Source organism: Arachis ipaensis, chromosome B8, assembly GCF_059453495.1.
Source record: "Arachis ipaensis isolate K30076 ecotype BB chromosome B8, ASM5945349v1, whole genome shotgun sequence".
NCBI lineage: Eukaryota > Viridiplantae > Streptophyta > Magnoliopsida > Fabales > Fabaceae > Arachis > Arachis ipaensis.
The window spans coordinates 43,697,128-43,769,216 of record NC_142443.1 but is presented as its reverse complement, the minus strand read 5'-3'; the positions used below and the strand labels follow the sequence as shown (position 1 = coordinate 43,769,216).

Sequence of the window (72,089 nt, the reverse complement as noted above, 5' to 3'; positions counted from 1 at the left end):
AAAGCTTCCACATCCGAGTCATGGGAGATGGAAAGGTTCATCTCCAAAGCCCATCAAGACCACTTCTATGATGTTGTGGCCAAGAAAAAGGTGATCCCTGAGGTCCCTTTTAAACTCAAAAGAAATGAGTATCCGGAGATCCGACATGAAATTCAAAGAAGAGGTTGGGAAGTTCTAACAAATCCCATCCAACAAGTCGGCATCCTAATGGTTCAAGAGTTCTATGCCAATGCATGGATCACCAAGAACCGTGATCAAAGTAAGAACCCGGATCCAAAGAACTATGTTACAATGGTTCGGGGGAAATACTTAGATTTTAGTCCGGAAAATGTGAGGTTGGCGTTCAACTTGCCATACATGGAAGAGAATGCACGCCCCTACACAAGGAGAGTCAACTTTGATCAAAGGTTGGACCAAGTCCTTATGGACATATGTGTAGAAGGAGCTCAATGGAAGATTGACTCCAAAGGTAAGCCGGTTCAACTAAGAAGATTGGACCTCAAGCCTATAGCTAGAGGATGGTTGGAGTTTATTCAATGCTCAATCATTCCCACTAGCAACCGGTCTGAAGTTACTATAGACCGGGCCATCATGATCCATAGCATCATGATTGGAGAAGAGGTGGAAGTTCATGAGATTATACCTCAAGAACTCTACAAGGTGGCTGACAAATCCTCCACTATGGCAAGGTTAGCCTTTCCTCACCTCACCTGCCACCTATGCAATTCAGCTGGGATTGACATAGAGGGAGATATCCTCATCAAAGAGGACAAGCCCATCACTAAGAAAAAGATGGAGCAAGCAAGAGAGCCCAGTCATGGAGCTCAAGAGGCACAAGAAGCTCACTTCCATGAGATCCCTGAGATGCCTCAAATGCACTTTCCTCCACAAAATTATTGGGAGCAAATCAACACCTCCCTAGGAGAATTGAGTTCCAATATGGGACAACTAAGGGTGGAACATCAAGAGCACTCCATCATGCTCCATGAAATAAGAGAAGATCAAAGAGCAATGAGGGAGGAGCAACAAAGACAAGGAAGAGACATAAAAGAGCTCAAGGACATCATTGGTTCCTCAAGAAGGAAACGCCACCATCACTAAGGTGGATTCATTCCTTGTTCTTATTTCCTCTGTTTTTCGTTTTCTATGTTATGTGCTTATCTATGTTTGTGTCTTCATTACATGATCATTAGTAGTTAGTAACTTTGTCTTAAAGATATGAATGTCCTATGAATCCATCACCTCTCTTAAAAGAAAAATGTTTTAATTCAAAAGAACAAGAAGTACATGAGTTTCGAATTTATCCTTGAACTTAGCTTAATTATATTGATGTGGTGACAATGCTTCTTGTTTTCTGAATGTATGCTTGAACAGTGCATATGTCTTTTGAAGTTGTTGTTTAAGAATGTTAAATATGTTGGCTCTTAAAAGAATGATGACTAGGAAACATGTTATTTGATAATCTGAAAAATCATAAAAATGATTCTTGAAGCAAGAAAAAGCAGCAAAGAACAAAGGTTGCAGAGAAAAAAAAAAGGGGGCGAAAAAAAATAGAAAAAAATAGAAAGAAAAAGAAAAAGCAAGCAGAAAAAGCCAATAACCCTTAAAACCAAAAGGCAAGGGCAAATAAAAAGGATCCCAAGGCTTTGAGCATCAGTGGATAGGAGGGCCTAAAGGAATAAAATCCAAGTCTAAGCGGCTAAACCAAGCTGTCCCTAACCATGTGCTTGTGGCGTGTAGGTGTCAAGTGAAAACTTGAGACTGAGCGGTTAAAGTCAAGGTCCAAAGCAAAAGAAGAGTGTGCTTAAGAACCCTGGACACCTCTAATTGGGGACTTTAGCAAAGCTGAGTCACAATCTGAAAAGGTTCACCCAATTATGTGTCTGTGGCATTTATGTATCCGGTGGTAATACTGGAAAACAAAGTGCTTAGGGCCACGGCCAAGACTCATAAAGAAGCTGTGTTCAAGAATCATCATACTGAACTAGGAGAGTCAATAACACTATTCGAAATCTGAGTTCCTATAGATGCCAATCATTCTGAACCTCAATGGATAAAGTGAGATGCCAAAACTATTCAAGAGGCAAAAAGCTATAAGTCCCGCTCATTTGATTGGAGCTATGTTTCATTGATAGTTTGGAATTTATAGTATATTCTCTTCTTTTTATCCTATTTGATTTTCAGTTGCTTGGGGACAAGCAACAATTTAAGTTTGGTGTTGTGATGAGCGGATAATTTATACGCTTTTTGGCATTGTTTTTAGTATGTTTTTAGTAGGATCTAGTTACTTTTAGGGATGTTTTCATAAGTTTTTATGTTAAATTCACATTTCTGGACTTTACTATGAGTTTGTGTGTTTTTCTGTGATTTCAGGTATTTTCTGGCTGAAATTGAGGGACTTGAGCAGAAATCAGATTCAGAGGTTGAAGAAGGACTGCTGATGCTGTTGGATTCTGACCTCCCTGCACTCAAAGTGGATTTTCTGGAGCTACAGAACTCGAAATGGCGCGCTTCCAATTGTGTTGGAAAGTAGACATCCAGGGCTTTTCAGCAATATATAATAGTCCATACTTTGGCCAAGAATTGACGACGTAAACTGGCGTTCAACGCCAGCCTTCTACCCAAATCTGGCGTCCAGCGCCAGAAAAGGATCCAAAACCAGAGTTGAACGCCCAAACTGGCACAGAAACTGGCGTTCAACTCCACAAATGGCCTCTGCACGTGCAACACTCAGGCTCAGCCCAAACACACACCAAGTGGGCCCAGGAAGTGGATTTATGCATCAATTACTTACTCATGTAAACCCTAGTGACTAGTTTATTATAAATAGGACCTCTTACTATTGTATTAGACGTCTTTTTGACCATCTTTGAACGCATTGTTCTTAGATCATGGGGGCTGGCCACACGGCCATGCCTGGACCTTCACTTATGTATTTTCAACGGTAGAGTTTCTACACTCCATAGATTAAGGTGTGGAGCTCTGCTGTTCCTCAAAGATTAATGCAAAGTACTACTGTTTTCTATTCAATTCTTCTTATTTCGCTTCTAAGATATCCATTCGCACCCAAGAACGTGATGAAGGTGATGATTATGTGTGACGCTCATCACCATCTCCCCTATGAACATGTGCCTGACAAACACTTCCGTTCTACATGAAATAAGCTAGAATGAGTATCTCTTAGATCTCCTAACCGGAATCTTCGTGGCGTAAGCTAGAATGATGGCGGCATTCAAGAGAATCCAGAAGGTCTAAACCTTGTCTGTGGTATTCTGAGTAGGATTCAATGATTGAATGACTATGACGAGCTTCAAACTCGCGAGTGCTGGGCGTTAGTGACAGACGCAAAAGGAGGGTGAATCCTATTCCAGCATGATCGGGAACCGACAGATGAATAGCCGTGCCGTGACAGGGTGCGTGAGCATATTATTCACTGAGAGGAGGGGATGTAGCCACTGACAACGGTGATGCCCTTGCATAAAGCCAGCCATGGAAAGGAGTAAGACTGATTGGAGGAAGATAGCAGGAAAGCAGAGGTTCAGAGGAACGAAAAGCATCTCCATTCGCTTATCTGAAATTCCTACCAATGATTTACATAAGTATCTCTATCCCTATTTTATTATATAATATTCGAAAACACCATGATTATTTTATATCCGCCTGACTGAGATTTACAAGGTGACCATAGCTTGCTTCATACCAACAATCTCCGTGGGATTCGACCCTTACTCACGTAAGGTATTACTTGGACGACCCAGTGCACTTGCTGGTTAGTTGTATCGAAGTTGTGACAATTATGTATTGAGATCAGAGCACCAAGTTGCTCACGTTGCCAGGGATTGTTTGAGCCTGGACATCACAATTTCGTGCACCAGCAACCCAACCTAAGCTAGTTCTCTTTTCATTTGCATTTTAATAAAAATCACAAGTAGTTTCCCCCGTATTGTGAGGAGCTAAGTTTGGTGTTATACACCAAAACAATACAAGAGTGAGTGTGTAATTCTAAGTTTGGTGTTCCACCAAAGATTTCAGTTAGAATCACACTACACTCCTTCAAGGGCAAATTGCTAGATCCAACCAATCAGGGGAACCACTTAACAGTAGTTAGTTTCTAGTTGTCTTGCTGATAACAACACATGAGATTTTCTGCATGCATTCAACCTGTTGTATTAGGCAAGGAACTAAGTTTGGTGTTCACACACCAAGTTAAGTTCCGAAATGCACAAGCATACATGCATACTAACTATCTCTCAAGTGCTTTGGGGACAAGCAACTTCCAATAACTTTGCAGGGATTCAATCAATCTTTTGGAAAAACAGTGCACTATCATCCAAGGAAGCGAGGAAGGATGCAGAAGCTATGGAGGATGACAACAAATGGGTAGCTGGAAGGCATCACCAAAAGGTTATATTGTTACTTGATTCCATATTCTTGGAAATAATCAATTTGGAAGTCTGAATGTGCCCTTGATTAATAGTCACTCATTAAGCGTAATTCACTAGAATTTGATGTTTGTTTTTGCTTAGGTCTATGCTTGCTAGTCAAGTTGCCTGTTTTCATTTTCATCTTGCTTATTATATGCTTGTCCTTTTAAGCTAAATAAAAAAAGAGATGTTATGAAAGACCATAGTGATGTTCAAGTTGTGGAGTAGGTTCTTAAATTTGTGGTGTAGTAATCACTTAGCTAAGTTGGTTCACCAACAAGGTGGGAACGCAACTATCTGTCCTGAATCATATACTTGAAACACACTCCATGAGACTAGCTAAATAATAAGATCCTAATAAGAAAAAGAAAAAGAACAATAAGAGTTGAAAAAGAAAGAAAAGTTAATAAAGAATAAGGCTAGGCACCAAGGGCTTGAAACTTGAGGGATGTGTCTGTGGTGCTCTTGTACCAAGGATCTGCTTGGATGAATAAGTTCTTAGGAGTGCTTCATCACTTGGTAACTTGGGTTAACTAACCCGGGATTATCAACTGAAAATCCACTATCAAGAGCAACCTTGCTACAAAACATTTAGTAACCCAAAGAGGTGTTGGACACCAGGACCTCAAGGAAAGAAAATAACAAACCATGTGCCTGTGGTGTGCATGTATGGGGGAGAGAGACTTGAGGGAGTAAGTCCTTAGGGGTGTTTCAACACCTAGCACCTTGAACCAACTGGTTCAGGAGTGTTGGCTGAAAGCTTATCTTAAAGAGTCGCCCCCTCACAGAACACTTAGCCTAAGGATGAAATAAACCTTGGAAAGACAAATGGATCAATAAATAAAAGTCTCAAAGGGTGCAATCAAGTGAGTATTCCAAGGCATGATAAAGGTCTGAAAGCCAGTAAAGGAATGAACCTAAGTTGCTATGCATGAAACCCCATAAAACCAAGAACAAGACTTCCACAATAATGATTCATTCATCTTGTCATTTCATTCATCATTCTCTTGTTCCAGTACTTGCTTAGGGACAAGCAAGCTTTAAGTTTGGTGTTGTGATGCCAGGGCATTTTGGCCAGTTTCACTGACCTTTTCTTTATGGTTTTAAGGTAGTTTCATGCATTTTCTTAGGAAATAAGCAAGTTTTGGGTAAATAATCACTTACATCTTGATTCAAGCAAACATTGTGAATTTTACATGATTTCATGAGAATTATGCATGAAGTAAAGGACAAATTGAATGATGCAGGTCTCATAACTTGGATTAGAGCTTTGATGCACTTTATTGCTTGATTTCAGGATAAAGGAAGCAAGAAAGAACCACGTTAGTAGCCACGTTAGTCTAGCTAACGTGACCACTAACGTGGAATGAAGGCTAGCTTGTAACGTTAATGAGAAAAGTGATTGCCAATAACGCCCTCGTGAGCCATCATAGCCCACGTCAGTTGCCACGCTAACGTGGAAGAGAAGTAGAACTCCAACGTTAGTGGTAAAAGTAAGTGCCACTAACGTTCCAAAAGGGGCAATTGGCCACGTTAAGAGCCACGTTAACTTAGTTAACGTGAGCTCTAACGTGGAAGAAGAAGATGATGCCAACGTTAGTGACACTCGCCTTTGTCACTAACGTTGGACTAAGCCCATATTGGCTACGTTAAAAGCCACGTTAACCTAGTTAACGTGGACTCTAACGTGGAGGGAGCAAGAATCACCAACGTTAGTGACACTCACCTTTGTCACTAACGTTGGATTGAGCCACTATGAGCCACGTTAGTTGTCACGTTAATTACATTAACGTGGAAGCTAACGTGGAGAAGAGGGATGATAAGCCAACGTTCGTGACACTCACCTTTGTCACTAACATTGGAGATGGCTATCAATACCACGTTAGAAGTCACGTTAACCTAGTTAACGTGAACTCTAACGTGGGAAGTAGGGGCGTTCTGAAGCGTTAGTGACAAAGGTAAGTGTCACTAACACTCTCGAAGATTTGGCAAGCCTACGTTAAAGGCCACGTTAACTATTCTAACGTGAACTCTAACATAGGGAGAAAGGGGTACTTTCAACGTTATTGAAAAAGGTAAACCCCAGTAACATTTGCGAAGGGCCAAGGGTCAACGTTAGTGGTCACGTTAGTGCCACTAACGTTGAAGTTAACGTGGACCACTTTGGGTTAGGAACGTTAGTGAAAAAGGTGATTGTCACTAACGTTCTCAACCCCACATTTTCACTTAACGTTAACACCACTAACGCCCTAAGCTAAAGTCCCTGCCTACTTCACACTTTCTCTGCAAGTAAAGCTGAGCCCACTGAGGAAGATAACTGCTTCAACTCAAGATCCAAAGGCCCATATCCAAGACTTGAAGAGCCAACTAGAAGATCAGAAGAATAGTATAAATAGGGAGAGCTTTGAACTAGAAAGAAGCTTTTGGCATTATTAGAATTACTCTCTATATTTTACTTTCTCTGCACTTCTAGTTTAACTTTTAGAATGTACTCTCCATCTTTGCTTTCCATTCCCAGAGCTATGAACAACTAAACCCCTTTCATTGGGTTAGGGAGCTCTGTTGTAATTTGATGGATCAATAATAGTTTTCATTATTCTTCTTCTTTCTTTTCTCTTGATTTACTAGAAAGCTTTCAATCTTTATCCAATTGAGTAGTTATCTTGGAAAAGAAGCTATTCATACTTGGATCTCTTCTGAACCTTGGAAAAGGGATGAAGAGATCATGCTATAAATATTTTCTCATGTTGGACCAAATTGGGGTTTAGGCGGATATGGTGACATATAATTCTCCGAATACTTTGATTTGGAAATACATGTGGTATAATCAGTGACCATACTTCATCTCTTCTCATGAGCAATTAGACCAAGGAATTGGCTATTGATCTGATTTGAGAGATTGAATTACCAAGGAATTGGAATTCAATCACTTAAGATTGCCAAGGAGATCAATGAATGCATTGATTGAGGAAGAGATGAAAATGAACTTGATCCAGAGAATGCAACATCTCCTAAGCCCAATGAATTACCCATTTCTGATCTTACCCATTCTCTTTACTTTATGCCATTTACTTTCATGCTAAACTTCCCTTCCTCATTTAAGATTCTGCAATTTACTTCCCGTCATTTATTTTTTGCTATTTACTTTCCCGCCATTTAATTTCCTGCAATTCTCAACTCACTTTCTGCTTAGCTCAACTAGAACATTCTTCCAATTAAAGTTGCTTGACCAATCAATCCCTGTGGGATTCGACCTCACTCTACTGTGAGTTTTTACTTGACGACAATTCGGTATACTTGCCGAGGGAGATTTGTTAAGGGACAAGTTTCTGTGCATCAGAGATACGGCCAGGGTGGCAACAAACTTGGCAAGTCCAAGTTTGGTGCCACATAATGCGTGTAAATTTATGGAATCACCCTAGAGAGGTGGCGCCACACTTGGGATTTCCAAGTTTGGCGCCACAGTGGACGTAACATGTGAAGAAATTGTGGAAGGGGTGGCGCCAAACTTGGATTTCTGGAAGTTTGGCGCCACCAATAATAAAACAAGGCTAATTTTCACTCCAGAGTGGTACCAAACTTGGCTCCCTGGAGTTTGGCGCCACTTTATCTAAAAAAATCCAAAAAAAATTTCAACCTCTCTTGCCCTTTTATCGTTTTCTTCTTCTTCTGCAATAATTTTTGTTTTTACTCATCCGTGCAATTTTTTTATATCCCTCCCTGTTTTCAGTTTTTCTTTACTTGGGGACAAGCAAACTTTTAAGTTTGGTATTGTAGAGTGCTCTCTGTTTATCTTATCATCAATGACACCAAAGGGATGTGAATCATCTTCACGGAGGAGTACAGCTTGAGGAATGAGATGGCTACCGTGATAACAGAGGTGGTTCAGTTCCTTTTTCACTTCCTATTTCCTTCCATTCTTATTATGTTATATTCCTGTTTTCTGCTGTTTTGTTTGAGTGTTTACATGATCATTAGTAATTTCAATTCCTAGGTTCTAGTTTAATTCTATTATTTTTATTTTTGTTGTTTGTTTTAGCTTAAAAAAAAGAGATGTCTCATGTATTTCTCACTAAGCTTGAAAAATAAAAAAAATAGAAGAAGAAGTGATGTATTGCATGAGAAATTAAGTCTATATTTAAGAGTAGTCTTATTCACTTAAATGTGGTGGTATTATCTGTGATTCTAAATGCATGATGAACGGAAAATTTGTTGGTAAATAATTTCACAAATAAAATCTCGTTGCAAGTATAGTTTCTAAACCAATAAATAATCCTCTCATGCAAAAATTTGGTTGTCACAAGTAACAAACCCCAATAAAAATAACCGAAGTATTCAAATCTCGGGTCGTCTCTCAAAGGAATTGCAAGGAAGTGTTCTTGCTATTGGTTATGGGACAAGTGTTTGGGGTTTTGGAACAAGGAACATGAAAAGTAAATGGCAAGAAAGTAAATGGAAAACTCAAATGATAAAAAGGTCTTGGCAAGGAATGATGGTCAAGGATCTATATCCTTGTCACTAACCACAACATGATAATTGCAAGGATTAATCCCATTAAGTCATCCCCTAACGAGTAAAGAAAAGTTAAATGAGCTACACTAATCCTAATCCATAAGACCTAACCTTCTCACTAATTAATCTAGGGAAGGGTAAAGTCAATGGACACCAATTATCAACACTTGGACATTAGCAACTCAATTTCACCTAAATTATCATCCCAAGCCAAGGACACAAAAATCTACTCTAGCATTGATGCACGAAATTGTGATTACACTTTTTACAACTCCGCACAACTAACCAGAAAGTGCACTGGGTCGTCCAAGTAATACCTTTCGTGAGTAAGGGTCGATCCTACGGAGATTGTTGGCTTGAAGCTAACTATGCTTATTTTGTAAATCTTAGTTAGGAGATTAATGATAAGAGTGATTGTATTTATGAAAAATAAATAACATGAAATAAATAGTACTTGTGATTCAGTAATGAGAAACAGGCTGAGGTTCCGGAGATGCTCTGTCGTCTGAACCCCTGCTTTCCTACTGTCTTCTTCTCCAAGTACGCATGGCTTCCTTCAATGGCAAGCTTTATGATCCTCTCGGATGAAAAATACCAGGTACGATCTCTGCACGGCTAATCAACTGTCGGATTTCTCGTCTCGGATGAAAAATACCATGTACAGCTACCGCACGGCTAATCATCTGTCGGTTCCTACTAGCGTCGGAATAGGACCCTTGTCCTTTTGCACACTGTCACTGCGCCCAACATTCGCAGGTTTGAAGCTCGTCACAGTTTTCCCTTCCCAAATCCTACTCGGAATACCACAGACAAGGTTTAGACTTTCCAGATCCTAGGAATGCTACCAATTGGTTCTAGCCTATACCACGAAGGTTCTAACCTCCGAACTCGGTCCGTGGATCAGAAACCCAAGAGATACACACTCAAGCTGTCGCCCAATGACTACGCTGAGCTCAGATAGAACGGAATGGTTGTCAGGCACGCGTTCATAGGGTTGAGGATAATGATGAGTGTCACGGATCATCATATTCTCCATATTGAAGTACGAGTGAGTATCTTAGAATAGAATTAAGCGTGATTGAATAGAAAACAGTAGTAATTGCATTAATCCATTGAAACACAGCAGAGCTCCTCACCCCCCCTATGGGGTTTAGAGACTCATGCCGTAGAAGATACAGTATGAAGTGTAAATTGTCATAAGGTGCCAAAATGAATCTCTAAAAGTAGTTTTTATACTAAACTAGTAATTAGGTTTACAGAAAATGAGTAACTAAGTGCAGATAGTGCAAAAATCTACTTCCGAGACCCACTTGGTGCATGTCTGGGCTGAGCTTTCAAGCTTTTACATGCATATGCCCAAGGTTGGAGTTAAATGCCACCCTGGGTGCCAAAATGGGCGTTTAACGCCAAGAATTATGCCAGTTCTGGCATTTTACGCTAGAAAGTTTTAGGCTGTCTTTGAACATCAGTTTGGGCCATCAAATATCGAGCAAAGTATGAACTATTATATATTGCTGGAAAGCCCAAGATTTCTACTTTTCAGCGAAATTGAGAATGCACCAATTGGACTTCTGTAACTCCAGAAAATTCACTTCGAGTGCAGGAGGGTCAGAATCCAATAGCATCTGCAGTCCTTTTTCAGCCTCTGAATCAAATTTTTGCTCAGGTCCCTCAATTTCAGCCAGAAAATACTTGAAATCACAGAAAAACACACAAACTCATAGTAAAGTCCAAAAATGTGATTTTTGAATAAAAACTAATAAAATATAATAAAAAGTAATTAAATCATACTAAAAACTATGTAAAAACAATGCCAAAAAGGGTATAAATTATCTGCTCATCACAACACCAAACTTAAATTGTTGCTTGTCCCCAAGTAACTAAAAACAAAATAGGATGAAAAGAAGAGAATATATAATAAATTCCAAAATATCAATGAAGCTTAGTTCCAATTAGATGAGCGGGACTAGTAGCCTTTTTGCTTCTGAATAGTTTTGGCATCTCTCTTTATCCCTTGAAGTTCAGAATGATTGGCATCCATAGGAACTCAGAATTCAGATGGTGTTATTGATTCTCCTAATTAAGTATGTTGATTCTTGAACACAGCTACTTTATGAGTCTTGGCTGTGACCCTAAGCATTTTCTTTTCCAGTATTACCACCGGATACATAAATGCCACAGACACATGACTGGGTGAACCTCTTCAGATTGTGACTCAGCTTTGCTAGAGTCCCCAGTCCCAGAGCTCTTAAGCATACTCTTTTGCTTTGGACCACGACTTTAACTACTCAGTCTCAAGCTTTTCACTAGGACCTTCATGCCACAAGCACATGGTTAGGGACAGCTTGATTTAGCCGCTTAGGCCAGGATTTTATTCCTTTGGGCCCTTCTATCCATTAATACTCAAAGCCTTGGATCCTTTTTACCCTTGCCTTTTGGTTTTAAGGGTTATTGGCTTTTTTTGCTTGCTTTTTCTTTTTTTTCTTTTTTTCTTATTTTTTGCCTCTCTTTTTTTTCTCTTTTTTTTCACAAGCTTTGTTTTTCACTACTTTTTCTTGCTTCAAGAATCAATTTTTGTGGTTTTTCAGATTATCAATAACATTTTTTCTTTTTTCATTATTTTTTCAAGAGCCAACAATTTTTTAACATTCATAAACAACAAATTCAAAAATATGCACTGTTCAAGCATTCATTCAGAAAATAAAAAGTATTATCACCACATCAAAATAATTAGACTAATTTCAAGATAAATTTCGAAACTATGCACTTTTTGTTCTTTTGCAAATAATAACATTTTTCATTTAAGAAAGGTGAGGAATTCATGGAATCATTCATAACTTTAAGACATAGACTCTAAACTTTATTGATCATGGAATAAAAATAAGACATAAAATAAACATAAAAGTAGACAAATAAATGACATAAAAATAAATGACTCTAATACTAATGCTTATGTAATTCTTAAAATAGGTTTCTAATAATAAAAGTTATCACAGAGTTAGGACTCAACAACCTTGATTTTGAGGGGTAGATGCTCCTTCAATCTGTGGGACATCCAACTCTTCAAAGGACAGCTTCTGACGCTTTAGCTCCTATATCTCACGCCCTTGTCTCTCTTGTTCTATGAGCATTTTGCAGAGCATGCTGTTTTAATTCTGTTGTTCTTCTTTGAGTTGATTCACAGCTTCTTGCAGCTTGGTGACAGATGCTTCTAAGCGGGCCCAATAATCAAATTGAAGAATTTCTGGGAAGAGCTCATGCGCCCCCCTCTTGATGAGGTTATCTTGAATTTGAGGTCCATCCATCACTTTTTTGGTGATTAGTCGTTCAACTGTGATATATTCATCCACACCCATCTATACCCCCGCATCTTTGCATAACAGACTAATCAAGCTTGGGTAGGCTAATTTGGCCTCAGTGGATTCCTTGTTTACAAACATGTAAATTTCAACAGGGATCAGCTGATGAATCTCTACCTCCTTCCCCAGCATAATACAGTGAATCATCACTGTCCTCTTGACAGTGACTTCAGATCGGTTGCTGGTTGGGAGTATAGAACACCCTATGAAATCCAGCCACCCTCTAGCAACTGGTTTGAGATCTCCTCTCTTTAACTGGTTTGGGACACCTTTTGAATTGGTAATCCACTTGGTTCCAAGGATGCATATGTCCTCTAGAACTTGATCTAGCCTTTTATCCTTGGCCATTATCCTGTTAAAGGACTCTGGATCATCTTGTAGTTGAGGAAGTTTAAGAACCTCTCTCACTTTGTCAAAGTGGAAGTAAATAACCTTCCATCTGACCATAGTCCGAAAGGAGTATAAAGAAGTTCCCTCTAGTCTTTGCTTTTCTGTCATCCACAGATTTGCATAGAATTCCTGGACCATGTTTCTTCCAACATGTATCTCAGGATTAGCCAGGACTTTCCAGCCCCTGTTTTGAATCTGCTCTTGGATCTCCGGATATTCATCTTCTTTCATATTGAACCTAACTTCCGGGATCACTGATCTTCTGCACACAATTTTGAAATAATGGTCTGCATGTTCTTTGGTGCAGAAGTTCTCATGCATCCAACATGGTTTTGGATTGCTTTCTTTCTTCTCTCTTGAAGCAATTTGTCTTCCTTTGGATGCCATGAGATTGGTTTGTTTTATCTCAGGGATCACAGAAATCACACCAAACTTAGAGATTTGCTTGCCCTCAAGCAAAATAAAAAGAAAGAAGATGAATAGAGGGAGAGAAGGATTTGAATTATGGAGTAAAGGGGATAGCCGAATTTATAAATAAAGGGGAGGTAGGGAAGGGGTTCGAAATTTTTAGAAAAAGATATGATTTGAAAGATATGATTGATAAAAGATAAACATGATATGAAAAAGAGAAGATTGTTTTCAAAATTTAAGAGATATGAAAAAGATATGAGGAAGTTAGATCTTGAATTTTTGTTCATGCATCTAAGAAATAAAATATAATATGAATGAGTTAAAAAGATTTGAAAAGAAATTGGAAATATTAATGAGTTTTTGAAAAGGAATTGAAAAGAATTGAAAAAGAATTAAAATGAGTTTATAAGATTATAAATTCTTGTGAATGGAAATTAAAAAAAGAATGTTTGTAATGTTTGGATGCAGAAAATTTTGATTTAAAACATGAAAATTCGAAAAAAATTGAATTGGAAATGAAATTACCTCTCCCTTAGCAGTGCTACCGTTAAACGCCCAGAATGATAGCCATTCTGGCGTTTAACGCCCATCTGGTGGCCATTTTGGGCATTTAATGCCCAGCCAGATACCCTGGCTGGCGTTAAATACCAGAAATCCTTTCTTACTGGGCGTTTTTCTAAACGCCCAGAATGCTGCCAATTCTGGCGTTAAACGCCCAGAACGCTGCCCATTTTGGCGTTTAACACCTAGAATGATATCTTTACTGGCGTTTTGATGCCAGTGAGCTCTTTTTCTCTATGATTCTTCTGCTTTATGTTCTGAACCTTCATATCCTTGACTTGTTCACTGAAAATCATTAATAAACACGAACAACAAAATTAAATGGACTTATATAATTGTTATAAACATTTAATTCTTTGATAATGGCTGGGTTGCCTCCCAGCAAGTGCTTCTTTACTGTCTTTAGCTGGACTTTACTGAGCTTTTTAATTTAGTCTCAGTTTTGAGCATTCTTGCTCAACATTGCCTTCAAGATAATGATTGATTCTCTGTCCATTGACAATGAACATTTTGTCAGAATCAATATCTTGAAGCTCTACACAGCCATATGGTGACACACTTGTAATCACATACGGTCCCCTCCACCGGGATTTCAATTTCCCAGGGAACAATCTGAGCCTAGAGTTAAATAGCAGGACCTTCTGTCCTTTCTCAAAGACTCTAGATGACAGCCTTTTGTCATGCCATCTTTTTGCTTTCTCTTTATAAATTTTAGCATTTTCAAAAGCATTGAGTCTGAACTCTTCCAGCTCATTCAACTGGAGTAATCTTTTCTCTCTAGCTACCTTAGCATCAAGGTTTAGGAACCTGGTTGCCCAGTAGGCCTTGTGTTCCAGTTCCACTGGCAGATGACAAGCTTTTCCATACACAAGCTGGTATAGAGAGGTTCCTATAGGAGTCTTGAATGCTGTTCTGTATGCCCACAGAGCATCATCCAGACTTCTTGCCCAATCCTTTCTACGGGTGCTCACAGTCCTTTCCAGGATTTGTTTGAGTTCTCTATTCGAGACTTCAGCCTACCCATTTGTCTGTGGATGATATGGAGTTGCCACTTTATGGTTAATTCCATATCTGACCATAGCAGAGTCAAGCTGTTTATTACAGAAATGAGTGCCTCCATCACTTATCAGTATCCTAGGGACATCGAACCTGCTGAAGATATGCTTCTGGAGGAACTTCATTACTGTCTTAGTATCATTAGTGGTGTTACAATTGCCTCTACCCATTTAGATACATAGTCTACTGCCACCAGAATATAAGTGTTTGAATATGATGGTGGAAAAGGTCCCATGAAGTCAATACCCCATACATCAAACAACTCAATCTCTAAGATCCCTTGCTGAGGCATGGCGTAACCGTGAGGCAGATTACCAGCTCTCTGGAAACTGTCACAGTTACGTACAAACTCTCGGGAGTCTCTATAGAGAGTAGGCCAGTAGAAACCACATTGGAGAACCTTTGTGGTTGTTTGCTCACCTCCAAAGTGTCCTCCATATTGTGATCTATGGTAATGCCATAGGATCTTTTGTGCCTCTTCTCTAGGCACACATTTGCGAATTACTCCGTCTGCACACCTCTTAAAGAGATATGGTTCATCCCACAAGTAGTACTTTGCATCAGAAATCAATTTTTTCATTTGTTGCTTGCTGTACTCTTTGGGTATGAATCTCACAGCTTTATAGTTTGCAATGTATGCAAACCATGGTAATTCCTGAATGGCAAAGAGTTGCTCATCCGAAAAGGTTTCAGAGATCTCAGTAGGAGGAAGCGACGCCCCTGCTACTGGTTCCATCCGGGACAGGTGATCTGCTACCTGGTTCTCTGTCCCTTTTCTGTCTCTTATTTCTATATCAAACTCTTGCAGAAGCAATACCCATCTGATGAGTCTGGGTTTTGAATCCTGCTTTGTGAGGAGATATTTTAGAGCAGCATGGTCAGTGTACACAATCACTTTTGATCCCACTAAATAAGATATGAACTTGTCAATGGCATAAACCACTGCAAGCAACTCTTTTTCTGTGGTTGTGTAATTCTTCTGTGCATCATTCAAAACACGGCTAGCATAGTAAATGACGTGCAGAAGCTTGTTGTGCCTCTGCCCCAATACTGCACCAATGGCATGGTCACTGGCATCACACATTACTTCAAATGGTAATGTCCAGTCTGGTGCAGAAATGACTGGTGTTGTGACCAGCTTAGCTTTCAGAGTTTTAAATGCCTGCAGACACTCTGTGTCAAAGACAAATGGCGTGTCAGCAGCTAGCAGATTGCACAGAGGTTTTGCAATTTTTGAAAAATCCTTTATAAACTTTCTATAGAATCCTGCATGCCCTAGAAAGCTTCTGATTGCCTTAACATTGGCAGGTGGTGGTAATTTTTCAATTACCTCTACCTTAGCTTGATCCACCTCTATTTCTTTGTTTGAAATTTTGTGCCCAAGGACAATTCCTTCAGTCACCATAAAGTGACATTTCTCCCAGTTTAAAACCAGGTTAGTCTCTTGGCACCTTTTCAGAACAAGTGTTAGATGGTCAAGACAGGAGCTAAATGAGTCTCCAAATACTGAGAAGTCATCCATGAAGACTTCCAAAAATTTTTCTACCATATCAGAGAAGATAGAGAGCATGCACCTCTGAAAGGTTGCAAGTGCATTGCACAGACCAAATGGCATCCTTCTGTAGGCAAATACTCCAGATGGACATGTGAATGCTGTCTTCTCTTGGTCCTGAGGATCTACTATAATTTGGTTATAACCTGAATAGGCATCCAAAAAGCAGTAGTATTCATGGCCTGCTAGTCTCTCTAGCATCTGGTCTATGAATGGTAAAGGAAAATGATCCTTCTTGGTGGCTGTATTGAGCCTTCTATAGTCAATACACATATGCCACCCTGTCACTATTCTTGTAGGAACCAGTTCATTCTTTTCATTATGAACCACAGTCATTCCTCCCTTCTTGGGGACAACATGGAAAGGGCTCACCCAGGGGCTATCAGAAATAGGATAAATAATCCCAGCCTCTAGTAACTTAGTGACCTCTTTTTGCACCACCTCCTTCATGGCTGGATTCAATCGCCTCTGTGGTTGAACCACTGGCTTAGCATCATCCTCCAATAGGATTTTGTGCATGCATTTGGCTGGGCTAATGCCCTTAAGATCACTGATGGACCACCCAAGAGCTGTCTTGTGTGTCCTTAGCAACTGAATTAGTGCTTTCTCTTCCTGTGGCTCTAAAGCAGAGCTTATGATCATGGGAAAAGTGTCATCTTCTCCCAGAAATGCATATTTCAGGGATGGTGGTAGTGGTTTGAGCTCGGGTTTAGGAGGCTTCTCTTCTTCCTGAGGGGTTTTCAGAGGTTCTTCTATTTTCTCCGGTTCCTCCAGATCAGGCTGAACATCTTTAAAGATGTCATCTAGCTCTGATTTGAGACTCTCAGTCATATTGACCTCTTCCACCAGGGAGTTAATAATATTAGTGCTCATGCAGTCTTTTGATGTGTCTAGATGCTGCATAGCTTTGACAGCATTCAACTTAAACTCATCCTCATTGACTCTCAGGGTTATCTCCCCTTTTTGGACGTCAATGAGGGTTCGTCCAGTTGCTAGGAAAGGTCTTCCTAGAATGAGAGTTGCACTCTTGTGCTCCTCTATTTCCAGCACTACAAAGTCAGTAGGAAAGGCAAATGGCCCAACCTTGACAATCATGTCCTCAATTATGCCTGATTGGATTTTAATGGAGCCATCAACAAGTTGGAGGCATATCCGGGTTGGTTTAACTTCATCAGTCAAACCAAGCTTTTTGATAGTGGATGAAGGTATTAGGTTGATACTTGCCCCAAGATCACATAGAGCTGTCTTGGTACAAGCATCCTCTAATGTGCATGGTATCATAAAGCTTCCGGGATCTTTAAGCTTCTCTAGTAAGCTTTTTAGAATCAATGCACTGCATTCTTCAGTGAGGAAAAACTTTTCAGCTTCTCTCCAATCCTTCTTATTACTTAAGATTTCTTTCATGAACTTAGCATAAGAGGGTATTTGCTCAAGTGCCTCTGCAAATGGAATCTTTATTTCAAGAGTCCTGAGATAGTCTGCAAAGCGGGAAAATTGTTTATCCTGTTCCGCTTGGCGGAGTTTCTGAGGATAAGGCATATTGGCTTTATATTCTTCAACCTTAGTTGCTGTAGGTTTATTTCCTACAGAAGTGGTTGGAGAAGCCAGCTTAAGGGGGTTGTTATCAGCACTTGCAGGTGTCTGACCCCTTATTGGCGTTTGAACGCCAGAATTGGGGGCTGCCTAGGCACCAGATTGCCACCCTTTTCTGGTATTTGGACGCCAGAATTGGCCATCCCTTGGGCGTTTAACGCCAACTGTCCACCCTTTCTGGCATTTGAACGCCAGAATTCCTCTCTGGGCTCTTACTGTCCTCAGAGGAATTTTGGGCAGTGGTTTGGTTATCCTCTGTCAGTTGTTCCTTTCTTGGTTTTCTGCTGCCTTGAGTTGATACATTCAATGTCTTCCTACTCCTTAATTGAACAGCTTGGCATTCCTCTGTTATCTGTTTAGATAGCTGCTGTCTTGTCTAATTCAATTGTGCTTCCATATTCTTGTTAGCATTTTTAGTGTCTTGGAGCATCTCTTTAAATTCTGCTAACTGTTTTGTTATGATGAGTAATTGCTGATTGAGTTCAACAACTTGTTCTTGAGGACTAAGTTCAGGGGATACTGCTTTAGCCTCTTCTTTCAGGGAGGACTCACTACTTAAGTACAGATTCTGATTTCTGGCAACTGTATCAATAAGTTCTTGAGCCTCTTCAATTGTCTTTCTCATGTGTATAGATCTACCAGCTGAGTGGTCTAGAGATATCTAGGCCTTTTCTGTAAGCTCGTAGTAGAAGATGTCTAACTACACCCACTCTGAAAATATTTCAGAGGGGCATTTCCTTAGCATCCCTCTGTACCTCTCCCAGACATTGTAAAGAGATTTATTATCCTCTTGTTTAAAGCCTTGGATGTCCAGCCTTAGCTGTGTCATCCTTTTTGGAGGGAAATATTGATTCAGGAATTTGTTTGATAACTGTTTCCATGTTCTTATGCTTGCTGTGGGTTGGTTATTTAACCACCTCTTAGCTTGATCTTTTACAGCAAATAGAAACAGTAATAATCTGTAGACATCCTAATCTACTTCCTTATCACGTACTGTGTCAGCAATTTGTAAGAACTGTGCCAGAAACTCAGTAGGTTCTTCTTGTGGAAGACTGGAATACTGCCAATTTTGCTGTACCATGATAATGAGCTAAGGGTTTAGCTCAAAACTGCTGGCTTTTATGGGGGTATACAGATACTACTCCCATATGCAGCAGTAGTGGGGTTAGCATATGACCCCAGAGTCCATCTGGACTGTTCATTTCCACTTAGGTCCATGATGGAGAAAGGGAGATGATGTGGATTGTAGAAATTTTTTTTTTTTTGAATACCGAAATTAAAAGAAAATAAAATAAAATAAAATAACAAGTTGAATATCAGTTCGAAAATTAGAAGAAAAAGAAAATAAAAGAAAATTGAAAACTAAATTAATTAATTAATTAAAAAGATTTGAAAAAGATGTGGGTGATGATTTTTAAAAAATGAAGAGAGAGAAATTGGTTAGGAAGTTTTGAAAAAGATATGTCTTAAAATTAAAGATACTTGTAAGAAAATAAAAAAAGAAAAGATTTGAAAAAGATTTGAGATTAGAAAAGATAAGATAAGTTAGATAAGAGAAGATAAGGAATTTAAATTAAAAAGTTTTGAAATTTAAATTTTAAATTTGAAAATTAAATTTTGAAATTTGAAATTTGAAATTTGAATTTTGAATTTTAAATTTTGAATTTTGAAAAAGTCAACAATATAAGATAAGATTTGAAAAAGATTTAAATTTTGAAAAGGTTTGATTTTGAAATTTGAATTTTTGAATTTTGGAATTTATTTGAAATTTGAGATTTGAATTTGAAATAAGATAAGATTTTTAAAAAGATATGATTTTTGAAAAAGATTTGAATTTTGAGATTTTTAAAACTAAGATAAGATAAAATAAAAATTTTAAAATAAAAATCTGAATTTTTAAATGAAATTTTCGAAAATTCAATTAAATAAAAAGAAAAGATACTTTTGAATTTAATGAGGAAAGAGAAAAACAATAAAATGACACCAAACTTAGAATTTTTAGATCAAAACAAAGAAAACAAACAAGAAAACTTTGAATGTCAAGATGAACACCAAGAACACTTTGAAGATCAAGATGAACACCAATAACAAATTTTGGAAATCTTTAAGAAAATAAAAACACAAAGGACACCAAACTTAAAAATTTTTATACTTTGGACACTAATAATTCGAAAATGCACAAGAAATACAAGGAAAGACATAAAACAAGAAAAACTAAAGATCAAACAAGGAAAATAAACAAGAACAACTTGAAGATCAAGAAAAAACAAGACATATAAAACTCAAAAATATGAAGAAAAATAATAACATGCAATTCGAAAAATTAAAGGAAAATAAAAACATACAATTGACACCAAACTTAAAACATGAAACTAAACTCAAACAGAAGATTAAATTATGAGGTTATTGGTTTTTATTTATTTATTAAAAATTTTGAAAAGAAATTTAGAAAAATAAAACAAGGATTTTAAAAATTTTAACAAGAACAATAATAAAAGACTCAAAGACAAATCACAGATTAATAAAGAAAAGTAAAAATTTTTGAAAGATTTTTTAAAAGAAAATAAAAGACTCAAACTTAGTGACTCTAAACCAACCAAAAAGGTAAATTCTTCCTAATCTAAGCAACAAAATGAACCGTCAATTGTCCAAACTCGAGCAATCTCCGACAACGGCGCCAAAAACATGATGCACGAAATTGTGATTACACTTTTCACAATTCCGCACAACTAACCAGCAAGTGCACTGGGTCGTCCAAGTAATACCTTTCGTGAGTAAGGGTCGATCCTACGGAGATTGTTGGCTTGAAGCTAACTATGGTTATTTTGTAAATCTTAGTCAGGAGATTAATGATAAGAGTGATTGTATTTATGAAAAATAAATAACATGAAATAAATAGTACTTGTGATTCAGTAATGAGAAACAGGTTGAGGTTCCGGAGATGCTCTGTCGTTTGAACCCCTGCTTTCCTACTGTCTTCTTCTCCAAGTACGCATGGCTTCCTTCAATGGCAAGCTTTATGATCCTCTCGGATGAAAAATACCAGGTACGATCTCTGCACGGCTAATCAACTGTCGGATTTCTCGTCTCGGATGAAAAATACCATGTACAGCTACCGCACAGCTAATCATCTGTCGGTTCCTACTAGCGTCGGAATAGGACCCTTGTCCTTTTGCACACTGTCACTATGCCCAACATTCGCAGGTTTGAAGCTTGTCACAGTCATCCCTTCCCAGATCCTACTCGGAATACCACAGAAAAGGTTTAGACTTTCTGGATCCCAGGAATGTTACCAATTAGTTCAAGCCTATACCACGAAGGTTCTAACCTCCAGACTCGGTCCGTGGATCAGAAACCCAAGAGATACGCACTCAAGCTGTCGTCCAATGACTACGTTGAGCTCAGATAGAATGGAGTGGTTGTCAGGCACGCGTTCATAGGGTTGAGGATAATGATGAGTGTCACGGATCATCATATTCTCCATATTGAAGTGTGAGTGAGTATCTTAGAATAGAATCAAGCATGAATGAATAGAAAATAGTAGTAATTGCATTAATCCATTGAAACACAGCAGAGCTCCTCACCCCCACCTATGGGGTTTAGAGACTCATGCCGTAGAAGATACAATATGAAGTGTAAATTGTCATAAGGTGCTAAAATAAATCTCTAAAAGTAGTTTTTATACTAAACTAGTAACTTAGGTTTACAGAAAATGAGTAACTAAGTGCAAATAGTGCAAAAATCCACTTCCGGGACCCACTTGGTGCGTGTCTGGCCTGAGATTTCAAGCTTTCACGTGCATATGCCCAAGGTTGGAGTTAAACGCCACCCTGGGTGCCAAAATGGGAGTTTAACGCCAAGAATTATGTCAGTTCTGGCATTTTACGCCAGAAAGTTTTAGGATGGCTTTGAACATCAGTTTGGGCCATCAAATCTCGAGCAAAGTATGGACTATTATATATTTCTGGAAAGCCCAAGATGTCTACTTTCCAGTGCAATAGAGAGCGCGCCAATTGGGCTTCTTTAACTCCAAAAAATCTACTTCGAGTGCAGGAGGGTCAGAATCCAACAGCATCTGCAGTCCTTTTTCAGCCTCTAAATCAGATTTTTGCTCAGGTCCCTCAATTTCAGCCAGAAAATACCTGAAATCACAGAAAAACACACAAACTCATAGTAAAGTCCAGAAATGTGATTTTTGAATAAAAACTAATAAAAATATAATAAAAAGTAATTAAATCATACTAAAAACTATGTAAAAACAATGCCAAAAAGGGTATAAATTATCCGCTCATCAAGCATCTTTCCAAGCATTTTGTCAAACACTTGGAAGGCATATAAGAAAAGTAAAATAAGATTGCAAGAAATATAAAATCTATAACTATCCAATTGTGAGAAAACAATAACAACAACTCAATTAAACAACAATAGAATATAAAACATGAATTACATTAAAATGTGATCCAAATCCAACAATAGTGCATCAACATAAAAGAGACATCAAAGGAAAATTAGCAAGAAAACTAAGAGAGAAAAGATGTAACAACAAGAAATTGAAATGGAAACAAGATGAAGTAAGAAATTGAACCCAGATCTAGAGAAGAATTAAACCTAATCCTAATCCCAATTATAGAGAGAAGAAAGAGCTTCTCTCTCTAGAAACTACCTCTAAACTAAACTCTAGTGTATGAATTGTAACTCCCCCTCAATCCTTGGTCCTTTTAGTCTTTTCCCGCCAAAATTCAGCTCAAAACTAGGCCAGGAGCACTTCTGAATTCGCCAACCACGATTTCACTAAAGAAGTCACGTGCGAGCATCAACGCGTACGCGTGGGTCACTCGTACGCGTCGCTTGGCATTTTTACTATCCACACGTACGCGTCGATGAATGCATCCCAAATTCTTGATTTTCCATGATTTCTCCACTTTGCATGCTTTTCTTTTCACTCCTTTGATCCATTCTTAGCCTTTTCATCCTGAAATCACTAACAAACACATCAAGACATCTAGTGGAATCAAAGGCGAATCAAAATTAGCAATTTAAGGGCCTAAAAAGCATGTTTTTATACTTAAGCACAATTTAGGAGAAAATTATGAAACCATGCTATTTCATTGAATAAATGTGGAAAAAATGGATAAAATCCACCTAAATTAAGCACAAAATGTACCACAAAATAGTGGTGCATCAAGTACAGAGAATTTCCAGTGAGGTATCCTGTGTACAAGAAATAAATAACACAAAAATTTCGAAAACCAACAAAGAAAAATAGACCACAAAAATAAGAAATAATGAAAAGAAATATAATCAAAAATAAAATAAGATTACTAAGGGGACACCAAACTTAATTTCTGAAATTAAGGAAAAATAACTAGCTTAAATTTGAAAATATTAAGGAGATAAATCAAACTAAACTAAAACAAACACCTAATCCAAGCAATCGAACAACAGTTAGTTGTCAATCACAGTCAATTCCTGGCAACAGCACCAAAAATTGATGCGGAATTCAAAGTCCACAAACTAATCGGCAAGTGCACTGGGTCATACCAAGTAATATCTCAGGTGAGTGAGGGTCAATCCCACGAGGATTAATGGACTGAGCAACAATAGTCGAATGACTTACTTAGTCAGGCAAGTAGAAAATGGTATTTTGAGGGTTGTAAATCACATTAAACATTACTTCAAAGAGTAAGAAAGAAAGCAGTAGAATTGGTGAGAAATGTATATGCGAAAATAGTTAAGGTTTTAGAGTTGTTTATTCGTCCAGATTAAGTTTTTTTACCAACTATTTTAATCATGCAAGATTCATTTCATAGAAAACTGTAATTGACTGAACCCTAATTCCTTAGTAATTTAGTCTCCTCTAAACTAATCAACCGCCAATTCCTTGGTCACTTAATATAGATTAGAGGGTTAGGTTCAATTTTAGTTTATTAGGCACAAAAACCCTAATTACCCAGATATAAGAGGATTATATGTCATGTATCATGTTAAGTCCAAGCAATAAGCAGTTTAGAAGGAATTTACTTTCAAACTAATATTCAAGTGAGATAACTTTTCTAAGAATCACAAGAATTTATATAGAACAAGGGATGTTCTTCCGATATACCCAGATTTATAAGACGAAGAACGAAAGTACTCCTCAAAACTAAATCAATACATTAATTAAAATAGAATGATAATAGTGTTAATCCATAAAAATAAACAGAGCTCCTAACCTTAACCAATGAGGTTTAGTGTTAATCCCCCGAAGGGCTAAATCTTTTTCCTTTTATATCTAACCTAATTTGATTTGAAACTAAAATAAAATAATAAATTCTGAAGCTAAAATATTTTGTTTGTAAATAAAATAAAATATAACAATTAAAATCCAAATCCAACTAAAGATGCTCTTTGGTGAAACTTGATTCGTATTGCTGGTGCTAAAAGCCAGATTTAGTGTTTAGCACCCTAGGGGGCAAAAAGTCTCCTTTCAATTATGGCTTGCTGGTGCTTGACGGAGGAAAAATGTCGGTAAAGAATTTCTAAATAAAATCACGTTGTAAGTATAGATCTAAACCGACAATTTATCCTTGGTCAACGTTTAATTTGTTTGTCACTTAAGCAAACCCAATAAAATTAACCAAATTATTTAAACCTCGGGTCGTCTCTCAAAGGAATTGTAGGAAAGTGTAGTTTATTATTGGCTCTGAGGTATATTTTGGGGGTTTTGTAAGAAGAAACAAGAAAGTAAAATGATAAGAAAATAAACTAATAACTAAGAAAGCTCTTAGCAAAGAAAGAGAATTAGAAGTCCTATCCTCATTATCATCATCAATTATGATGGTAAATATAAATTGCCTTCACTTAGTTAACATCTAACGAATGAAGAAAAGTCAAGTGCATACAATCAACTTGAGTTCACAAGTCCTAGTCAACTCATAGTGAGAGACTAGTTTTAGTGAAGTTCAAGCTAACCAGCAATCTTCAATTACCAATCAACAAGAGACTTTGACAATTCAAGAGTCTCCAAATCATCAACCCAAGCCAAGAACACAAAAATCTATTTTAAAATCCGACTAAACATTTTATCAAATACTTGAAAGGCACAAAATAAAAACATGAAAAACTAACAAGAAATAGTAAAACCCAAGACTAACAATTGCAAGAAAACAATAAGACAAATTAAAGAAAGCATTAATATGAAAATATAAATTGCATTAATAAAGATCAAGAGTAGCAAGAGTGTAAAACATAAAGGCAACAAAGTGAAGGAAATAACAAGTAGAATTAAAGGACAAAGGTGCACGAATAATAGGTTACAAGGAAATGTAAATGAAAACAAGAATTAAATCTAAATCTAAGAAGAAATTGAAAGAAGAAACCCTAAAACCTAGAGAGAGGAGAGAGCCTCTCTCTCTCTCTAGAATTCTACATCTAAAATCTAAAGTGTGTAAAAGTGAATGAATGACTACAAAAAATAAAGGTTTTCGCAACGGTCAAAAACCGTTGCCGTAGATTGAAAAAACGTTCCTAAAACTTTAGGCAACGCTTTGGCAACGGTTTTTGACATGTGGTATATACGGCCGTTGCCAATGGTCAAAGGCAACGGTTTTTTACCTAAGGCAATGGTGACAAAAAAACCATTGCCAAAATTACTAGCATAGACAACGATTTTGAAAGAAAATTTTAAACAACGGTTTTGAATCGTTATTCGATAAACAACGGTTTTAAACCATTCTCTTTCATAATCCAACAGTTTAAAACCATAACTGGATAAGCAACGATTTTAAACTGTTGTAGTTTTATTATTCACAAAGCCAACGATTTTAAATAGTTACCGTTGGTTCATTTTTGGCAACGGTTTTAATACCATTACCATTTTATAGTCGTCTAAGACGACGATTTTAAAATGTTACCATTGGTGTTGTATTTTGGCAACGGTTTTAATTTCAATTTTTTTTAATTATTTAGTATCAATAAATAATCTAAACTATTTGAATAAAATCACTAAAGAAAAACAATTGAACATTTCCCATCAAATTTGACTTATAAAAATTGTTGTCAGATCCACAATCACATATTATTTGCTAGTAAGAATAAGATATGTGTACATTTCCTTATGTTTCTAAAAGAAACAAGACTAATATTCTCACTTGAACATATTCCCAAATAGCTTCTTTATCTTTAATCCCCTCCAGTTTATGAAAATTAATGGACAAACATCTGAATTCCTTGCCACTGTGCCCAATTTGCTCAAGTTGTTTACAGCTTCATGAGTAGGACCAATTGCCTCTCCTTCAATATCTAGAGTAATTTCTTCTCTATCTTCCAACTGTCTTGCATGAATCTTCAAGCATTGTGTAGGTCCTCGTGTTTTTCAAAGAGACTAAAACATTAATATTTTTAGCATTATATACCATCCCTCTTATTGATTTATATATGTTTAATTAAAAAAAAAACAGCTTCATCCATTTAGCTAAATGAATAAAATTCCATAATTTCACTATTGCTAATGATTTATTCCAGCTACCTAGGAAACTAGAATTTGTTTCTAAAACTAAAGTCAAAGTGTAAAAAGAGTCAAATAGATCCTTTTCTTATATCAAATCATAGTATATACATGTACCTTTTCTTGTACAATTAATGAGTACTTCTTGTACAATTAATAAGTACAGATTCTATTCAGATATTGTTCCTATTCAAATCCTATTCAGATATTGATCTCATTTCAGTGACAAATTTATCACTTGATAAAATATAAATTGTAATATAAAAATAGCCCAACAACATATGCAGCAATATATGTTGAAATTGTGTGTGTGTGTGTGTGTGTGTGTGTGTGTGTGAACTGAAGTGTGAACTTGTGCGTGTGTGGGGAACTAGCCCACCATATGCAGCTACACAAACATAATAATTTTACGTTAACTGAAGTGTGAAATTGAAATAAAGAAAACTTAAAAATATTATAATAAGTTATGAGCAATATCTATTTTGCTTAAATTGATACCGGCCTTATTCGTGAAAGCTTTCTCTCTTAATTCAATGAATGACAAGCAATTAAAAACTTTCCCAAAGAAGAAAGAAGAAAGAATGAACTAGGACTAAATAGAAAAGATGCAGAAGCTAAAAAAACAGATAGCTTGCAGTGAAAGTAAACTGAACTATTATTTAGAAAAATGATAGCAATTACATCTCAATTACATAGCGAGTTATTTATAGCCTAGTGCACCAAGTAAAAGTCACAGACTCTCACAACTGCTATAAGAAAACTAACTACTTAACACTTGAGTCTTGATTTTCTTGTTCGGGTTTTGCTATTTAACTTGAGTCTTGATTTTATTGAAAGCCTAGCTCAAATTAATCAATTCAAGTAAATTAATCGTACTTATTAATGAAAATAACAAAAAGCCATGTCCTCACATACAACCATTCTCATCATCATGCTCACCGAACACTCTTTCTCAACCCCCGCCCTGCCGCCCCCACCAATTAATAGATCCAATAAATTATTTATTAAAATATATCCCTATTATACAAAGAAGTCATCATATCTAAATCTTTCACAGCAGTAAATTTAAAGAGAAATGATGTCATAAAATATTTTTAAAGAGACAAAAAATTTACCTTTTACAGTATTGTCTATGACCTCAGCCTCAGTTGGATTAATATAATCCTTGTCCTGCTCATCTATATTATCTCCTTCATTCTCATCCAATTGCTCTTCACCTGTAGTGTAGCTCAATTGTAGAAGATTTAAATTTTGGATTCATTGTGATTCAATATGATTAAACAAAAAAAGTTCAAATAGTAAAGACTATGATAGAGAATATAAAAAAATAAATAAATACGTTAAAACTTATAATATAAGTGCTAGAAGAAGCTATGAAGTACTAGTTTTTGAAGAAGATAAAAAGTATATACCAAGTCAATTTATGACTATTAAAGCCAAGACTTATTACGTACTCATCTTTTCATATATTCCTGAGTGTGGTATCTATATCCTTCTCACAGTAAATAATCCAAAAGAAAAAAGATGCCGTTTGGTTTCTATGCAATACTCATCAAGAACTAAGAGTTAGTTATAGCATTTCCCAAGGCATCTCTTGCACACTGCTACCTCTGATATCAAGGTAACGCAAGCTTATCAAATCACATCTTCTTTTAGGTAAACTTGTGAGTTTAGTGTAGTTTGTTAACAATAGTATCTGCAAATTATGCAGATCACAAATGGAATCTGGTAGTGTCTGCAATGGAGTGTTAGAAAGGTTAAGAAAACACAGATGAATCAGTTTTCCAATACTCTTATCCTATTCTGACCAAAATCAAAATAGCACTATACCAAATCAATATTAAAATCAAAATAAAATCAAAATAGCATTTCCAGAGAACCAATTTCCAAATCAAAATCAAACAGCATTATACTAAATCAATATAAAAATTAATATTAAAATCAAAACAAAACCAAAACAACATTTTCAGAGACCTAATTACCAAATCAAAATTATAACAATATTATAACAAATTAATATTAAAATTAAAATAAAATCAGAGTAGCATTGACAGAGAACCAGTTACGTACTAAATCAATATTAAAATCAAAATAAAATCACAACAGCATTTCCAAATAATAATTTAGTGAACAAAAGCAACAGTAAAAGATTAGCAAATCCCACATTCCCATACTTTATTCCACTCCCTAATCACAACACCATAATCAGTTAATCACGTCTCATCTCATAATCCAAACTCTAATCACTATTCAAAGGACTGAAACAAACAGAAAAGCAGAAACTCACACACCACTTTTCTTTCTTCTTCTTAACTCCAACAAAAATGGCCAACAACCAAACACGCCCTAACTAAACAAAAGAAAATCAGAGAAAAAGACCACTTACCACAGATGACAACCCACAATCAGCCAAGGCAATGAAGCAGAAGCAGCGAGGTAGAAGCAGTGAAGCAGAATTAAATATAATACTAAGTTCTCCCTCACCTTTATAATGATTTTCCAGTGAACAAAAAAGTTAGCAAATTAAATATAATACTAAGCCTAATGCTAATAATGTTTACTAATAGAGAGGGGACGAGGAAAAGAAAGATAAATGTTAGGATAAAATTTGTGGAAAGAAGACTAAATAAAGCATTTAAACAATTCGGTTACCTAGTGTTTCTCAGAGCAGTACCTCACTTGTCTGCAACTACTGCAGAGTTTATCTCCTTTCTATGTTCCACACCAATTGCAAAAAGCAGCTGAAAGAATAAAAGATTTCCATCTTTTAATAAGATGTGCCTAATCAATAGAAGTACTAATACACCGATCTTAATGTGAAAACAGGTCATATATTAGTCATATACAAAGCAAAAATAATAGTAGAAATAATACACAGTATAGCAACAATAAAAATACAATGTAAGAGCAGCTTGTTCAGGGCATCAAATTAAGTCTGAGATTGAAATGTAGCAAAAGCATAATGCCACAAAATCAAAAAGATGGATTGCATGTACTCACGAACTCTATAACTCATGCAATAACTCTAGAATGCTACTCCTCATAAGGAAATAGTCACCAGTTATAATCCATCTCCATGTTTACAGTATCTTTAGGGTAGTGAAGTGTGATAATCCATCTCTATGTTTATAGGGAGTGTCATAAATCTTAATTTACATAAAAGTTGCATCACTCAATCACCTAGAATATTATCACTGAGAGAACCCATCATTTAAACTCAGAGAACCAGTGACCAAAATAGGCAGCATTATACCAAATCAAAATTCAAATCAAAACAGAAACCAAATCAATTAAACTCCAACAACAGTGACCATGGTTGCAGCAAAATGGAGAATTCAAACTCAATGGAATCGAAAACAGAAATGAATTCAATGGAATTCAAAACAGAGACGGCTTACAATAAAAGAACGAAGCAACAGCAATAGGAGAGGCAGCCCCCTTCTCTCCGGTCCGTGATTCTGGCGACCAGAGGCACGGCGGTACGGTGTGTTCTCCAGTGACAATCGACGGCGGCAGCGGCTCCTCTTTTGGTGGCGACAAGCATGAACGGCGGCTCCTCTCCACGGCCACGGCGACGGACCTTCGACGGCAACAGTGGAGATCAGACACGACGGAGCTGGCAGCACAGGCGGCGTCTTTTTTCTCCCCCACGAGCTTCCTTCCTCACGCATCTCTTCTCCCTCGCGACAACAATGACATCACGGCAGCGGCGGTGTGACGGGTTCAACAGAGGCACAGCGACGGTGACGTGACGGTGCGGCTTCGACGGCGTTCGGCTCCTTGGCGGCTTCAGATCTGACGGTGACGTGACCTCTCTTCTCTTCCTCTGCTGTGTGTGCGTGGGTTGAAAGAGAAAGGAAGGTGAAGGGTTGCGTGTTTCAGAGGCTGGAAAAAGGGAAAATTTTGGGTTTCTTTGTTTAAGGTGAAAATTTAGGGTACAATGAAATTGGAAATTTAGAGTTAAGGAATTTGTTGTATCAATTTATTAATTGATTTTTAATTATGTATTCTTATTTAAAATAATAAAATGATATAATTAATTTTTTATTTATAAAAAATAAAGTATTAAATTATAAGAATATCAATTATTTAAATTAAATTATATAAAATTTTTATTATTATATAATTATTAAATTTTATAATTTAAATATAAAAAATTATTCAACAATTATAAATTATATAAAAATTTTAATTCAAATAGTCAAAATTTTATTATTTTTAAATTTTTAAAATTTTAAATTATAAATAAAAAAATATTCAATAATGTTAAAGTTAGGTAAAAATCTTAATTTATTTTAAATTTAATTTATCAAAACTTACTTTAATTATCTTTAATAAAATAATTTCTGAAATTAAAGTCTCTAATAAATAAATAAACTAAAATTAGTTCATAATATGAATTTTTTAAAAATTAGCTCATAATATTTGTTATTTATTTATAACAATAATTTTTGAGTATTCTACTAATTTAATATTTACATAGAACTATTTTTATATGTATCTTTTAATTTTTATAATTATTTAAATATTAAAAAATTATTTCTTAATAAAAAAGTTATTGTAATAGTTATGAAACCGTTCATTTAAATAGTCAAAGAGAATAGTTTTATTTTATTGCTATAACTTAATGAAAAATTAAACTTCAACAGCAACACTATAAAAATCATTGTCTAAAATCAACTAAGAGAACAGTTTTAAAGTGTAGCAACTTTGGCAACAATTTTTAAGCGTATCTTTTGTATAATTATTTAAACAACATTAAAAAATCGTTGCTTAAAAAAAATTCTAGTAATGGTTATAAAACCATTCTTTAAAATAGTCAAAGAGAACGGTTTTATTTTGTTGTTATAAAATAATGAAAACTGAACTTCAACAGTAACATTGTAAAAAACCGTTGTCTAAAACTATCTAAGAGAACGATTTTAAGGCGTTGAAGATTTTGGCATTAATAAAGCCTATATTTGTTGTAGTAATGATTCGAATGATTCCTTCCAACTCCACTCTGCAGCCTCTTGTCTTCATTTTTGGGCCTGAAACTGGGTCAAAAGCAGCCCAGAAATCATCCCAGCGAATTTCCTTTACTAAGGCACGTGACACTCGACACGCGTACACTTCAATCACGCGTACGCGTCGTTTGAACTCTGCACTGGCCACGCGTAGGCGTCAGCCACGCGTGCAGATCATTTGGACTATGGCTTGGTCATGCGTATGCGTCATCCATGCATACGCGTCGAGACCGGCTTCTCAAATCTCCAAATTCTTGTGTTCCTTCCACTTTTGCATGCTTCCTTTCCATCCTCTAAGCCATTCCTGCCCTATAAACTTTGAAAACACTTAACACACATATCATAGCATCGAATGGTAATAAGAGAGGATTAAAAATTAGCAATTTTATGGCCTAAGAAGCATGTTTTCAATTATAGCACAAAATTAGGAAGAAAAATTAAAAACATGCAATTTACATGAAAAGTGGGAGAATAATTGATAAAATCCTCTCAATTCAATCCAAAATATACCATAAAAAAAGTGGTTTATCAGCGCCAAATATCCAGGTCCACGTTTAGCCCCGGCTTGGCAGGTTCCAATTCTTCTCTTTTCTTGCGCACGAACTCCGCCAAACCGATCTAAACTTCACCTGAAATAATTAAAATACTAAACCCTCACCGGAAGTGTATACAGTCTAATCACTCAAGTATTTAAGGTTCGATTCTCTCAATTCTCTACTAATCTTGCTTTCTAAGACTTGCTCTTCTTCTACCAATCAACAAAAATTTAATGCTCAAATACACATATCAAGAGGTCTTTTCAAGGGTTGTAATGGGGTTAGGGTCAAGGTAGGAATGTATCTGGTTAAGTGGACTAAAATCCGAATCCTTGATTAACCTATACTTCCCACCTAACCTAAGGCACTCCATGTCATTATAATGCAAAACCTAACTATCCATTGACTATCTTTACACAAATTCATGCACCTTGACATTTTTTAATACAAATCATATGCATTGATATCATTATTTACCTTGGGGCATTTTATCCCCTTTTTATTGCTTTCTCTTTTTCGTTTCTTTTTCTCTTTTTTTTTATATGCATATATGGTAGGGAATATATATATACACAAGGATTTAATGCATATGATTAAAGTGTTGGATGCATGAACAAGTGCCCAAACTATTTTCACATTTTCATATAAGAATATAAAATACCCAATTTTCAAACCAAGTATTCCCCAAACCCAAATTTCCCAAACTTAATTCATGTACACTCTCACTAGTCTAAGCTAACTAAGGCTTCAAATTAGGGACATTTATTATTTTCCGCTTAGAGTTAGTGATGTGCTAAAATAAAGAACAAATGGAGTAACATAGGCTCAACATTGGGTTACAAAGGATAATGAAAGGGTAAGGCCATATGGGTATGTGAGCTATAGTGAAACAAAGACCTCAATCACATAAGTGCATGCATATATCAAACAATGGAAATATAGAATTAAGCAAGACAAAGATCACAATTTTCGAGAGAACAACTGATAAACCACTATCTTATGGTTTATCTTGTGCTCAATTGAGTGGATTTTATCAACTCTTTACCCACTTATTCATACTATTTGCATGGTTTTACATTTGCCTTCCTAATTATGTGCTTTGATTGAAAACATGCTTCTTTGGTCTCAAGTTCCCTATGTTTAATCCTCTCTTATTACCATTAGATGCCTTGATATGTGTGTTAAGTGATTTCATTCATTTCACTTTATAATTATTTCATCTTTTGCAATCACTGGTTCAATGTTCCTTTTTATTTATTTTTCCAATTAAATTTATGAACTTTTTCATGTTATGATTTGAATATTTTATTTAATATAATTGAGGTATTTTAGAATTATGACTGCTTTCTTTTATTTATATAAATAATTTAGATTTTTCCCTTTTGGCTTTGGTTGATTAATTGGTGACTCTTGAGTTATCAAACTCATTGTTGATTGAAAATTGGAATTCTTCAAGAATTAATTCAAGATCCAATAACTCTAACTTTTCCCAAGGAAAGACTGGGACTTGAGGATTCGAATTAATTCGTCCACTTAACTTACCTTCATAGTTAGAGGTTAACAAAGTGGGAGAAAAATCCAATTCTCATCACAATTGATAAGGATAACTAGAATAGGACTTCCAGTTCTTCATACCTTGCCAAGAGATTTTATTATTATTAATTTATTTTACTTGTCATTTAAATATACATGTGCCCATTGCCCAAACTTCAAAACCCCGATCTACAATCTTTATAACCAATAATAAGAACATACTTCCCTGCAATTCCTTGAGAAGACGACCCGATGTTTAAATATTCGGTTATTAATTTTAAAGGGGTTTGTTACTTGTGACAACCAAAACGTTTGTACGAAGGGATTTTTGAAGGTTTAGAAACTATACTTGCAACGAGGATTTATCCGCAATTTTCTAGACCACTTAAAGGTACCTCCCGTCAACAACACACACCAAAACAAAACATTGGTTGATAAGATGCAACCAATCAAATAGTTTCAAAAAGCTCACTAGGCTCGTGTGTTCGAGCTCTAAAACCATGTTCCAAATTAAATTTCTTCAGGCAAGTTCAACAAAAATTTTAATTCAAATTAGTGAAATGCCCTAACACAGTTTCTTGAAAAGGAATTCATCTTCAACCAAGTAGTACATAAATGCAAGCAACTAACTACACATGCAATCTATTATGCAATACAACAACTAACTAACAAAGAAGAATAAGAATTGGTGTTGGAAAAGGAAGTAGTCACCCACGAAAGTCGGTCTCGACCTCCCCACACTTAAAGATTGCACCGTCCTCGGTGCATGCAATGATGAGCAAGGTGGATTAGGGTGGGTTGCTATAACTGATGAGTTTCTTCAAAAGATTGTGAAGAGGAACTTGTTTATCGCCCCATTAAGAAGTTTTTCTTTCCCTTCCTAGTGGCCATCCTAAAATGAGAGAAAAAGAAAGAAGATTAAGCCCAAAAATAAAAATATGAAAGCAAGTAGAACATAAGTGGGGCTAATGCCAAATAAGAGTGGGATTCTCGACTAAATGGTAGCTACAACATGTAAGCGAGAAAACAATATAAGCAAAGGGCATTGTCAACCAAATATCAAACTAGTCAATAAGCACCAAAATAATTCAAGAATTATCAACAGTTGCGTGAGAAAATTCAACACCAATAGTAAAATAGTAAACCTAAGAAGGAAAATAAGAACTAGCAACAAAGATAAAATGCAATAAATGAAAGTATGCAAATTAATAAATAAAAGAGAATAAAATAAAATAAAGATGAGAAGTGAAAGGAATGAAGAAGAAGAAAGGTAGAAAGAAACAAGAAGGAGAGAAGAAAGAAGAAAGAAATGAAAGAAGAGATGGAGAAGAAAGGAAGAAACAAAGAAGAAGAAGTAGGAAAGAAATAAAGAAAGAAGAGACAGGGATGCGACGCAGATACGTCGACCACGCGTATGCGTGGTGTGCAGTAGAAGGGAGTGACGCGTACGCGTGGAAAGTAAAAAGCAGAAGGTGATGCGTATGCGTCGGTCACGCGTACGCGTAACCATTCATGCTGGATGCATGAATCCTGCACAGTGCCATCACAACTCTCTCGTTTTTGTACCAGAGGCAGCATGAAGAGACCGCGCGTACGTGTCGGTCACGCTCACGCGTGGGTGGCCGAAAAATGAAGTGACGCGTACGCGTCAACGAGGCGCACGCGTGGGTTGGCTTGTGCGCCTAGCACCCCACCCGTAGAGTTCCAACGCAAGTATCTAGTTTTTGTACCAGGGATCACAGCATTAGCATGCGATGCGGGCGCGTCGGTCACGCACACGCGTGGATAGGGAAAATTTGTGGGTGACACGTACGCGTCAGCAAGGCGTAAATGTGAGAGGCCCTTTTTTTTTCTAAGAAACTAACAAGCTACCAAAGCAATGCCAAATTTTATTAAACGAGCTAAATCACAGCTTAAACTAAATAAACCTAACTAAAAATGAAAGTTCAACTTATTACCAATATAAACAAAAGGGAAAACAGGAAGAATTTACCATGGTGGGGTGTCTCCCACCTAATACTTTTAATTAAAGTCTTTAAGTTGGACATTTGGTGAGCTCTTTGTCATGGTGGCTGGTGCTTGAACTCATCTTGAAACTTCCACCAATGCTTGGACTTCCAATAAGCTCCAACATTTCTAAATAAATTCACCAAGCCTTGATGAAGTTCTTCACCAGCTTTGAGCTCCCAAAGTTGATCCTCTTGTATGTTGGGATCCCAAATCTTGTTTCTACACCCGTCTTCAAGTTGATCATCATTATTTCGTCCGGGTGGTAAGCAATCTGAATTCTCAATTACGAATCCAAACAACTTCCTAGACCCATTCAATCTAGCTCTACACCAATCTTTGCACTTCAACTTTGAGCATGCAACCATATTAAACATTGCATGACAACTCCAAATACTGACCATCTCCTTGAATGTTGTGCTGTATAGTGATGGCTTGGGGAGAGGTGTTTCCGATGATGTTGCAAGCTCCATTCCCTTGTGCCCTTCCTTGATAATTTTCACCTCTTGACACGCTTCCTTCATTGCAACCTCTTCCTTATCAAGTTCTTCTAATTCTTCCCCATCACTCAAGTCATAAGTTGGAGGTTGAGAAAAGTCTACCTCAACGTTGCTTATAATTCCATCGGGAGAAGGTTCTTCAAACTCAAGGAGTTCACTTGCGGATGCAAATTCATCACTAGGAGGACTTGATTCATGATCATCATCACCAAGGGAACTTGCTTCTTGCTCTATTCCCTCCAATTCTTCATAGGGAACATGCCTTGGAGGTTGTGCACTATCCTCCTCAATATCAATTTCAAGCTTCTTGGAGGAATACTTGATGAGCGAATAATTTATACGCTTTTTGGCATTATTTTTAGTATGTTTTTAGTAGAATCTAGTTACTTTTAGGGATGTTTTCATTAGTTTTTATGTTAAATTCACATTTCTGGACTTTACTATGGGTTTGTGTGTTTTTCTGTGATTTCAGGTATTTTCTGGCTGAAATTGAGGGACTTGAGCAAAAATCAGATTCAGAGGTTGAAGAAGGACTGCTGATGCTGTTGGATTCTGATCTCCCTGCACTCAAAATGGATTTTATGGAGCTACAGAACTCAAAATGGCGTGCTTCCAATTTCGTTGGAAATTAGACATCCAGAGCTTTCCAGCAATATATAATAGTCTATACTTTGCCCAAGTTTTGACGACGCAAACTGGTGTTCAACGCCAGCTCTCTGCCCAATTCTGGCGTCCAGCGCCAGAAACAAGTTGCAAAGTGGAGTTCAACGCCCAAAATGGCACAAAAGGTAGCGTTCAACTCCAAGAATGACCTTTCCACGTGTAGACTTCAAGCTCAGCCCAAGCACACACCAAGTGGGCCCCGGAAGTGGATTTATGCATCATTTACTTACTTCTGTAAACCCTAGTAGCTAGTTTATTATAAATAGGACTTTTTACTACTGTATTAGACATCTTTGGATCATCTTTGAACATCTTTGGACACCTGGTTCTTAGATCATGGGGGCTGGCCATTCGGCCATGCCTGGACCTTTCACTTATGTATTTTCAACGGTAGAGTTTCTACACTCCATAGATTAAGGTGTGGAGCTCTACTGTTCCTCAAAGATTAATGCAAAGTACTACTGTTTTTCTATTCAATTCAACTTGTTCCGCTTCTAAGATATTCATTTGCACTTCAACCTGAATGTGATGAACATGACAATCATCATCATTCCTTATGAACGCGTGCCTGACAACCACTTCCGTTCTACCTTAGATTGAATGAGTATCTCTTAGATCTCTTAATCAGAATCTTCGTGGTGTAAGCTAGATTGATGGCGGCATTCATGAGAATCTGGAAAGTCTAAACCTTGTCTGTGGTATTCCGAGTAGGATTCCGGGATTGAATGACTGTGACGAACTTCAAACTCGCGAGTGCTGGGCGTAGTGACAGACGCAAAAGGAGGGTGAATCCTATTCCAGCATGATCGAGAACCTCAGATGATTAGCCGTGCTGTGACAGAGCATTTGGACCATTTTCACAAGAGGAGGAGATATAACCATTGACAACGGTGATGCCCTTGCATAAAGCCAGCCATGGAAAGGAGTAAGACTGATTGGATGAAGACAGCAGGAAAGCAGAGATTCAGAGGAACGGAAGCATCTCTACACGCTTATCTGAAATTCTCACCAATGAATTACATAAGTGTTTCTATCCTTAGTTTATTATTTATTTTCAAAAACTCCATAACTATTTTATATCCGCCTGACTGAGATTTACAAGGTGACCATAGCTTGCTTCATACCAACAATCTCCGTGGGATCGACCCTTACTCACGTAAGGTTTATTACTTGGATGACCCAGTGCACTTGCTGGTTAGTTGTATCGAAGTTGTTACAAATTATGAATTGAGATTAGAGCACCAAGTTTTTGGAGCCATTACCAGAGATCACAATTTTGTGCACCAAGTTTTTGGCGCCGTTGCCGGGGATTGTTCGAGTTTGGACAACTGACGGTTCATCTTGTTGCTCAGAATAGGTAATTTTCTTTTTGTTTTCTTTTCAAAAAAATTTTTCAAAAATATTTCAAAAATTTTTCCTTTGTTTTCGAAAAAAAAAATTTTAAAATAAAAATGTTTTCAAAAATATATTTTTTCTTCAGAATTTTTAAGAATGAATTCTAGAGTTTCATGAAGCATGTTGAAGCATACTGGCTATAAAACCATGTCTAAATTCTTTTGGGCAGAGGTTTTGGCTTAAAATTGAATGAATTACACTCATATTTTTACTAAAGCTTGGCTGGCTATTAAGACATGCCTGACCCTTTGATTGGAGCTTTAGACTAAAGAGCATAAGATTCCTGGAATTCATATTAAAAGTTTTGGAATCCTTATTTTTCTTTTTCAAAATGATTTTCGAAAAAAATTAAAAGAAAATACAAAAAAATTCATAAAATCATAAAAATCAAAAATATTTTGTGTTTCTTGTTTGAGTCTTGAGTCAAATTTTAAGTTTGGTGTCAATTGCATGCTCATCTTGCATTTTTCAAAAAATTCATGCATTCATGGTGTTCTTCATGATCTTCAAGTTGTTCTTGGTAAGTCTTCTTGTTTGATCTTGATGTTTTCTTGTTTTGCATCTTTTCTTATTTTTCATGTGCATTTTTGCATCCATAGAGTCTAAACATGAAAGATTTCTAAGTTTGGTGTCTTGCATGTTTTCTTTGCATAATAAAATCTTCAGAAATAAGTTCTTGATGTTCATCTTGACATTCAAAGTTTTCTTGGTGTTCATCTTGACATTCATTGTGTTCTTGCATTCATCACATACTTTGATCCAATATTTTCATGCATTGCATCATTTTTCTTGTTTTTCTCTCTCATCATAAAAAATTCAAAAATCAAAAAAATATCTTCCCCTTTTTCTCTCATCAAATTCGAAAATTTGAGTTGACTTTTTCAAAAATTTTTAAAATTAAGTTGTTTCTTATGAGTCAAATCAAATTTTCAATTTGAAAATTTTATCTTTTTCAAAATCTTTTTCAAAAATTAAATCTTTTTCACTCTTCTTAGTTATTTTCGAAAATTATAAAAATATTTTTCAAAAATCTTTTTCTTATTTTATATCAAATTTTCGAAAATAACGATAACAATTAATGTTTTGATTCAAAAATTTCAAGTTTGTTACTTACTTGTTAAGAAAGATTCAAACTTTAAGTTCTAGAATCATATCTTGTGATTTCTTGTGAATCAAGTCATTAATTGTGATTTTAAAAATCAAATCTTTTTCAAAACTAATTTCAATCATATCTTTTCAAAAATATCTTCTTATCTTATCTTTTTCAAAATTTGATCTTAAAATATCCCTTCTAACTTCTTATCTTCTTATCTTTTCAAAATTGATTTTCAAATTTGTTTCAACTAACTAACTAACTTTTTGTTTGTTTCTTATATTTTTCAAAACTACCTAACTAACTCCCTCTCTCTCTAATTTTCGAAAATATCTTCCCTCTTTTTCAAAATTTCTTTTTAATTAACTAATTATTTTAATTTTGGATTTTAATTTTCGAAAATTACTAACCTTTTTCAAAAACTATCTTCGAAAATCACTAACTCTTTTTCAAAAATTATTTTCGAAAATTCTCCCCCTCCCATCTTATTATATTTATTTATTTATCTACTAACATCTCCTCATCTCAATTCACTGCTCCTATCCTTACCCTTGTGTTTGGATTCTTCATTCTTCTTCACCCCTATTCCTTTTCTTTTTTTACTAACATTAAGGAACCTCTTTACTGTGACATAGAGGATTCCTCTTCTTTTCTTGTTCTCTTCTCTTTCTTATGAGCAGGAACAAAGAAAAAGGCATTCTTGTTGAAGCTGATCCAGAACCTGAAAGGACTCTGAAGAGAAAACTAAGAGAAGCTAAATTACAACAATCCAGAGACAACCTTATTGAAAATTTTGAACAAGTAAAGGAGATGGCAGCCGAACCCAACAACAATAATGCAAGGAGAATGCTTGGTGACTTTACTGCACCAAATTCCAATTTACATGGAAGAAGCATCTCCATCCCTACCATTGGAGCAAACAATTTTGAGCTGAAACCTCAGCTAGTTTCTCTGATGCAACAGAACTGCAAGTTTCATGGACTTCCATCTGAAGATCCTTTTCAGTTCTTAACTGAATTCTTGCAAATCTGTGATACTGTTAAGACTAATGGAGTAGATCCTGAAGTCTACAGGCTCATGCTTTTCCCTTTTGCTGTAAGAGACAGAGCTAGAGTGTGGTTAGACTCTCAACCTAAAGATAGCCTGAACTCTTGGGATAAGCTGGTCACGACTTTCTTAGCCAAGTTCTTTCCTCCTCAAAAGCTGAGCAAGCTTAGAGTGGATGTTCAAACCTTCAGACAGAAAGAAGGTGAATCCCTCTATGAAGCTTGGGAAAGATACAAGCAGTTGACCAAAAAGTGTCCTTCTGACATGCTTTCAGAATGGACCATCCTGGATATATTCTATGATGGTTTATCTGAGCTATCAAAGATGTCATTGGATACTTCTGCAGGTGGATCCATTCACCTAAAGAAAATGCCTGCAGAAGCTCAAGAACTCATGACATGGTTGCTAATAACCAGTTCATGTACACTTCTGAGAGGAATCCTGTGAATAATGGGATGCCTATGAAGAAGGGAGTTCTTGAAATTGATACTCTGAATGCCATATTGGCTCAGAACAAAATATTGACTCAGCAAGTCAATATGATTTCTCAGAGTCTGAATGGAATGCAAGCTGCATCCAACAGTACTCAAGAGGCATCTTCTGAAGAAGAAGCTTATGATCCTGAGAACCCTGCAATAGCAGAGGTGAATTACTTAGGTGAACCTTATGGAAACACCTATAACTCATCATGGAGAAATCACCCAAATTTCTCATGGAAGGATCAAAAGCCTCAATAAGGCTTTAATAATGGTGGAAGAAATAGGTTTAACAATAGTAAACCTTTTCCATCATCCACTCAGCAACAGATAGAGAATTCTGAGCAGAATCCATCTAGCTTAGCAAACTTAGTCTCTGATCTATCTAAGGCCACTGTGAGTTTCATGAATGAAACAAGGTCTTCCATTAGAAATTTGGAGGCACAAGTGGGCCAGCTGAGTAAGAAGATCACTGAAATCCCTCCCAGTACTCTCCCAAGCAATACAGAAGAAAATCCAAAGAGAGAGTGCAAGGCCATTGATATTACCAAAATGGCTGAACCCAAAGAGGGAGAGGAGGACATGAATCCCAGTGAGGAAGACCTCCTGGGACGTCCAGTGATCAATAAGGAGTTTTCCTCTAAGGAACCAAAGGAATCTGAGGCTCATCTAGAGACCATAGAGATTCCATTGAACCTCCTTATGCCCTTCATGAGCTCTGATGAGTATTCTTCTTCTGAAGAGAATGAAGATGTCACTGAAGAGCAAGCTGCCAAGTTCCTTGGTGCAATCATGAAGCTGAATGCCAAATTATTTGGTATTGAGACTTGGGAAGATGAACCTCCCTTGTTCACCAATGAACTAAGTGATCTGGATCAACTGACATTACCTCAGAAGAAACAGGATCCTGGAAAGTTCATAATACCTTGTACCATAGGCACCATGCTCTTTGAAAAGGCTCTGTGTGACCTTGGTTCAGGGATAAACCTCATGCCCCTCTCTGTAATAGAGAAACTGGGAATTTATGGGGTGCAAGCTGCTAAAATCTCATTAGAAATGGCAGACAATTCAAGAAAACAGGCTTATGGACAAGTAGAGGACGTGTTAGTAAAGGTTGAAGGCCTTTACATCCCTGCTGATTTCATAGTCCTAGACACTAGAAAGGAAGAGGATGAATCCATCATCCTAGGAAGGCCTTTTCTAGCCACAACAAGAGCTGTGATTGATGTGGACAGAGGAGAATTGATCCTTCAATTAAATAAGGACAACCTTGTGTTTACAACTCAAGGATCTCTCTCTGCATCCATGGAGAGGAAGCAGAAAAAGCTTCTCTCAAAGCAGAGTCAACCAAAGCCCCCACAGTCAAACTCTAAGTTTGGTGTTGGGAGGCCACAACCAAACTCTAAGTTTGGTGTCAAACCCCCATATCCAGACTCTAAGTTTGGTGTTGGGAGGTCTCAACAAAGTTCTGCACATCTGTGAGGCTCCATGAGAGCCCACTGTCAAGCTATTGACATTAAAGAAGCGCTTGTTGGGAGGCAACCCAATGTTTATTTATCTAATTTTATTTTTGTGTTTTCTTAGGTTCATGATCATGTGGAAGTCACAAAATAAACGAAAAATTTAGAAACAGAATCAAAAACAGCGGAAGAAAAATCACACCCTGGAGGAAGCACCTGTCTGGCGTTCAACGCTAGAACAGAGCATGGTTCTAGCGCTGAACGCCCAAAATGGGCAGCATCTGGGCGCTGAACGCCAGAATTGCACCCTGGAGAAGAGCTGGCGCTGAACGCCCAGAACAAGCATGGTTCTGGCGTTCAACGCCAGAAATGGGCAGTAAATGGGCGTTGAACGCCCAAAATGGGCACCAACCTGGTGCTGAACGCCCAGAGTTGTGTGCAAGGGCATTTTACATGCCTAATTTGGTGCAAGGTTGTAAATCCTTGAACACCTCAGGATCTGTGGACCCCACAGGATCATCTCAGGATCTGTGAACCCCACAGGATTCCCACCTACCTCCACTCACTCTTTTCTCTCTTCTCAATCATCCTCTATTCCCAATAAACACTCTTCCCCAAAACCCTTCACCTATCACCTCCATCCCTCTTCCCTATTAACCCTTCACCACTCACATCCATCCACTCTTCCCCATAAACCTACCTCATAAACCCCACCTACCTTCGAAAATTCAAAATCAATTTCCCACCCAACCCACCCTAAATGGCCGAACCTAACACCCTCTTCCCCTACTATATATAGCCCTCCATTCTTCTTCATTTTCACACAAAATAACCCCCTCTCCTCCATATTTTCTTCTTCTTCTTCATCTATTCTTTCTTCTCTTGCTCGAGGGCGAGCAAAATTCTAAGTTTGGTGTGGTAAAAGTATAAGCTTTTTGTTTTTCCATTACCATTGATGGCACCTAAGACCGGAGAATTCTCTAGAAAAGGGAAAGAGAAGACAAAAGCTTCCACCTCCGAGTCATGGGAGATGGAAAGGTTCATCTCCAAAGCTCATCAAGACCACTTCTATGATGTTGTGGCCAAGAAGAAGGTGATCCCCGAGGTCCCTTTCAAACTCAAGAAGAATGAGTATCCGGAGATTCGACATGAAATCCAAAGAAGAGGTTGGGAAGTTCTAACAAACCCCATCCAACAACTTGGCATCTTAATGGTTCAAGAGTTCTATGCCAATGCATGGATCACTAAGAACCATGATCAAAGTAAGAACCCGAATCCAAAGAATTATATTACAATGGTTCGGGGGAAATACTTAGATTTTAGTCTGGAAAATGTGAGGTTGGCGTTTAACTTGCCCATGATGCAAGGAGATGAACGCCCCTACACTAGAAGGGTCAACTTTAATCAAAGGTTGGACCAAGTCCTTATGGACATATGTGTGGAAGGAGCTCAATGGAAGATTGACTCCAAAGGCAAGCCGGTTCAACTAAGAAGACTGGACCTCAAGCCTGTGGCTAGAGGATGGTTGGAGTTCATCCAACGCTCCATCATCCCCACTAGCAACCGATCTGAAGTTACTGTGGATCGGGCCATCATGATCCATATCATCATGATTGGAGAGGAAGTAGAAGTTCATGAAGTCATCTCCCTTGAACTCTACAAAATAGCCGAAAAGCCCTCTCCTGGGGCAAGGCTAGCTTTTCCTCATCTTATTTGCCATCTATGTTACTCAGCTGGAGCTTTCATAGAAGGAGACATTCACATTGAGGAAGAGAAGCCCATCACTAAGAAAAAGATGGAGCAAGCAAGAGAGCCCATTCATGGAGCTCAAGAGGCGTATGAAGCTCATCATCATGAGATCCCGGAGATGCCTCAAATGCATTTTCCTCCACAAAACTATTGGGAGCAAATCAACACCTCCCTAGGAGAATTAAGTTCCAACATGGGACAACTAAGGGTGGAACATCAAGAGCACTCCATCATCCTTCATGAAATTAGAGAAGATCAAAAAGCAATAAGGGAGGAGCAACAAAGACAAGGAAGAGACATAGAAGAACTCAAGGACATCATTGGTTCCTCAAGAAGGAAACGCCACCATCACTAAGGTGGACTCATTCCTTGTTCTTATTCTCTGTTTTCGTTTTCTCTGTGTTAAGTGCTTATCCATGTTTGTGTCTTCATTACATGATCATTAGTATTTAGTAACTATGTCTTAAAGTTATAAATGTCCTATGAATCCATCACCTCTCTTAAATGAAAAATGTTTTAATTCAAAAGAACAAGAAGTACATGAGTTTCAAATTTATCCTTGAACTTAGTTTAATTATATTGATGTGGTGACAATGCTTCTTATTTTCTGAATGAATGCTTGAACAGTGCATATATCTTTTGAAGTTGTTGTTTATGAATGTTAAATATGTTGGCTCTTGAAAGAATGATGACAAGGAGACATGTTATTTGATAATCTGAAAAAATCATAAAAATGATTCTTGAAGCAAGAAAAAGCAGCAAAGAACAAAGCTTGCAGAAAAAAAAATAGGCGAAAAAAAAATATAGAAAGAAAAAGAAAAAGCAAGCAGAAAAAGCCAAAAGCTCTTAAAACCAAGAGGCAAGAGCAAAAAGCCAATAACCCTTAAAACCAAAAGGCAAGGGCAAATAAAAAGGATCCCAAGGCTTTGAGCATCAGTGGATAGGAGGGCCCAAAGGAATAAAATCCTGGTCTAAGCGGCTAAACCAAGCTGTCCCTAACCATGTGCTTGTGGCGTGTAGGTGTCAAGTGAAAACTTGAGACTGAGTGGTTAAAGTCAAGGTCCAAAGCAAAAAAAAGAGAGTGTGCTTAAGAACCCTGGACACCTCTAATTGGGGACTTTAGCAAAGCTAAGTCACAATCTGAAAAGGTTCACCCAATTATGTGTCTGTGGCATTTATGTATCCGGTGGTAATACTGGAAAACAAAGTGCTTAGGGCCACGGCCAAGACTCATAAAGAAGCTGTGTTCAAGAATCATCATACTGAACTAGGAGAATCAATAACACTATCTGAACTCTGAGTTCCTATAGAAGCCAATCATTCTGAACTTCAATGGATAAAGTGAGATGCCAAAACTATTCAAGAGGCAAAAAAGCTACAAGTCCCACTCATCTAATTGGAGCTATGTTTCATTGATAGTTTGGAATTTATAGTATATTCTCTTCTTTTTATCCTATTTGATTTTCAGTTGCTTGGGGACAAGCAACAATTTAAGTTTGGTGTTGTGATGAGCGGATAATTTATACGCTTTTTGGCATTGTTTTTAGTATGTTTTTAGTAGAATCTAGTTACTTTTAGGGATGTTTTCATTAGTTTTTATGTTAAATTCACATTTCTGGACTTTACTATGAGTTTGTATATTTTTCTGTGATTTTAGGTATTTTCTGGCTGAAATTGAGGGACTTGAGCAAAAATCAGATTCAGAGGTTGAAGAAGGACTGCTGATGCTGTTGGATTCTGACCTCCCTGCACTCAAAATGGATTTTCTGGAGCTAAAGAACTCAAAATGGCGTGCTTCCGATTGCGTTGGAAAGTAGACATCTAGGGCTTTCCAGCAATATATAATAGTCCATACTTTGCCCAGGTTTTGATGACGTAAACTGCCGTTCAACGCCAGCTCTCTGCCGAATTCTGGCGTCCAGCGCCAGAAACAAGTTGCAAAGTGGAGTTCAACGCCCAAAATGGCACAAAAGGTGGTGTTCAACTCCAAGAATGACCTTTCCACGTGTAGAATTCAAGCTCAGCTCAAGCACACACCAAGTAGGCCCCGGAAGTGGATTTATGCATCATTTACTTACTTCTGTAAACCCTAGTAGCTAGTTTATTATAAATAGGACTTTTTACTACTGTATTAGACATCTTTGGGTCATCTTTGAACATCTTTGGACGCGTGGTTCTTAAATCATGGGGGCTGGCCATTCGGCCATGCCTGGACCTTTCACTTATGTATTTTCAACGGTAGAGTTTCTACACTCCATAGACTAAGGTGTGGAGCTCTGCTGTTCCTCAAAGATTAATGCAAAGTACTACTATTTTTCTATTCAATTCAACTTGTTCCGCTTCTAAGATATTCATTTGCACTTCAACCTGAATGTGATGAACGTGACAATCATCATCATTCCTTATGAATGCGTGCCTGACAACCACTTCCGTTCTACCTTAGATTGAATGAGTATCTCTTAGATCTCTTAATCAGAATCTTCGTGGTGTAAGCTAGATTGATGGCGGCATTCATAAGAATCTGGAAAGTCTAAACCTTGTCTGTGGTATTCCGAGTAGGATTCCGGGATTGAATGACTGTGACGAACTTCAAACTCGCGAGTGCTGGGCGTAGTGACAGACGCAAAAGGAGGGTGAATTTTATTCCAGCATGATCGGGAACCTCAGATGATTAGCCGTGCTGTGACAGAGCATTTGGACCATTTTCACAAGAGGAGGGGATGTAACCATTGACAACGGTGATGCCCTTGCATAAAGCCAGCCATGGAAAGGAGTAAGACTGATTGGATGAAGACAGCAGGAAAGCAGAGATTCAGAGGACCGGAAGCATCTCTACACGCTTATCTGAAATTCTCACCAATGAATTACATAAGTGTTTCTATCCTTAGTTTATTATTTATTTTCGAAAACTCCATAACTATTTTATATCTGCCTGACTGAGATTTACAAGGTGACCATAGCTTGCTTCATACCAACAATCTCCGTGGGATCGACCCTTACTCACGTAAGGTTTATTACTTAGACGACCCAGTGCACTTGCTGGTTAGTTGTATCGAAGTTGTGACAAATTATGAATTGAGATTAGAGCACCAAGTTTTTGGAGCCATTACCAGAGATCACAATTTCGTGCACCAATACTCTACAACTCTAGATTCCCATGGAGGTTTAGCATCTCCTAAGTCTTCAACCACTTCTTCCTCTTCAACAATTATGGCTTCCCCTAATTGTTCTAATACAAAGTCACATTCCTCATTCTCCACCGGAGTTTCTAATCTCTCCTTCATGCTATGCTCTTTGATTGATTCTCCACATGTGGCCATGGGAGTACTTTGAGTGTCCAAGCGTTGCGAGGCTAGAGTGTTTACTACCTCGGTCAAGGCAGCCGCGAATTCTAATATCGTCCTTTGCATCTCTCTTTGCCCTTGAAGTAGTAAAGTGAGAGAATCATCTATTAGGGCTTGGGGTGGATAGGAGGGTTTATTGGGTGGGAGAAATGGCTCATAATAGGAAGGTGGTTTATCTTGATAAGGATATGGAGATGGTGTATATTGAGGTGGTTGTTCTTAGGAGTAATTGTGTTAGAATTGGAGAGGTTCTATGTATGGTTCAGATGGTTCATATGGTGGTTGGTTTGGTGGATATAGATTAGGGTCATATGAAAATGTTTGGTGGTGTGGGGCTTGTGAGTATGGTTGAGGGCTATGTTGAGGAGGAGATTCATAGGCATATGGTGGTGGTTGATGATAATCATATAGAGGTGCACCATAACCATTGGATTGGCATGCATCTTGGAATGACTATTGCTCATAGTACATTGGTGGAGGTTGTTGCCACGGAGGTTGATCAAATGCTTGAGGCTCCTCCCACCTTTGATTGTCCCATCCTTGATGCAAGCCTTCATTGTAGTTCTTATTTCCTACAACATAGTTGTAACCACACTCATAGCCAAAGTGGTGAGAATTCATAATAGAATAAAAACCAACAAGAAATAAGCAAACAAAGTCGTAAAACTAACAAATACTAACAAAGAAGTAAAAGGCAAACATATTCGCAACATATACAATAACCAATAATGAGGCACACATTTGTAATTCTCCGACAACGGCGCCAAAAACTTGACAGAAGAAAAATGTCGGTAAAGAATTTCTCAATAAAATCGCATTGCAAGTATAGATCTAAACCGACAATTTATCCTTGGTCAACGTTTAATTTGTTTGTCATTTAAGCAAACCCAATAAAATTAACCGAAGGTAAATGTAAATTGCCTTCACTTAGTTAACATCTAACCAATAAAGGAAAGTCAAGTGCATACAATCAACTTGAGTTCACAAGTCCTAGTCAACTCATAGTGAGAGACTAGATTTAGTGAAGTTCAAGCTAACCGACAATCTTCAATTACCAATCAACAAGAGACTTTGACAATTCAAGAGTCTCCAAATCATCAACCAAAGCCAAGAACACAAAAATCTATTTTAAAATTCGATCAAAAATTTTATCAAACACTTGGAAGGCACAAAATAAAAACATGAAAAACTAACAAGAAATAGTAAAATCCAAGACTAACAATTGCAAGAAAATAATAACACAAATTAAAGAAAGCATTAATAACATGAAAATATAAATTGTATTAATAAAGATCAAGAGTAGCAAGAGTGCATAACATAAAGGCAACACAGTGAAGGAAATAACAAGTAGAATTAAAAGACAAAGGTGCAGGAATAATAGGTTGCAAGGAAATGTAAATGAAACAAGAATTAAATCTAAATCTAAGAAGAAATTGAAAGAAGAAACCCTAAAACCTAGAGAGAGGAGAGAGCATCTCTCTCTAGAATTCTACATCTAAAACCTAAAGTGTTTAAAAGTGAATGAATAATTCGAATGATTCCTTCCAACTCCACTATGCAGCCTCTTGTCTTCATTTTTGGGCCTGAAATTGGGTCAAAAGCAGCCCAGAAATCGCCCCCAGCGAATTCCCTTTACTAAGGCACGTGACACTCGCCACGCATACGCTTCAATCACGCGTACGCATCGTCTGAACTCTGCACTGGCCACGCGTAGGCGTCAGCCACGCATGCGCGTCATTTGGACTATGGCCTGGTCACGCGTACACGTCATCCATGCATACGCGTCGAGACCAGCTTCTCAAATCTCCAAATTCTTGTGTTCCTTCCACTTTTGCATGCTTCCTTTCCATCCTCTAAGCCATTCCTTCCCTATAAACTCTGAAAACACTTAACACACATATCACGGCATCGATGGTAATAAGAGAGGATTAAAAATTAGCCATTTTAAGGCTTAAGAAGCATGTTTTCAATCATAGCACAAAATTAGGAAGGAAACTTAAAAACATGCAATTTACATGAATAAGTGGGAGAATAATTGACAAAATCCACTCAATTCAATCCAAAATATACCATAAAATAGTGGTTTATCAGCGCCAAATGCCCAGGTCCACGTTTAGCGTCGGCTTGGCAGGTTCCAATTCTTCTCTTTTCTTGCGCATGAACTCCACCAAACCGATCCAAACTTCACCTGAAATAATTAAAATACTAAAGCAACTCAAAGTAGTATCCAAAGAGGCTTCAAACACTAAAAATTAATTAAAACTTAATAAATTTATATGTAAAATAATAAAAAATAAAGAAAAGATGCTCACATATTAGGTATTACTTGGTACTACCCGATACACTTGCCGGTTAGTTTGTGGTTTTAGAAATCCGTACCAGATGCAAAAAAGGAAGCGTACTTCAAGCAGCAAGAAAACTCGAATGTTCCTCTTCAAGACGCCAAAAAATCTTCAAACGAATCAAGACAGAGAAATCTTAAAACCAAAAAAATGGTTACAAAGCAAGAACAAAGGAGTATTTCATAGGAATGGTAAAATGAAAAGTGTTTTAGAAATGGAAAGGAGGGAAGAAGGAAGGAAAGAGGCTTTTATAAGAGAGAAGGGGCAAAAGGGACATTTTGCACCTCTCTTTAAAGTCAAACGCGGATTCTCAGAAAATTGCCGTGCAACGTTCATTAAAGAGGCAACGTTTAAAATTTTGAAATGCGTCAAGTACCCGACCTCCTAAAGGAGGCATACCCCGACGATGGAAACTGAAGCCACGAATGCTTGGGTTTGACCTCATGAAAGCTCAGACTCAAGCAGGGTCACTGTTCATACTCTGCCCAAAAATAAAGCTAGACCCAATAAAGATAAAAGACCCATCCAAGAAGATGGCCTATCCTAGCTTACCCGACCTTTTAAAAGATCGGGCACGACAAAACCGGTTCAGCTTTACTTTTCCAAATGAGTAACTGCATCCATGAATCTATCCTATTATCTCTATCTCCACTAAAAGATAGATCCTAACAAACTCCCATGATAAAAGAGAGCGGTTATCCACCAACAAAAATGGAACTACTCCAAAAGATGGTTATCGACTCTACTATAAATACACTGACACCCCACAGGTATATTTATGTTCTAATCTACTAAAACCTGCCTAAATCTCTTGCTAACTTAAGCATCAGAGTCTCTTGCAAGTACCACGCCCACCACCTCATAGGAAACTCGGATGACGGCACCTTGACTCCAAACAAGTCGGACGCTGCCTAAGAAGGATCATGGACCTCACGTCTAGGCTCAAATCAACGTTTCAAGTAACCCTCAGAACAAAACTCAATAAACTCAAAGTATCAATAATATTATTAGTCTATTAATAATACATATTGACATTGTTATAAGATTACAGATCGATAGAGATTTATCAATATAAGAATAATGTGAATTTATTGAAATTTTACGTATATTAAAATTCAATTAAATTTACATATATTTCACTCAAAATCAATTAAAATTTTACGTAAATTTTGGGTAAAATATATGTAAATTTAATGAAATTTTAATATACTTAAAATTTTATTTAATCTACATTATTCTTATATTGATAAATCTTTACCGATCTGTAACCTTATGACAATATGTATTATTAACAGATTAATAATATTATTGATGCTTTGAGTTTGTTGAGTTTATAAATGGTCTCCATAATATATATAATGTTTTATTTCATTTAGTGTTAGTAGCCTACTCAATATATTTTGGTGCAAAAATATCAAATAGAATTATTAATTTAGTTTAAAGAGATAAAAAATTAAATTTGTTATTACTCAGAAAAAATTTACTATATATCAAATAATGTGTTCATTAGTTTTCACTATATTGTGAAATTTATCTAGATCATAATACTAATAGTATATCATAGGATTATTATTATTATTATTATTATTATTATTATTATTATTATTATTATTATTATTATTATTATTATTAACCGTATTTTAATATCTATTATTTATATATTTAAAAATTATATTTGAGAATTATTTATTTAATTTCATAGTAAATGATATTTTTAAATTTGAATAATTTATTAATTAGTTTGTACTTATTATACCATAAATTCAATAATTTATTGAAAAATGTTAATATAATGAATAAAAAATATTTTTAAAAAAATATTATTTAAAGAATAAGGACAAACAAACTCTTAACTAATTTAAATTTAGAGACAATTAAGCTCTTGTCCTGAACTTAGAGTTAAACTCTAAAGTGGTCCCTGAGATTCACGATTTGCACCAATTTAGTCCCTGACTTACCAATTGCACCGTTTATGTCCCCGACTTTGTTAAAATTGCACCAGGGTCGTCCCTCCCCACATCTCCGGGCAAATTAACTGCCGTCGGCAGTGATATGGCGCTGAGATGCCACACTGGTGTTGATAACGACTAGTTGAGGTGGCAATTGAAACTGTCTGACCCAATGTGGTCCCTGTACCTAGTTTTAACCCTAATTTCTACCATGACATTGACGTGGCGAAAATTGAAGAGTTAAGAAATTGTTATAAGAGATACGTTGCAAGTACAGTTCTTAATCAACCGAAAATCCGCTTATCAATTTAGAAAGGGTTGTCACAAAATTAAAATTAAAATACTGGGAGTATGAATCCCAGGTCGTCTCCCAACGAGTTACAAGAAGATGTACTATTTTATTAATCAGATATTTTCTAAAAATGGTTTGAGTTGATAAACAGGAAATTAAATCAGAGAATTTATGTAATTTAAATAAAAAGCTTGACTGGGAGTAGATTAGTTGGAAGCCCTATCCTTGATGGAGTTCTCTCAAGATAAAAGTGATAATTAAAGGTTGCCTGCTCAGTTATCCTTTACCAGGTAAAGGAAAGTTAAGCAAGTTGGAAGTCAATTTCTATTCACAAGTTCTAATCCTCTCCCATGGGAAGGACAAGTGTCAGTGATTAGAGGGCGACCTAACGCGAAACCCAACTATAATTTTACTCTTGAGCATCCAACTCAAGGTCTTCCTGTCAATCAACTCCCAATCAAGTTATGGAACTACTCACTCATTATGATTGTAAAATCCACGAAATAAGAAAGGGAAATATTGAAAGACATGATAAATAATAATCAAAAAGATCAATTAAAAATAAAAATAGTTCTTGTATAAATAAATTCTAGAAATAATCCAAGAGTAACTCTGAGTAAATAAAGGACATGGAAGAGTAAGTGACAGGTAAGGAAACAAACTAGAATGACGAAATCTTGACGGAGGTAATAACTCTTCTCAATATTCCAGTCCAAAAAAGCAATAAAATCAAAATCCTAAGAACTATAAATGTGTAGAGAGAAAACCTAGAGGAGGAGTAAAATCAGATCTAAAACTAAAATTATGCGGAATGAATGTTGTGTTCTGGTCTCTGCATGTTCCCTGGCTCTAATCTGCTTTTCTGGGCCGAAAACTGGGTCAAAACAGGGCCCAAAATCGCCCCCAGCGAATTCTGCAGATTCTGCAGTTCGCGCACGTCACGCGATCGCGTCATCCAGGCATTCGCGTTATCCAGCGTTTTGCCTTGCCACGCGTGCGCGTCGTCCACGCCTTCGCGTCACTTGTGCGGTTTCCAATCCGCGCGGTCGCGTGAGCCATGCGTCCGCGTCACTTCTCGCTGGTCATCTCCTCAATTTCTTGTGTTCCTCCCATTTTTGCAAGCTTCCTTTCTAATCTCCAAGTCATTCATGCCCTATAAAGCCTGAAACACTTAACACACAGATCACGGCATCGAATGGAATAAAGGAGAATTAAAATACAAAATTAAAAGTCTCTAGGAAGCAAGTTTTCAACCATGAAGTATTTTTAGGAAGGAATTATAAATGCATGCTAATCATATGAATAAGTGGGTAAATATTTGATAAAACCGCACAAGTAAGCACAATATAAACCATAAAATAGTGGTTTATCAGACATCGTTATCCCTCTTCATCTTCTTCTCTCTTCCCAGCAACGTTCTTCTCTTGGTTCATTGTTGTTACTCGTTGAACTGAAACGAAAACCATGATTGGGTGTGCGAGCCAGGGTCAAGGAAGCTCTACACAATCGACGACGAGAACGCAGAGTCAAACTAGACCGTCGCAGGTGCCAGAGCACTGTGGATACGGCTGCCGGCCCGTGCTTCGTTGGTTGGAACAAATACCAACCCAGATAAGCCCTTCTTCGGTTGTCCGAATTACAATGTGAGCTTTTGGTATGAAAAATTGTTTAGTGCATTTCTATTCTTTACTTCTTATCATATCTCATATTCAGACTAGGGGCAAAACATGGTGTGCATTTTTTCTCTGGGCTGATGATGTAGAAGAAGAAGAGGAACAAGAAGGAAGAGTGGATGCAACTGCAATTGACAATGAGCAAGTGAGAGTCAATTTAGCCTGGAGAATTGAAAAATTAGAAACTGAAGTGAGGACCCAAAAATGTATGATACAATTCTTAGGCATAGTGGTATTTTTCAGTGTAGTTTTTGTATTGGTTATGACTTTGAAGTTCTGACAATGTTGTATGTAATGCATTCATGGATGAATGAAAGTAAGAGTTGGTTTTTTATCTTTAGTTATATGCCCTGTTTTTGATAGACTAGTTATCATAAAGAGAAATAATTACAGATCAGCTGACATCATAATAGCATAATGTATAATGCATAATTACAAATGTATCAAAGATAAACATATTTGAGTAGCAAACATTAACATGTTTGAGTTGCAAACACTAAAGGAACAAAAGAAGTGCCACAACTTAGTTATCAATGCTGGCAATATAAAAGTTTTGAGAATTGTCTTAAACAAAGCAACTATCTATTAACTGACTTTAACAAAACAACGAAGTACTATCCTAAACATTCCAATGTCAAAGTTATGAATTGTTTTTTTTATTGGTGCTTTGAAACCGGGAGTTGGAACAAACTTCATAAAATTGGCCAATCTGAAAGATGTTGCCACACTGGCTCCTTGCATTGGATCCACACCAATGGATTGAGGTGGTGGTGAGCTCCTCCTTTTGGTGGACAACTTCTGTGGCCTTGATGGTGCAGGTGCAGCAGATTCTGCTATGTCCTACAGCAGAAAAATAGTTCAACACATGAGGCCAGATAACAAAAAAATTATATTTTGTTATGTTGTGACGTCGAGAAGTGTATTACCTGTGATCCTTCGTAGTTTGGTTGTGATATGTCAATCTCCACAACAGGAGATTTATCAACTGGTGCAACAGCAGTATAAGGTTGAGGGCCAGCCTCAGAAGCAGAAGTAGCAGCAGCCTTTGCAGCTGCAACAGCAGCAGCTACTTCATCCAGCCTCTTCTTTGAGCGCCCTCTCTTAGTATGTCTTTTTACCCCCCCACAATACCTACATGTGAATGGCTTCAAATGCCTTTTCAAACTTCCACTTGGTTTGGCTTTCTTATTATCATTGTTGCCCTCATCAACATCTTTTCTCCTTTTCTTTGTCAGAGCTCCAGGCCTCCTCCTAATGTTAGGGCCTGTGATTGAGTGTACATGGATTTCTCTCACAATGATTGGCCAGGAAGAGGGTTAATGTGATGGACATAAGTCTTGTTGTATGCCTCTATAGTACACAGTTGGTGACAAAAGTCTTCCGGCCTCTTATTTACCCTTGCAAGGGTAGCACAGGCATGAACACATGAAATGCCTACAGTTAGTAACACAAATGCAGAGTAAGACAATTATAGTCATCAAAGTACACAAATATATAATTAAGTTAAAGAGATTGATAAAGGTCACCGGTCAACATCCAGAATTGGCAGGTGCATAGTCTTTTCCCAAGATCTACCACCATGTTTGTTGGATGGCCATGAACCTCAAAATTTTTCATAGTCTTCATCACCGGTCCAGATAGGCATCCAGTTCTTTGATTCTTTTCTGATTTTATCTAGGCGACTTTGAATCAGCATCATCAGACTCTGCACCTAGGTCTAGTGCTTCATACACATCAACAATCCCTGGAGTTCCCACAAACCCCAAGTCCACCTCTCCATCCGATACATCTTCAACCAATGCATCATCTGGTTGCATTATGTTCTCTTTTGTCTTAGCAGCAGCATATGCACCTCTCTTGATGTCCTTTAGTTTCTTATTTCTTGGTTTGGACATACTTGCATTGTCTTCACTACTAGAGCTGTCTTCTTGGATTGGCTTAAAGGAACTATCATCATCACTAGAGTCATCATTTACAGTTAAGTCAACATAAAGAGCTCCCTTGCCCTTATTAGCAAACCTTCTATGTGTTCTAGCAACCTGAGATCTTGTAATTCTTCTAGGTAAGAACTGGAATTTGGACTTCATTTTTTATTTGCCTTTGCCTTTTGCTGTGGAGCCAGCCTTGGTAGTCTCTCTCAGCTTGGTTTTCAGGCTTGGGTTGGGCTTTGGAATGGGCTTTTCAGTGAATTTGGGTTTGGAGATGGATGTTGGATTGGGCTTTGACTTAGGCTTGGGCTTTGGATTAGAATTGAACTTCAGAATGGGTTTCTCATGAGCCCTAGCAGGCATTGAATTAGGGGTTGTGTTATCATCAATGGGGTTTGGGATAGTGACAGGGTTGGTTTCAAGGGGTTGGAATAGGATTGTTTATGGGGCTTGGGTTTGTATTTGGGATAGGATTCGATTCTGTAGTTGGGTTTGACGTGTTACCATCATCTTTGGGACCCTCACTTGTGTTCTTCTTGCTCACCAAGTCTCCCTCACAAGTATCATCAAGCCATACTACAACTTCCTTCCCTGCAATCACCTCTCGTGTGGACACCCCATGCTCAAAATACACATCAACAACTCCATCATTATTCTGTGTAGCAAAACATATCTCTCTTAATTCACCATCACATGTAAGAGCCCTCAGTCCACCGTCTAAGCTCCTCCCCGGAGGCAGCCACCAACACTGAAGTATGTTGTCATACTCAAGTTCCTTGTAATAGTTCCTTACAAAGAACACATCCAATGTGTCCTCATCTAAATTTTCTAAGCAATTTCTGTTATCTGGTGAGTACACTAGTATTCTATCATCATTTTTTTTAAATGTTTCCCATGATGAAACATGATATCCATCAAAGTCTCCATCTACATTATGCAAAAAATCAAATTGAGGAATCAAACAATTAGATTTACACATGCAAAAACAAAACTTGACATTCAACCACTAATAAAACACCAGAAACACCCATCAACCAACCCAACTAAGATTGCATTCAAAACAAAGCATGGAAAAATTTTCTACACTACCCACATAAACCCTAACAGATAATGAAAAACTTTAAACTTTCATCAACCAAAATCAAATTCTCAACAAACATAGACATTGATGCATATCTTTTTGTTGAAAAGCATTTTTTTTTGCGAGTTCAGACGTACCTTAGTGTGCTCGCGATGAACTCCTTCTCCTTTCCTCAGCAACAACGATCGTACAACACTATCACAATGGCAGCGAACTCCACGGAGGCAAACGTTTTCAACCTTCAAACCCTATACAGTAGCCAGAACTCAGGAATTCATGGTGCGTTGTTTTGATTTTCAGAAGACGAAGAGGAAGATGAAATGATCACAGACCTTGGGTTATTTGGGTTTTGTTTCTAAACTTATAAAAAATGACGCCGTTCCATGTCATGGACCACTTTGGGGTTTAACTCCCTGAACTTAATATGTCAGCATTTTTTGTTCAGAGTTGATGGAAAAACACTCATAAGAACCGCGTTGTGTCACGAAAGTAGAGGATAAGGATCAAAGTTGATCGTTTTTATCTTGAGGAGTCGTGTTATCATTCTAAAAAATGGACAAGAACCGAATTAATAGTTCACTCTATTTTTAATTAATCGAGAACTTATTTATCTTGAAAATAAAAAATCAATAACCTATTTATCATTTAATCTAAAAAAAATTAGCCTAATGATGGATGTGGGTGTTATTTATTAGTTCCATTAGAATATAAATTTGGATTTGGATTTACATAGTTAAAAATTTAAAATTAAAATTCATTTTAAGTGTTAAAAGATAAAATTAAATTAAATTAAATGTCAATAATATTTTTAAAATTTTTACAAAATTTTAGAAAAAAAAATAATTTACTAAAAAAAAAATAAAGAGTAATTACCCAAATCAGTCCCTAAGGATTTTAGAATTGGACATTCTAGTCCCCCAAGGAAAATTAACACACAGATCAATCCCCAAGGTTTTATTCTGGTAGATAAATCAGTCCCAGTTCATTTTTTGGCAAAGTAATTACCCAGATCAGTCCCCAAAGATTTTAAAAACGGACATTTTAGTCCCCAAGAAAAACTAATGTACAAATCAATCTCCAACATTTTTCTCTGTTAGACATAATAGTCCTACGTCTAAAAATAAAATAAAATAAAATAATTATTATCATTAATTGCACAATAATGTTGTAATATATTTTTCGTATTTTTTGGACAAAAATAATAATAAATGTATTCATTAAATTCTTATATATATATATATATATATATATATATATATATATAGTCATTCAATAATAATAATAATAATAATAATAATAAATTTATTAGAAATTATTTTACAAGAAATTTAAGGTTAAAATCATTTGATATTTTTGTATTTAATATAATTAAAAGATGTCCTATGTAAAAAAAAATATATGTTTGTATTAAAAAATATGTATTAAAAGAAAATATTTTAATTTGGATATATATTAAATACATATTTTTTTAATACAAACATATTTTTTTAAAATAGTACATCTTTTGATTATATTAAATACAAAAATATCAAATGATTTTAACCTTGAATTTCTTGTAAAATAATCTCTAATAATTTTATTATTATTATTATTATTATTATTATTATTATTATTATTATTATTATTATTATTATTATTATTATTATTATTATTATTATTATTATTACATAATAATATTGTACCATAATTTTTTGTATTTTTTAGATAAAAATAATGATAAATTTATTCATTCTTTTATATATATATATATGTGTGTGTGTATATAGTCACTCAATAATAATAATAATAATAATAATAATAATAATAATAATAATAATAATAATAATAATAAATAAATAAATAAATAAATAAATAAATAAATAAATAAATAAATAAAATTATTAGAGATTATTTTACAAGAAATTCAAGATTAAAACCATTTGATATTTTTGTATTTAATATAATCAAAAGATGTACTATTTTAAAAAATATGTTTATATTAAAAAAAATGTATTTAATATAAATCTAAATTAAAATATTTTCTTTTAATACATATTTTTTAATACAAACATATTTTTTTTACATAGCACATCTTTTAATTATATTAAATACAAAAATATCAAATGGTTTTAACCTTAAATTTTTTGTAGAATAATCTCTAATAATTTTAATTATTATTATTAATGTTATTATTATTATTATTGAGTGAATATATATATATATATATATATATATATATATATATATATATATAAATAAGAATCTAATGAATAAATTTATTATTATTTTTGTCTAAAAAATGTAAAAAATATAGTATAGTATTATTGTACAATTAATAATAATAATAATAATTTTATTTTATTTTATTTTTGGACGGAGAACTGTTATGTCTAATAGAGAGAAACGTTAGGATTGATTTGTACATTAATTTTTCTTGGGGACTAAAATGTCCATTTTTAAAATTTTTGGGGACTGATGTAAGTAATTATTAAAAATTGATCTGTATATTAAGTTTTCTTGAAGAGTAAAATGTTCGATTTTTAAAATCTTAGGACGGATTTGGGTAGTTACCCAAAAATAAAAAGAGAAAAGGTGCATACCAAATGCCCAAGCGTGTGTGCCGTAGAAATCAGGCTTTGGTTTTGGGTTTACAATTTACAAAATTCTATTCTCGTGGCAGCTCAGCTTGCACCATCCATAATCATTTTCATTATCATCATCGGCTACTATTTCAGGTTTGATTTACCATTCATTCTATTTCCCTTTTAGTTACTGCTACCCATTAGTTTACTTTCCAGCATAGATCATCCCCCTTTTCCGTTTGATGATCAAAGCTTTGGAGGTGTTTGTAGCTATGAAATTCTTTCATTAGAAGTCTTTTTTGATTTGCATGCTTTAATTTTGAAGAGCGAACCCTTCATTCATCAGTGATGGACACAACAACAACGACTAACTGGAGGGATCAACTGCAGCCTGAAACCCGCCAAATCATTCTCAACAATATGTGAGCTTTAGGGTTTGTTTTCTTTTCTATGTTGCAATGCTTTTTTGTGTCTTCTCTTCAATTCATGCTGCTATCCTTCAATTTCACAGAATGGGCAAGTTAAAGTTCTGTCATCTTCCTGGGGATGTTGATGAAGACCTTGAACTTCAAAAAATTGCTCATAGTATTGAGCAGAAAAGTTATGGTGGTGCTACAACCCCGGTAGGCTCATAATTTGGTTGCCCCTTTTTATTCACCCTTTATCTTTTACTCTAATTTCTTTTGTTCTGCTTAACTTCAGGCTGATTATTTTGAGAAAATAGCTTCCAAGATTCTTTTGTTGGAGAGTAAGTTTCAGAACATTGCTTTCTACTTCTATGTCGAGTTCAATTACGGGTAATACTATGGAGAATAGTGAAGTTGGGTGAAGAGCGAAGACTGTTCCTTTTATTATAGGAAAAAATATTGAAAAATAAAGATATTATGTGCATGTAGTCAGTCATGCACATTTCCTAAAAATTTTAAGTATAATCTTAGCCCTTCATCCTATTTCAGTCTTCACGAAAGAAATTCTCTTCAGTTACTAGGCACTAGCACTAGCCCATATCAGTTTTTGGGAGGATTCTCCATCTTCAATTTTTATTGTTTTATTCTATTTCATAACGTATCGTGTAAATGCTGCATACCCGTTTTGACCATCATCATCTTTTGCACAAAGATTTGACTGGTATGCTAAATTTTGTTCGTTTGTGCATAGATTAATTTACAAAATAGTGAGTCTTTACTTCATGTCCATGGCAAATACATGAGTCTGTTGATTATCTGGATACTGTTTCGTTCACATGGTTCTAGTGGTTTAAATCCCCCCCCCCCCCGGCCCTCCCATCCCTCCTCCCTTACAGTTTGGAATGATTTACATGTATAATTTGTACCTCAGATATTGTAAATTTACTTATACCATGAACTGGAATCTATTCATGTTGGTCATCCCTTTACAGAAGCAAGAGAAAGAGAATGGAGATATCAGCTTCGCCCTGATTGCCGACAAAGAATTGTCAACAAAATGTAAATTTCATCTTATGTTGTATCCAGTAATCCAATTGCTTTTGTTTTGCCTGCATTTGCACTTCAAAAGAAAAAGTAGTCATAAATCATATTTCCATGAGGTTTGTTATGTGGAACTACTTGATCACAAAGCATGCACTTTAGTTGAGGAAGTGAAGAAGTTATAAAGCACTATAGATTATAATCAACCAGCTGATAAACAATAAGGAAGACAAATATTTGCTAAAATATACAATATTTCCTTAACTTTGGATTGTTTTGCTGAAGGTTTGCTTCTGCAATCCTGTAGATATTGCATGAAATAAGCAGCTACTTTAGGATAAGATTATGCATTCGGCTTCTATTTGGTCTAAAGCACTTGATCTTTTAAAAGAGATGTCCATTATTCCTTTAAGAGAAATGCTAGGGGGCCATAAAAATTTATTGTTTTTGGCCATCACTTAGTCATCAATTCAATTCCTTCAGTCTGGTTTCTTTAGTCTAGTAATCTAACAACATATTTTATCCCATACTTTTAAACATTGATGGCTAAGTGATGGCCAAAAATAACAAATTTTGATGGTCCTCTAGCATTCCTCTTTCTTTAATGGTTATGGTTTGGGTGGCTTTGTTACATCAATTTATTCTGTTCCTTATATGCGTTTTCTTTTATTTAACTTTTAGGAGGATTTATTATCCTCTGTTCCCTTTGTATTTTTCTTCCCTTTGCCTGAATAGATGTCTTCTAGTGAAAACTGTAACACTGATAAACTATATAAAATTCTAGTTTGATAGATCACAAAGTATTGTTAAATCTTCATTCTCGTTTGAGTTTTGACATACCAATATTCTATATTTTTGTAACCTATACTGACCGTTGAGGGTAACAATCTTACCAATTCATTCATAATCTCTATATGAGCTTTAGCAAGCTAGTGCTGCTCCTAGTCTATAGTGGATGACGAGCATGTTTCATTGATTTTTTGACAATCATGTTCTCTCCTTTGTGGATCTTAAAGTATAAGTCACTTTGATCTAACTCTGAAGCTACTCTGGTTTTCTTTCAGAACGGAAACATTAAGAAGACATCTTCCTGTTAGTGGCCCGGAGGGATCACAAGAACTTTGGAGGATTGCCCGAAGGTTTGAGGAGAAGATTTTTATAGCTGCAACCAGCCAGGTATATACTTACAAGTATCAGTGGCCTCATAAGTTGCCTGTTTTTGTTTATCGTTACCTATGCAAACACAGATATTGATGATGGAAGATTGATTGGCTGTGGTATCGCCTTATTTCAGAGTGATTACCTTAGAAAAATATCTTTAAAGATGCTTACAATGGAGACTACATCCCAGGGACGCCATGGACAACTATCAAATCAGCTTGGCCTTAACAATGAACCTGCCAATCCAGGTAATTGATCTCTTCGGAGGACAATAACTCTTGTTGCATGTAAACTCGTTGAGTAATGCTAGGAAACCAACTTGTTTTGGCCAACATCAGCCAACTTTTTTTAATTTTTTTTGTTTATCTTAAATTCTAGATCCTAAATCATAAACTCTTAACCCTAAATACTAAATTATAAATCTAAATACTAAAAACTAATTTTGGCTAACTAAAAGTTGGTTCCCTATATTTTCTCAAATGTGGGTTAATATTTCATGTTTTTCCTTCACTAGTTGATACAAACCCGAGGCAGCATGGGAGCAGAAACAGGAGAATGCCAGCATGGACCGATGACTATCACATGGGCTAGCAGTTGAAGTGATTGTCAGTTATAACGGTTAAAGTAGTTTTATCTTGTGACTGGTTCAACTGTTTTGCACACCTGTTAGATTGGTATTTTGTCAAGGGCCACCAAGTGTTGTGTGTTTAGAAATCCAGCTCTAGACACCAATGCTAATACTATCCTTGCTCTCTTATCTTCCAATTAAAATTCATCCTCTTGATTGAATATTATTTGACTTGATTCTTATGCAAACTATTGTCTAAATAGTTGTTCCTTTACTAAGTGTTTCTGATTTTCGATTGTGAATAGGGTTTGGGATGCAGCAGTGGCTCTTATTCACAAACAGCTCCAATGCGATGGAATGTTCGTAATGGACCATGTGCATGTTTCAGACTTTGATGTACATATATCAGTAGTTCAGTACTCTTTTAACATGTTATGTGGGTTTTCATTTTCTTTTTTCTCCCTTTACATACATACAAAATATATCAACAGTCAACACTATGGTTCTTTGGCCCCGACGATCATAAAAAATATATATAAGGATTGTTAAATAATCTTTTTCATTATTACAGATTTGATAAATAAGACGAACTTAAAAGAAAAAAACCCTAGATTTGGTAATAAGAAATACTATAAGGATTGTGAAATTTAAAACAGGTAAAGTGTAACTGTTATTAATATTTGTGAAATATTTTAAAATTATTCTTAATATTTAATTTAACCTAATTTTATCTATAATATTTAAAATTAGTTTTACTTTTATTTCTAACGTAATATATTAAAATCATTAATGGAATATGCTTTGTTAAAATTTTAGCTGCAATTTCACCCAATGAGTCTTTTTTTCATCGTGTAGAATTAAGATTGAGGGTCTAATTTAACCTCAAAGGCAAGTTCAATGAGGTAAAGGGTATTACTATTTTTGAGATATGAAAATTTTTTTTCAAAGCGAGAGATTAACACAATACGTGGAGTGTGTTGCAAGAAACAATCACAAACAAAACACAACAAAAAACAGAATAAAAGTTGAAACATGAATTCACGGTGTATCACACAATACATGTTCATTGTGTGTCCTATCCAGCACACAAACTTGAGCTAACCAATCAATAATCCAAGTGCTGATCCTACAAAAAGCCCAACCAACACTACCATTTTCCTATAACCTCACCACATCAAACTTCGTGATCGTTTCCTTCTACGCCCAATATTTCAACTTTATTATTAACTTTAAGCTCTTTATCATGCTTTTCTTCCCACTCCCCTCAACCTCCTTACATTCCATGTCAAGAATCATTACCCCACCTTATTGTATCTCTGTCATGTTCCTTTCGATCTGTTCCTAGCGCCTTCTTCTTTTGTTTCGCTTGTCTTCTTCTCAATGCTTGAGCCTCATTCTGCTCTTGTAAAATTGACATAATATCTTCCTCATCATCATAAGCCGCGGCCCCACACTCAACAGCAAGATCCCAAAGTACTCTATTTTCAGCTGTCTCCTTTTCCTTATATCATAAAAACTCAATGGTATCATTCCCTTCCTCCACAAGCTCCCTGACCTGATCCCTGTCATTTGCAGCGTCATTACCTAACCCCTCAACGTCCCCAGTTCCGTCTCCCTGCACTCGTGACTCCCACTCCCTGCCACCAGCCTTCCAGTCACCGGATCTACATAATCGCAATTCTCGGCAGTCTCCGAAACTATCTCCGCGTCTAAATCCGCCTTTCCGACGACCCTGGCAACAAAAGATGCGTCAAACTTCTCCGCTTCTGCACTCGCAGGATCAGTGTACGCTGCTACTCCACAACCAAATGTCATCCACTCAACCTCTGTTGTTGTGTATTCAAAAGACTCTCACTTTCTACGTGTTATCAGTTTCATATTCTTCAATCCTTGCTTTCTTATTTTTCTCATCTCCCAAGTTGTGTACATGATTTTATCATGTACATGGCCCAAACCTAAGTGGATAGGAGCAAGAATTAGTCGACCCACTTGACAACTAACAAACAAAAGCATCTTTCCTCAAGCCCATTCTATCCGTAAACTTCCTCCTTCCCCCCATAAATTCTTGTTCGGCCAAATGAATCCCAGACCCAATGTCTCTAATCATTATCCACTCCAAGTTCAAATCTTTCCCATGATTAACGTCCTCCACGCTATAAGTTCTATTAAATAATATTTTCACTCGATCATTCTCGGAAAAATTAAGTGTATTCGCCCCATGCACTATAGTCAAAATCATACTTCACTCCTCCCCATTCTTTTGACATTAATTCATCTGCCACGGGATCCCATACAAGCGGCTCTTTCACCTCGTTATCAATCTGAACTTGCTTCTGAATTTCCTTTTGCCTCCACTCCCTCTGATTCCTATTATGATCGTCTTGAATATGGGAAATGTCTCTCCTGAACTTCGCTACTGTGACCATCACCCTCCTACCATTCATCACTGTTCCATTCATATCTCTGATTGCTCTCTTCGCGCCTCCTTGTTGTTGTCGAAATTGACAAAGGCAAAAGGTCTATTTGCTATTATTTCGTTTCTTTCTTGAGACATATACATCAACCACGTCCCCTGCCCACCAAATAGCTAAATAAAGTTTTCCTGTTGATGTTTCCTGGAAGACTAACTACGAACAGAGTGTGTTCGTTGTTCTATGTCCTTCCATCTTCTCCCTGCAAGTGTAAAATTCATCATTTTGCGTGCTCAATTCATGTCTTCTGCGTTGATAAATACTCCCTCTTTGAACCTATCAATAAGCTTTGTCACCTCCATCTTCCATTTAGGACTGATATGCCTAGTACACGTCGGTTACCAGCTATAACTCGCATAAAGACCATAAAGATCGGCCAATCGTAACCGACATCCGATCATAACTAATATTCGACCAAAATATCATAACGCCAGATATACAATTCCTCCTCAGTCGGAGCATCACTGCTCGAAGAAACAACCGTTAACTTCATCAATCGAGTATAAAAGAACGACAAGGAAAACATTGAAGGTATGACATTCTCTTCAGTAATCCCTTACATATTCACTTACTTTTTACTATTCACTTACTTTTTACTTGAGCGTCGGAGTGCCTTTGCAGGTACCTACTCCTGTTTCTTTTACTACCGATGTATACCTCATCCAGAGTTCGCGAGTGTACATCATCGGACGAGCTATACTTCAGTAAAATTCCGCAAGAACAATTGGCACCCACCGTGAAATCCCGAAGATAAAACCCTTCTTTTTGTAGGCCCCGATATTATTCTTCTAAGATCATGGCAAACCAAATAGCCATGCTAACCAACGCTCGGATCGAAAATAACCACAGTAACAGCAGACAACAAAGAGAATAGGAGATGAGGAGGGCAATTCTAACCCAACTCATTTTTTCTGAGACTAAAAGGCTGGAAGAGGACCAACAAAATAATGACGAAGATAAATTGGACAACATTGTGAGACCTTTTACGTCTGATGTTATGAACTTCAAGTTACCCAAAAATTTTACTCTACCACTCACACTGACCCCCGATGATGGCATGGGAGATTCGAAAAAACACATCAAGAAATTTTGATATATGATGATCGTTAACGGTGCTTCTGATTCTATTTTATGCCGATGTTTTTTTGCTTTTTTAGATGGTCCAGCACTTGACTGATTTTCTTCTTTGTCTGCAGATTCCATCTCTCGCTTTCAAGAACTCGCCAAGCAGTTTGAAGATCAGTTTGCTACTTTCTTAATCTACCTCCACGATTCCGAATATCTAAACACTATAAAGCAAGGACAACACGAAAGCTTGAAAGATTACATCACTCGTTTCAACAAGGTCGTGATGAGCATTCCAGATCTCCACCCAGAAGTACACCTACACGCCATAAAAAGCAGCCTCCGTCCTAAAAAGTTTCAGAAAACCATCACAATAGCGAAGCCGAAAACCCTAGATGAATTTTGCGAGAAGGCCAAGGGCCAAATGGAAATTGAGGAATTAAGGCAAGCACAGAAATTGGAGAGAACATCGTACGGTAAAGAGGAGGACAAAGGCCGGGATAGCAAGAAGACTTCCCGATTAGTATCACGTTATAAATCCTATACACAATTCAATGCCAAACGAGAAGACATCATCAAGGAAATACTGAACTCAAAGTTAATTAAACCTCCTTGGAAAGCGGGCTCTTATCAGGATATAAAGAATGTTGATAAATTAAAATACTGTGCCTTCCACCAGAAATACGGGCAAACCACCGATAAATGTGTCATCGCCAAAGACCTACTTGAGCGATTAGCTTGGCATGGCCATTTAGACAAATACATCGGTGGTCATATTGATGAGTCCATATTTTTCGATGTATTTTGGCTTGATTGGGATGGATTGTAGCATATGAACTCACACTTAAGCACCAAAATAGCATACTTTTGTGTTTGATCCCTAATTTGATTCTAAATGTAAAAACATGCATTTTAATGCTTAGATTAGTGATTTTTAATCCCACTTTTATGTCATTCGATTCCGTGATATGGTTTGTGAGTGATTTCAGGCCTTAGAGGCAAGAATGGATGGCTAAAAGTAGAAGAAAGCACGTACAAGGGAGAAAACATGAAGAAAACAAGAAAAAGCACACACAGCGAAGTGTGCGTGCGCACGAGCACCTGTGCGTACGCACGGGTCAACTTTCAGTCGAATGTGCGGACGCACACGTCTGTGCGTCTGCACAGGTCCCTGCACGTGATTGCATTAATGAAATATGTGCTGCGCGAATTTGGAGGCCTCTTGGCCCATTTTGAAAGGTTGGAATGCTGTTTTGGAGTGCTATATGAAGTATAATTCAACACTTATGAAGGGGAGAGATTGGAGAGCTCACTTAGAGAATTTTAGAGAGTAATTAGGAGTAGAAGTAGGAGTAGTGTAGCTTTGCTCTCTTAGGGTTTCATTTTTATTTCCATTTCCATTTCCATTGTAGCGTTGAAGAATTGAAGATTGATGGTTTAGAGGTTATTGAAACTCTCGTTGTAAGTATAGTTACTAAACCAAGCAATCAACCTTTCTTACAAAAGTTGTGGTTGTCACAAGTAACAAACCCCTTTTTAAATTGATAACCGAGTATTAAACCTCGGGTCGTCTTCTCAAGGAATTGCAGGGAAGTATGTTCTTATTATTGGTTATGAGTTTGTAAATTGGGGTTTAGGAAGTAAGGTGGGAATATGTTATATGACAAGTAAAATAAAATAATAATAATAAAAATAAAATCTCTTGGCAATGTATGAGAACCGGAAGTCCAATCCTTATCAATTGCGATGAGAATTAGGTTTTAATCCCACTTTGTTAACCTCTAACTATGAAGGTAAATCAAGTGGATTAATTAGCTTAATCCTCAGGTCCTAGTCAATTCCTATGGAAAGACTAGAGTTATTGGAGCAACTCCCAATTTCAACCACTGCTTTATTTGACAGCTCAAGCGCTCAAGCGTTACTAATAAATCAACCAAAGCCAAAAGGGAAAAATCTAAATTATTTAAATAAAGGAAAGCAATCATAGATCTTAAAATACCTCAAATTAGCACTAATGAAGACATCAAATGTAACATGGAAGAGTTCATAAATTAAATTAGAAAAATAAATAAAAGGAACATTGAACCTGTGATCGCAAAAGATGAAATAATCATGAAGTGAAAAGAATCCTAATTCTAAATCCTAAGAGAGAGGAGAGAACCTCTCTCTCTAAAAACTACATCTACTCCTAAAATTGTGAATATGAAAGCTTTATTATGAATGGATGTATTCCCCCACTTTATAGCCTCTAATCTGTGTTTTCTGGGCCGCAAACTGGGTCAAAAACAGTCCAGAATTCGCTGGTTTCGAATTTTGCCACGCTGGATTTCCGTCACTGCGACGCGGCCGCATGGATCACGCGGTCGCGTAGCCTAGCGTCAGGGGAACCATAGCATATTATATATCAAATCGAAGCCCTGGACGTTAGCTTTTCAACGCAACTGAAACCGCGTCATTTGGACCTCTGTAGCTAAAGTTATAGCCGTTTGAGTGCGAAGAGGTCAGGTTGGACAACTTAGCCATTTCTCCAACTTCTTGTATTCCTTCCACTTTTGCATGCTTCCTTTCCATCCTATGAACCTTTCCTTCCCTATAATATCTGAAATCACTTAACACACATATCAAGGCATCTAATGGTAATAAGAGAGGATTAATAATTATCAATTTAAAGCTCAAAGAAGCATGTTTTCAATCAAAGCACATAATTAGGAAGGCAAATGTAAAACCATGCAAATAGTATGAATAAGTGGGTAAAGAGTTGATAAAAATCACTCAATTGAGCACAAGATAAACCATGAAATAGTGGTTTATCAACCTCCCCACACTTAAACATTAGCATGTCCTCATGCTAAGCTCAAGAGAAGCTATAAAGGTGAAGAGGAATGGTAGAAAGTATGAAATGCAATCCTATCTATATGAATGCAACTAAATGTGAAATGCTTCTACCTACTTAGTTTAAAAGTAAATAAATTCTCCAAGAATAAATATGAACTGGATTTCACTAATTCAAATCATAAAAATGAAGTACAAATAGACTTGCAAGAAGAAAATAGCTTATGAAAGCAGGGAACAAGGAATTGAGCATCGAACCCTCACTGGAAGTGTATACACTCTAATCACTCATGTGTTTATGGTTCGATTGTCTCAATTCTCTACTATCCTTGCTTTCTAAGGCTTGCTCTTCATCTAACAATCAACATAAATTTAATGCACAGATACACATATCAAGAGGTCTTTTAAGGGTTGTAATGGGGTTAGGGTCAAGGTAGGATTGTATTTGGCCAAGTGGACTAAAATCTGAATCCTTAATTAACTTAAACTTTCCACCTAACTTTAGACAATCCATGTAATCATAATACCACATCTAACTATCCATTAACCATGTTTTCCACATATTCATGCATTCTAATTTCAAGTACAACTCATATGCATTGCTTTCACCACTTACTTTGGGGCATTTTGTCCCCTTTTATTATTTGCTCTTTTTCTTTTCTTTTTCTCCTTTATTTTTCTCTTTTTTTTTTCTATATTATTATTTTTTTTTTCTTTTTTTTCTTTTATTTTTCTCAATGCATATGATTAAAGTATTGAATGCATGAACATATTCTCAAGATTCTTTCACATTTTCAGAAAATTCTAACATACTCAATTCTCAAACCAAATGTTTCCAAACCCACTTTTTCCCACACTTAATTCATGAGCACTCTCACTAGTCTAAGCTAACCAAGGATTCAAATTAAGGACATTATTGTTTTCCGCTTAGAGTTAATGATGTGCTAAAATAAAGAATAAAAGGGGTAAAATAGGCTCAAATTGGTTTGCAAAGGATAATGAAAGGTTAGGCCATATGGGTATGTAAGCTCAGTGAAACAAATGCCTTAATCATATAAGTGCATACATACATCAAACCATGGAAATATAGAACTAAGCAAGACAAAGATCACAATTTTAGAGAGAAAAACACACACCAAAAATAAAATATTGGTTGATAAAATGAAACCAATTCAAATAGGCTCAAAGATCTCACAGGTTTTGTGTGTTCGAGCTCTAAACCCATGTTCCAGTATAATATTTCTTCAAACAAGTGTAACAAAAAATTTTATTCAAATTAGTGAAATGATATAAAAAGCTTCTTGAAAAAGAAAATATTACTTTAACCAAGTGGTAAAATATGCAACAATCAAACAAATATGCAATCAATTATGCAAATGCAACAATGAACAAACAAAGAAAATAAAACAATGGTGTTGAGATAGGAAGGTACTAACCCACGGAGATCGGTATCGACCTCCCCACACTTAAAGATTGCACCGTCCTCGGTGCATGCTAAGATGTGCGAGTGGACGGGTTGTTCTTCCTCAGTTGGGGCTCTTTTTGTTCCTTTCCTTGCTGTTGATTTGGGAGTAGCTTTCTCCTTTCCCTTTTTTTTTTGGTGGCCATCCTGAAAAAGGAAAGAGAAAGTAAATTAAATTCAAAGAGATATATATAGCAAGGAAGAGAACGGAAAAGGTGGTGATGGATGCACATTAAGATATATCTGACAGTAACACATGCTCGCGAGTACATGTGAAAAGCCATCAATTGAAAATAGCTAGTGCATATAAGGACAAGTGAATGCAAGGTGTTTATTGGCATGCCGAAAAAGGGCATGAGTAGCATAGACCAAGCATTACTTTGTAACAAACCATCACGTTTGTATTGACAATTAAATCCAAATAATATAATAGTGAAGGGAATTTGTGAAAAGCAAGCATTGAATATTAGAATAACATAGAGAAGTGCATAATGCCGTATGGGCTTTTTCACAAACACATAGCATGCAAGGTAAATAAAGTATAGAAAGTATTAAAGTGAACATGCAAGAAACCCTTTAAAAAGTAGTATATAATTGTCAAACTATTTTAATAATCCACAAAAATATATATAAAAATAATGACCCAAATAGATTTCTAACACCAATGAAAATAATGCAATGAATGAAAGTATGCAAATAAATTAAATAAAATAGAATGAGAGTGAAAAAGGATGAGAAGAAGAAAAAGAAAGTGAGAAAGGAGAGAGAAGAAAAAAAATTAGGATTTGGAGGAGAGAAAGATAAGATATGTGGCAATTTTTGGTTGAGCTGTGCGGCGCATGCGACGCGGCCGCGTGGGACACGCGTTCGCGTGAATGCGCTTCAAGTAAGGTGACGCGGTCGCGTGACCCATGTTATGCTTCTGGCGCGAGTGAAGCCTCACGCCAGCACAACTCTCTGTTCAGAATAATTTAATTGCCAAAATTGGGGTGACGCGATCGCGTGGGTCACGCATCGCGTGAGTGGGCGTCAGAATATGGATGACGCGGCCGCGTGGGTGACGCGGTCGCGTGATGAGGATTGTGCTTCCAGCACCACTCTCGCACCACTCTCGCACAATATTTCATTGTGCACCCTTTTACGTCGAAAACTCAGGGCACGCGGCCGCGTGGGGCACGCGGTCGCGTGGGAGGCCATGATTCCCATGCGACGCGAACGCGTCGGCGACGCGGTCGCGTGGGTCGAATTGTGCCATTGGCACGCCTCCAGCCACGCTCCAGCGTGACTCTCTGTTCATTTATTTTTTTCTTCACTCCCCTTGCGACGTGGACGCGTCGCTGATGCAATTGCGTCGCGTAGCAAAATTTTTTTTTTAATCTGAAAAATACAGAATGCAATGTTAATATGAATGTGATGCAAAACTCCAGGTTCAATATAACAAAATAAAATAAAATTCAAAAACAAATAAAACTAAATAAAAATGAAAAAGGACGATCATAGCATGGTGGGTTGTCTCCCACCTAGCACTTTTAGTTAAAGTCCTTAAGTTGGACATTTGATGAGCTTCCTGTTATGGTGGCTTATGCTTGAACTCATCCAGGAATCTCCACCAGTGTTTGTGATTCCAGTAACCTCCGGGGTCCCAAACTAGGCATGTAAAACCCTTGAGCAGCTTCAAAAAGATTCTTAGGCTCCCGGGGTGTTGGATGTCAAAACAGATTCCAGGATCCCAAACTTTACTTTTACACCCGTTTTTGTCTCGATCTGCATTTTTCCAGCCGGGTGAAAGGTGATCTGTATTCTCACTGCAGCGACCAAACAACTTCCTAGACCTATTCAGTTGAGCTTTATACCAACCTTTGCATTTAAACTTAAAGCTTCCAACCATAATGAACCTTGCAGGACAATTCTTACCACTGGCCATCTTCCTCTTACTCTTAATGCCACAAAGAGCTCTAAGTTGACTGGTGCACGAATTGTGAATCACAACGCGTACCACTAACCAGCAAGTGCACTGGGTCGTCCAAGTAATACCTCACGTGAGTAAGGGTCGAATCCTACGGAGATTGTTGGTTTGAAGCAATCTATGGTTATCTTGTAAATC

General features: G+C 36.6%; 2 protein-coding genes, 1 long non-coding RNA gene and 1 other non-coding gene across 14 annotated transcripts; 2 read left to right on the top strand and 2 right to left on the bottom strand.

Moving 5' to 3' along the window:
- Positions 1-25,842: 25,842 nt before the first annotated feature.
- LOC107613908 (uncharacterized) lies at positions 25,843-30,267 on the bottom strand. Of its 2 annotated transcripts, XR_015895507.1 has the most exons (5): positions 29,742-30,267; positions 28,996-29,084; positions 28,730-28,827; positions 27,459-27,560; positions 25,843-26,220 (listed from the first exon to the last, which is right to left on the bottom strand). It is a non-coding gene; the product is annotated as an uncharacterized LOC107613908 (long non-coding RNA). The 2 variants fall into 2 exon arrangements; XR_015895508.1 differs by lacking the exon at positions 28,730-28,827.
- Positions 30,268-40,285: 10,018 nt separating this feature from the next.
- On the bottom strand, positions 40,286-40,393 carry LOC148547854 (small nucleolar RNA R71). Its single transcript, XR_015897344.1, has one exon. It is a non-coding gene; the product is annotated as a small nucleolar RNA R71 (small nucleolar RNA).
- Positions 40,394-58,978: 18,585 nt separating this feature from the next.
- Positions 58,979-62,705, top strand: LOC107613820 (mediator of RNA polymerase II transcription subunit 15a). 10 transcript variants are annotated; one of them, XM_016315986.3, is made up of 9 exons: positions 58,979-59,131; positions 59,304-59,400; positions 59,490-59,601; positions 59,681-59,726; positions 60,378-60,444; positions 61,491-61,602; positions 61,721-61,835; positions 62,102-62,192; positions 62,461-62,705. In XM_016315986.3, exons 2-8 carry the CDS (start codon positions 59,327-59,329, stop codon positions 62,176-62,178), a joined length of 603 nt encoding a protein of 200 aa, XP_016171472.1. In that variant the 5' UTR covers positions 58,979-59,131; positions 59,304-59,326; the 3' UTR covers positions 62,179-62,192; positions 62,461-62,705. The 10 variants fall into 10 exon arrangements, with proteins under 10 accessions (XP_016171472.1, XP_016171473.1, XP_016171471.1 ...); XM_016315987.3 differs by having other exon boundaries at positions 62,102-62,196; XM_016315985.3 differs by having other exon boundaries at positions 62,102-62,205.
- Positions 62,706-65,159: 2,454 nt separating this feature from the next.
- LOC107611005 (uncharacterized) lies at positions 65,160-66,520 on the top strand. Its single transcript, XM_016312973.1, has 2 exons — positions 65,160-65,247; positions 65,823-66,520. Exons 1-2 carry the CDS (start codon positions 65,160-65,162, stop codon positions 66,518-66,520), a joined length of 786 nt encoding a protein of 261 aa, XP_016168459.1.
- The last annotated feature ends 5,569 nt before the right edge of the window (positions 66,521-72,089 follow it).

Excerpts from the sequence above, each read along its gene's own strand:
- LOC107613820 (XM_016315986.3), top strand. The coding sequence starts at position 59,327 with ATGGACACAACAACAACGACTAACTGGAGGGATCAACTGCAGCCTGAA. Across the intron at positions 59,602-59,680 it reads ATGGTGGTGCTACAACCCCG|GCTGATTATTTTGAGAAAAT; the intron begins GTAGGCTCATAA and ends GCTTAACTTCAG. Across the intron at positions 59,727-60,377 it reads CAAGATTCTTTTGTTGGAGA|AAGCAAGAGAAAGAGAATGG; the intron begins GTAAGTTTCAGA and ends ATCCCTTTACAG.
- LOC107611005 (XM_016312973.1), top strand. The coding sequence starts at position 65,160 with ATGACATTCTCTTCAGTAATCCCTTACATATTCACTTACTTTTTACTA. Across the intron at positions 65,248-65,822 it reads GCGTCGGAGTGCCTTTGCAG|ATTCCATCTCTCGCTTTCAA; the intron begins GTACCTACTCCT and ends CTTTGTCTGCAG.